At 40.5% G+C, this 72,089-nt stretch overlaps 1 protein-coding gene and 1 long non-coding RNA gene across 9 annotated transcripts; one reads left to right on the top strand and one right to left on the bottom strand.

Annotated features, from left to right (window-relative positions):
• The first annotated feature begins 16,887 nt into the window (after positions 1-16,887).
• LOC107504109 lies at positions 16,888-24,119 on the top strand. 3 transcript variants are annotated; one of them, XR_001595373.2, is made up of 4 exons: positions 16,888-17,285; positions 17,640-17,813; positions 19,754-19,898; positions 23,587-24,119. It is a non-coding gene; the product is annotated as an uncharacterized LOC107504109 (long non-coding RNA). The 3 variants fall into 3 exon arrangements; XR_001595375.2 differs by lacking the exon at positions 23,587-24,119 and having other exon boundaries at positions 16,888-17,001; positions 19,754-22,349; XR_004950934.1 differs by lacking the exon at positions 23,587-24,119 and having other exon boundaries at positions 19,754-22,349.
• Positions 24,120-30,020: 5,901 nt separating this feature from the next.
• On the bottom strand, positions 30,021-67,997 carry EHF (ETS homologous factor). 6 transcript variants are annotated; one of them, XM_016133102.2, is made up of 9 exons: positions 67,863-67,997; positions 49,506-49,605; positions 45,559-45,804; positions 43,271-43,333; positions 40,480-40,548; positions 40,293-40,361; positions 35,159-35,221; positions 33,668-33,863; positions 30,021-33,564 (listed from the first exon to the last, which is right to left on the bottom strand). In XM_016133102.2, exons 2-9 carry the CDS (start codon positions 49,600-49,602, stop codon positions 33,465-33,467), a joined length of 903 nt encoding a protein of 300 aa, XP_015988588.1. In that variant the 5' UTR covers positions 49,603-49,605; positions 67,863-67,997; the 3' UTR covers positions 30,021-33,464. The 6 variants fall into 6 exon arrangements, with proteins under 6 accessions (XP_015988588.1, XP_036077027.1, XP_036077026.1 ...); XM_036221134.1 differs by lacking the exon at positions 67,863-67,997 and adding an exon at positions 50,130-50,901; XM_036221133.1 differs by lacking the exon at positions 67,863-67,997 and adding an exon at positions 49,890-50,096.
• Between the last annotated feature and the right edge of the window lie 4,092 nt (positions 67,998-72,089).

Here is a 72,089-nt window from a genome sequence, read left to right as displayed (position 1 = left end):
CACGACATATAAGTTGGATGGGAGGCTTAATGAGATAAGTTGAATGGGGAGCAAGGAAATAGGAGAGCATTGGACCCTGGGCTGACTTCGGAACCTTGATTTATGAAGGCTGGTGCAGTGACTGAGCTGTATTCACTGATGGGTAACCTCAGCTAATACCTGGCCTATCTTACTGACTCAGCCACACCCTGAAGGTGATCAAGGTGACCTACAGCTCAGGGCATCTAGGTGCAGAATTAATTAATGACTATGAAGAAGCTTGAAACACCAGGCCTATTGATATGCAAGGCATGATTATTAAGTTATTAGGAGGACTTATTAATTATCATTTCAAAAGATGCTGCTGGAAGAGGACAATTACCTATTGTACTAGCTGAGGAAAACCTCAAGAGAGCTGTAGAAAAGACAGGGAAGATACAAGGGACACAGGAATAATCTTTGCCACTTGCTCTCAGCTGGTGCTGGAAAGCTAGGTCTTTCTACATTCAGAGTAACTAACCTGTAGGACAATGGTAGCATATATTAGGATATATGAGGACCAGCATCTGTAATGGGATTTCTGGGCTTCTAACTAGGCTATTGGTCTATTCACCATGACCCTAACTGGCCGTAAGTTCTCCCAAGAACTGGAAATAACAAGTACTGATGAGAGGAACTGGTCTGTGGTGACTCCACACCTACCATACTCTCTACGGGGGCCCACATCGTAGGTGTGACCAGGTGCTCTAGAGACCAGGCTGGGAGGAGGAACCCAAGAAAGATGCATGGCTATACTCAGCCACTAGAGAGGTATGCGACCTTGTACAAATTATTTCCTTAAACTTCTGAGCCTCAGGTTCTTCATCTACAAAAGTGGGAGTCACAAATCCTATCTCAGTTTTCTCTTCTAAAATTTGATGTAAAGATTGAATGAGGCAACAGGTATTAAATTCTTTGTGCAGCATAACATGCAAGTGGAATATTATCTCTATAATTGTGATCTTCCGTGTCAGGGTCTGTATCTATTTCTTACAGAGCTTTTTCAAACTTTGTTTGGAGATATAGATGTCATTAAGTTTGGCACAATGAATAAATGAGGAAGATGCCTCTGGGTTATCAGGTGAGGAAGCCTTATTTGACCCAATGTATTTCACCTGACACTCTTTCACAAGCACCTAAAAATCTGAGCTCTTTTCAGTGTTTTCATTAAAGGATTTTCTCTCCCAAAGGTTCATCTTTAAAATGCCTACATAATCACTTATGTGACAACCAAATGAGGAAAGAGTGGAAGAAACCATGATTATCTACTGATAGATCAATATACTGTATATTGACTTATAAATCAGCCTGTTCTTTAGCCAGACCTGCAAATATGGCTCTTGGGATGGGTTGCTTGTGATAAATAGGAGGGAGATCTCAAGAAAGGAGGAGCCCTAAGACCAGTAATGTTAGGTGCCAAAAAGGTTCACAGAGGAGAATTTTGCAGAGAAAGGTGAAAAATAAAAGGAAATACATTATTATTATTGATATTAAGACTTCTGTATAACCCTTTGCAGATTGAACTTTTTGTGCATATTTTTTCTCTTAGCCCTTACAGAAGACTGGTGCATTATTATTTTCTTTTAACATCAAATAAAGAGAGACCTAGAGAGCTTAAAAAAACTCATTTCAACATGACACACCATATTGGATCTCATTACAGATCCAGTATGGTGTGGAGGCCGGACTCAGATGCAGATCCCACATCTCTAAGTCCTGCACACTTTTCACCACACCCTCATCCTTGACTTCACATTTTGCCTGTATGCAACACTCTTTTCTAATTTGATATTACCCAACCCTAAAGATTTTATCTTTCCTTCTTTTGGAGAGTGACTGAGAGGTTGAGAATGCTCAATAAGTAGTTAGCTACCATCCTCTCCTTTTCCTTCTTTGTGGGTCTAATTGGTTCCATGGAGCAATTAGTTGCTATCCAGGGAACATTACTATGTGCTGCGTGTTTGTATATAATATATCTAATTCTCACAACAGTCTTTAAGGTAGGTCTCATATCCTCAGTCTACATAGGCAAAAACCAAAGCTTAGTGATAATAAACAGCTTGCTCGAAGTCAGGCAGGTGGTAAACAGGTGAGCCAGGGTTCACTCCAGCTTTGCCCATTCTCAAAGCTCATGTAAGAGGCATTGCATTTATATACAAAAGCTCCCAAGTGGTGTATGCTACCTTTAAAAATTTTTTTTTAGAAACTAGCTATTCTTAAATTTCCACTCGTATGAACATGAAACCCTAAGAAGCCACATGTACTCATAAATACTTTTATACATGTTTTCGTGGGGACCGAGCAAGAGTTTCTCCACATTATATACTTAGATGTAGAATTTCTATTTCCTGTAGTGAGGGACATTTTCAATCTTATTAGGTAAAGTGGTAGCAATATACAGAGCTACCTGTGGCATTTGAAAGAACTATCGTTTGCTTGACTTCTTAACTGAAAACTTGGCATTGTGGAAGTTTTATATATTTTTTTTCAATTTAATAATACTAAATGATATTTCATTGTGGTTTTAATTTGCATTGTCCTGATGGCTAATAAGGTTAAGCATCTTTTCATAGGTTACTGACCATTTGTGTTGTCTCTTTAGTGAAATGCCTCTTCATGGTTTCTGGCTGCTTTTCTAGTGGATTATCTTTTTTCTTCATTTATAGAAGTTCTTTCCATATTAGATAATCTGGATGTTAATTCTTTGTGGGTCATATGTACAGCATATATGTTATCCTGCTTTATGGCTTCTCTTTCATTCTGGAGTGCCCTTTGGTGAACATATTTTATTTTTAATATATTGAATTGATCAATTTTAAAAGGTCTTGCTTTTTGTGTCTCGTTTAAGAAATCCTCTGCTATTCTGAAATTATATGATTTTTTTGTATTTTTTTAAACATTTTTAAATGCTAAATACAGTAATTTTTTTAACATTCTCATTAATTTTAATAATTTATTGATAAATGTTTTTGGGTTTTCTGATAGGCAATCATATCATTGACTAAGAATAACATTTGTTTCTGTCTTTTAATATTTATATTTAGAAATTTTTTTCCTGACCTACTGTGCTTGTAAAGACCTCTAGTGAAATGTTCAGGAGAGGTGATGATAACGGGCACTTTTGTCTTAATTTTGATTTTACCATTGACTAGGATGTCAGCTATACGTTTTAGTCTGACAAACATTTTTCAAGACATGGAATTTCCTTTGTAGACTAAATGTAATAAGATTTTGATATAAATATATGTTGAATTTTTATCAGTGCTTATTCTGTATCTGTTAAGTATATCACATTTTCTTCTTTTTTAATCTGTTAATGTGCTGAGTTACATTTGTTTTTCCAATGTTAAACCAAATTTGCATTCCTGATATGAAGTCGTTTCATTTTAATATATGTGATTTACTAGGACATTGCATCTGCTGAGTTAAATTAGTTGTATCTCTTTCTGATATTGCATTTATCTGATTTTAGTATTAATAGTTACTGCAGCTTCATAAAATAAATTGATGAGTATTACCTCTTAGTCTGTTCTCTAAAAAAGTTTGTGTGAGAATGTGAATGATGGGTTCTTTGAAAATGTTTGATATAATTTCTTGTAAAACCATCTGTATCTGATGTTTGCTTTGGGGGGAAATTTTTTATTCCTGATTTATTTTCTTTAATGGTCACAGAGCAATTCAGATATTTTATTTTTTCACAAATTGGTTTTGTCGATTTGCATTTTTTGGCATCTACAATTTTGGTCTCTTTTCACTTTGTCTTACCATCTTTGTCTGTGATAGCTTTTGCTGCATCTCAGTTTAGTTGTCTTTTGTCATTTCTAACAGTTTAGGCCTCCTTTCTTATTTTCTTCATCCATCTTGTCTTTTCTTCTTCTTAGGTTATGTGAATGTTACTACAATAATTTTAGCTATTAAATTTTTTATATTTGTCCTGCTTGTGATTTGTTAGACTTTCTGGATCTAATTGGTATATTTCTTAAAATCTCAAAAATTCTTAGTATCTTAACATTGCTTTCTCCAGATCTTTCTAATCTCGACTTCTGCAACTCCAATTATATATGTTAGCTTTTCTTAGTGTATTACCAACCCAGCTATCTTTTTATTCTTCCATGTCTCTTAATATCTCTTTATCTTGGTCTCTGTGTGCTACATATTCGGGTATTTCTTCAGATCTTTATTCAAGTCAAATAGTTAACTCTTCAAGCCAGAATATTTTGATTTTTATAAGAATTTTGATTCCTATTACTTTTAAATTTTTTTCTTGACATTCTATTTGATTATCATCTTAATATGCTTGTCCAATTCATTCAGCACTTTTTAGTATTCAATTTTTATTCTCTGTCTGTGAATCAAGTATCTTCATTCTTTATGGGTCTATTTCTTATTTATCATAGCTTGTTTTCTCATGAATATTGGGGTTTTTATTAATGTGATCATTAAAACATTACTTATGGGTAATAGTAGTTGGGTTTAAATGGCAACCAAGCAAAGAGGATTAGTGTTTGCTCCTTTCAGCTACTTGAGAGAACTAACTCAGGAGTTACTTTTAATGTTTGGTGTGAGGTCTTTTGTACTTCTCTCTAATGGTTGTATGAATTTGAAAGCAAGTTCATATGAGGTCTTGCCTGCTGATAGGCACTCTTAGAGGAAGCGATTTTCTCCTCTGCACAGAAGCAAAACTGAGATACACCTCCTTCTTCACCAACCTTCTTTCTGGGTGGATCTTGTTTTCCTAGATCTTGTTTCACTGAGGGAGTAGCCTTTTCAGGGTCTTAATTTCATGTTGGCATCTCTGTTCTGACTCCTGCCTTGAGTATTCAGGCCCCTCCCCTTGCCTTCAAAAACAAAATGAAACAAAACAATCTAGGTTATAGGTTACTGGAGAAGCATCCAGATTTAGTCTTCTTTCTCTCTTTAGTTTTGTATTCCATAGTTGGATTTAGCATTTCAAGGGTTCTCTTTTTTTGCAATATCAGTTAGGTGTCTTAAAAGATTTTACTTTACATTTTTTATTCAGTATTTTTAGTTCCACCTCCCCACTTTATTTCTTCATTCTTTCTTCCTTTCCTTCCTTCCTTTTTTTATTTTTATTTTTATTTTTGAGGGATTTTACACTATTTGACCCTCTATATTGCTGGAAATGGAAACCTCCATAATGTTTCCCACACCCTTCCCTCACTCATCTGTAAATTCCTAACTGAGGTGTCATTTCTTCTGGGGAATATTCATTGTCCTACTCCCCGTGAAAGCAGAATAAATCAATCCATTGTCTAAGTTCTCACGTACGTAAAACATAACTTTAATAAAGACCTCCTACAGTTTTTTATTATAGTTTGCTTATCTGCTTCCTCCCACTATTCTGTGAGGGTACCTTCACAATCTAACTGCAACCTACTCTTCCAGCCTTATTACTCAATTATTAATTAACATATAGGTTATCTATTAACTCATTCATTCATATATTTATTCGTTATTTAAGTATTTTTTAGTGACAATTGTGTGCAAGATTTCTTGCCAAATAGTGTGAATATCTCCATGAACAGGACAAACATGGCCTTCCTCTTCATGGAGTATGTTAGCAAAGGGGAGTAAATATTAACAACTAATTATACAAATATTTTATTACACTGTGATAAGTGTTATGGAGGAGAGATAGAAGCCCTGTGAGATACTCAGCCAAATGTGGTGGTGTGCTGGTGGGAAGAGCATCCCAGAATAATGGAACAGCTTACAGGAAGGCTATGAGGTAAGAAAGAGCATGGTGAGTTCACCCATCCCTACTTCTCACTCACTCTGTGCAAAAATGGCAATGAACCAATCATTGTCCCCTGAACAGGTCCACAATGATGCCTGGGCTCAATTCGTTTCCTCTATCTGACCTGTCCTTATCTATTGCCTATCTCTCACCATTTCTGTCTATCAAAAATGTCAAGATACCACTTTTTTCCCCAAAGGTTTTGTCTATGATGTCTTCCTTGGTCTGGAATGTATTTTACTGCTTTTTGTTCCCACTTGGTATCTCCATTCTGGTATTTATCTCAAAATTCAACTGTCTATGTATATGAACTACATGAGGGCAAGGGATATATTTTATTTGGCTTGATAAATTCCTTCTACGAAGAATCTCAGTTTGGCCATGGTTATTCCTGTGGCAAAGCGACAACCAGATTGTTGTGCCAGACCAGAAGCCACAGTGACGTCAGAAAGGAACTTCAAACTGGTTTACCAAGAGAAGAATTTTTGGAAAATCAACCATGCCAAACCACAGGTTCATGGAGTTTTGGACAGGTATCCAAGAGCCAGGACCTTTTCAATGTTCCTTATCATTGTTAACCCACTGGTCTGACTTGAAATCAAAAGCTCTGAACAACACAACTTCATTCTGCCATGTTGGATAACACTAACCATCCAGCTCTGCAGGTAGGGAATTAGGATGGTATATTTAACTTCTTCCCTTCTCCATCCATAGGGAATGAATTCCAAGGACTATCCACCTCAAATCATGCTGGGTTGGAGGACAAAGTCTCTAGAGTAAGTAGACACTCAGATAAGTTCAAAGCAAGAGATAAAATGAAGACCAACATACCATACCATATTTTTAAATATTTAAAATTTGTAAAGCAAATTCACACACAGTTATAAAATACATCCTATCATCTTACCTTGACAAATATACCTTGAAAACAACATAAAAAGCCAGGTTCCAATTTGAAATTCTCTAGCACTTTACAACATGGTGCTCAGGAAGAACTAGCCTCTGGCATTCTTCAGGAACCCTCCTCCTTCTCTTCTTACCCTTGATTCTATCCTGTACCAAGAGTTTCTTGCATCCACACCTATATAGATATCCTAGCCTACACAACCAAACTCCATCATATCTCTCACAAACTGGTGTCCAGAGACATAGCACATCCTGAGGAGACTAGTTCAAGGGAAGAAGCCTATTTCAGCCCCAGAAGCAAGGTCAAGACCATCTGAGTAGGGAATTATTGGTCTAGAAGTGTGGTCTTGAAGGGAGAATATGGGCTTCAGGTGAGCACCTTCCTTGATTCCATGGACCTTTCACATTATAGGAGGGTCATAATAAGAGAAGGGCCAGAGTGGAGTCTTCTAAAAGGTGAGGCCTGGGTCAGGAACCCCTCTTACTTGCATCTAAGGGAAGTACCATGGAAAGGGACTGTGATCTGGGTACCAAATAGTGGTAACAAAGAGGAAGGCAGCTTCCAAAACTTCAAGGTAGTGAAATCATAATCGGCATATCTTAAAACATCTTCTGCATTTACACTCACATCTCAGATAACCTCATCCAGTTTTATGAACTTCAGTATCATCTCTGTGCTGAGAACTCCCCGTGTTTCTCAGTAGCTCACACTTCTTCCTGACCCCACTTGTATATTCTCCTGCTTACTTATTTCAATTTGAATGTCTGATAGGCACTTCACTTAACATGTCTAAACTTGAGCTCCTTGCCTTTCTCCTCTAAACCAGCCCTTCAGGAAGACTCCCTATCTAGATATTGACAACTCTATCTTTTCATTTTTTCAGGCCAAAATCCTTACCATCCATGACTCCTCTTTTTTCTCATATCCCACAACAAATTGTGACACTTTACATTTAAAATATATCTGGAATCTGATTACATATCTGATAATTTTCACCTTCACTGCTACCCTTGCAGTTCAAGCCACCATCATCTCTTTCTTGGATTATCGCAATACCCTTTAGCTCTTCTTGTTTCTACCCTTGCACTCTACATTTCTCATCCCCCTACCATCACTTTTTTTTTTCTCAACAGAGTGGCCAAATTAAATTTTTTCAAACTTAACATGATGTCATTCTTCTTCTCAAAACAGCAGCTTTGTTTTTCTTTCAAAGCGAAAGCCAGAAAGCAATAACCAACAGGCCCTCTCAGATAGCTCTGCTACCTACCTGCCTTCATTCTTATGTATCCTGTTCCTCTCTTACTCTCCTCCAGTCACACTAGTCTCCTTTTATTTGAGTATATCAAGCAGTCTCCTAACTCAGGGCCCATGCTATTTGCTCCTAGTATATAAAATATGATTAATTTTTATATATCAAGCTAGTATCTTGTGACTTTACTAAATTAACATTAATTATAATGGTCATTTTATAAATGTCTTAAGATTTCCAATGTATGAAATTGTTTCATTTGAAATGTGGTTTTCATTACTTCTGTTCACTCTGTATGCCTTTTATTTGTATTTATTGGATGTTATCATTATATGAGTTCTAGGTAGCAGAATTCATTCTCTCAGTTCAATGTGGGATCTGAAAACATGGTGAATCCTCATGAGTTTACTTACTTTTGCTGATATCCTGAGATTATTCAGAGGCAGGCAGGGGCTTCTCTCACTGGTGTTTCATATAACTTTCCTTAAAACTCTACTGCTAACCATTTGAGGCAATAGTTTAGGCAAGCTGTGGGCCCAGGAACAAAACGTACATAAACTTGTGACCTGGGAGTAAATTAAGCCACCTACAGTTTATCTTGGGTTGGGCTTCCAGAAGCAAGCAAGGTCTGAGATAGGGTGATTAAGTGAGAGAGTTCTCTCAGGAGAAACTTGTAATGACACGAGAAAAGCTGGACAATGTAGAAGAAATGAGGCACAGATATCATTTCAGGAGAAGCCTAACCTCAGCCTGATTTCACAAGGAGCCCTAGGGTATAAATTGTGTCGCAAAGATTGTCCTCCTCAGAGTGAAGGGGGATAAGCTTTTACACTCTTGCTTTAATCAGTCAATGCTCACATGCCAACTCCAAAGTGAAGTTGTGAATCCTTCAAGAATAGAGCTTCTGTCAGTCAAGGCAACTGGCTGGAAAAGGGATTTGTTAGCATCAACACCCAGAGCAGCTGGGTGGAGCAAAAACAGCATCTGCTACAGTGGGTGATTCTATTTGTGAGATCCTGAATGTGGTAGGGCAAGAGTTTCAAAATATCATTATAGAACTTTATTCTGAATGGAAAGGCTCAGAAAAGCCAGGTGGAAGCAATCACAAAACCACGAAACAATATAAACACAGAGGTTGAAGTGTGGGAGACCAAGAATGAAAATAAAACATTTACACAAAATAAGACTTCATAACAAAATACCACCAGCAAAAAGAAATCAAATGCTAAAAAAAAAAAAAAAAAGACAGCAATCAAAATCAATAATCAAGACACAGATTCACTCCAAATAAAATTAATTTTATGCAGCAATCTGGCAAAGACTTTCAAATAAGTCATCTTAAGGTACTCAAATAGTTAAATAAAAAATAACTCCCAGGGAAAAGTAAAAAAATTACACGACAAAAAAATAGAAATGAAACAAGAAAAGTAGGAGGGTGAAGAAAAAAGCAGTTAGAAATATCGAATATAAAATTACAGTATAATGAAAATAAATACAAAAGATAGGATCAACTCTAGATTAAACACAGCCAAAGAGAGTGCTAGTTAATTATGATATTGTGCTGAGGAACCCAAACAAAACACAGCACAGAGAGACAAATTTTTTTTTATTAAGTTTATTGGGGTAACATTGGTTAATACAATTATATAATTTTCAGGTGTACATTATAATTTGACATCTGTGTATTCTATTGTGTGTTTACTATCCAAAGTCCAGTTTCCTTTAGCTATCATATATTTGACCACTTTTAACAGTGTACCTGCCCCCTCCATCCCCACCTCCTACCCTCTGGTAACCACTAGTCTATAGTTCATGTTCATGAGTCTCTGTTTGTTTGTCCTGTTCATTTGTTGCTTTTCGGTATATATCCCATGTATAAATGATGTCATATGATTTTCAACCTATTCTGTCTGGCTTATTTTGCTAAACATGATTATTTCGAGGTCCATCCATGTTATTACAAATGGCAGAATTTCCCCTCTTCTTACGGCTGAGTAATATTCCATTGCATATATATACCACAGCTTCTTTAGCCAATCATCTATCTTCAGTTGCTTCCATGTCCTGGCCACTGTGAATAATACTGCTATGAACATCGGTGTGCAAATATATTTTTAGATATGAATTTTCAAGTCTTTGGGGTAAATACTCAGTAGTGGGATTGCCGGATCGTTTGGTAGGTCAATTCTTAGTTTTTTGAGAAAGGAGAGACAAATATATTAAAAATTTAAGAGAGCAGCTAAGAGGCATGAGGGATGAATTTTTAAGACTCCAAAAAGCATTTAATAAGAATTGCAGAAAGAGAGAAAAGAAGTAATGGTACAGAAGCAATATTTGAAAAGATAATAACTAAGAATTTTCATGACCAAAGAAGAACCTCAAATTCAAAATGTAGGTTGAATATTAAGCAGGATAAAGATAAATCTGTATTTAGGCAAAATGTAGTTAAATCTCATAACATTGAAGGCAATTTAAGATGTTAAAACAGACTACAGCAATAATCTCATTAGCAGTATTGGTTTTCAGAAGCAATAGAGTAATCTCTTCAAACTAATGAGTAAAAATACCTGTCAGTTAAAAATTTTATAACCAATTAAGCAATTAATTAAGAGGACAAAATTAAGACAATTTCAGACATTAAAATATCAAGAAAAATTGCTTCATATACTCTAAGAACTATTAAAGGATCTGTTTCAGTAAGAAAAGCAGACCCATAAAGAGAACAGCAACAATGAAACAAAACTGTATAAAATATGAAAATACTTTTAATTCACTAATAACTGTTATTTTAAACATTGCATTTTGTGGTTTTTAGAAGGTAAAATAAAACTAAAAATTCAGACAACACAAACAAGATGAGGAATATACAACGGATAAATTTAGCATGAGTTAAGTTCTGAATCTTGTGTATGGAAAGGTAGATATACAGTGTGTTGATTAACTTTAGACTTTATTAGAAAAAATGTAAGTGTGTGTGGCAAGTTATAAGTCTGTTCAACATATTTTCTGCTTCTTATGAGGTTTCTTTCCCTTTGGAATAATTACGCTTCTCTGAATTATTGACATTATACTTGGCCATTTAACTTCTTTGGTCGTTGAAACGCAATTGAGAATAAGATGTGTTATTTTGAAGTGGTTTTCAAAGACAGTGTGTTCTTCACCATGATCTTTTTATCCTGTTTCCAGACTGGGGTTGCCAGATAAAGCACAGGATACTCAGTTAAATTTGAATTTCAGGCAAAAAAAAAAAAAATAGTTTACATACATCCTGTGTAATATTTGTGAAATATTTACACTAAAAAATTACTCATTGTTTATCTGAAATTCAAATTTAACTGAGATAAATATCCTTCAAAAAATTAACTCAAAATGGATCACAGACCTAGCTGTAAAATACGAAACTATAAAACTCCTAGAAGATAACATTGGAGAAAACTTAGACAACCTTGAGCATGGCAATGACATTTTAGACGTAATGTCAAAGGCAGGATCCATGAAAGAAATAACTGATATACTGAACTTTATTAAAATTAAAAACTTCTGCTCTGCATAAGACAATGTCAAGAGACTCAGAAGACAAGCCACAGACTTGGACGAAATATTTTCAAAAGACACATCTGATAAAAGGCTGTTATTCAAAATACACAAAGAACTCTTACAACTCAACAATAAGAAAACAAATAACCTGATTTCAAAATGGATCAATGACCTTAACAAACACCTCACCAAAGAAGATATGCAAATGACAAATAAATATATGAAAAGATGCTCCATATCATATGTCATTAAATAAATGCAAATTAATACAACAATGAGATACCACAACACGCCTATTAGAATGGCCAAAATCTGGAACACTGATAATACCAAATGCTGACGAGATGTGGAACAACAGGAACTCTCATTTATTGCCCATGGGAATGTAAAATGGTACAGACACTTTTGAAGATAGTTTGGTGATTTCTTAACAAACTAAATGTACTCTTACTATATGATCCATCAATCATGTACCTTGGTATTTACTCAAAGGAGTTGAAAACTTATGTCTACACAAAAACATGCATACAGATATTAATAACAGCTTTATTCGCAATTGCCAAAACTTGGAAGCAACCAATATGTCCTTCAGTAGGTGTATGGTTAAATAAACTGTGGATATCTGGACAATGAAATATTATTCAGAGCCAAAAAGAAACGAGCTACCAAGCCATGAAAAGATGTGGAGTAATCTTAAATGAATTCACTAAGTGAAAGAAGCTAATTTGAAAAGGAAATATACTATCTGATTCCATCTATGTGACATTCTGAAAAAGGCAAAAGTATAGAGTGAGTGGAAAGATCAGGGGTTTCCAGGGATTGAGGTGAGGGAGAGAGATAAGTAGGAGGAGAACAGAGGACTTTTAGGAAAGTGAAAATACATATGCTACACATCTGTCCAAACCCATAGAATGTATACCACCAAGAGTGGACCCTAAGGTGAAGCCTATGGGCTTTGATGATAATTATATCTCAGTGTGGATTCATCAGTTGAAACAAATGTACCCTTGTCGTGACAGATGTTGATAATGATGAAAGCTACACATGTGTCGGGGAAGGGAGTATATGGAAAATCTTTGCACCCTCCCCTCAATTTTGCTATGAACCTAAAATTGCTTTAAAAACAATTGAATATTTTTTTTAAAAGGCAAGCTATATACTAAGTATAGGTGCTTGTAATATATATAGCCAAAAATGGTTCATATCCAGAATATATTAAAAATACTTACAAAACAATACGAAGTAGAATCAATCCAATGGAAAAATGAACCAAGTATATTAATAGGCAATTTATATTTATAAGAAAGGAAAACTGAAAAGATGATAAATATATAAAAATGTGCTCAACCTTATTAATTTTTGTGGAATGCAAATTTTAATGAGATACCATTTCACATTTATCATATTAATAAAAATTCAAAATTATAGTAATGCCAAGTGTTTGTGAGGACATCGAACAGTGGCGATGCTCATGCCTGCTGGTGGGAAGGTATTGACACCACTGCTTTGGAAAACATTTTGACATTATCTAGGAACACAGATGACACTCATACTCTCCAATACTGCATTCTGGAGAAATTCTAACATGTGCACAAGGAAGCATGAGCAAGAAAGTTTATTGCAGCTTTTTCATAGGAGCAAAAATTTAGAAATGACTTAAATATCTATCCACAGAAGAATGGATACATTTTGATATATGTTTATAATGGAACACTATTCACCACTTAAAATGAGGTTGAGAGAGCAACATATATCAATATTGATAAAACTTAAATTACAGAATGATAGAGACAGCATAACACCATCTATATAAAGTTTTTAAATGTGCAAAACTTTGCTACTTACAGCTTAAGGGTAGATAAATAGATTAACAAAACAATAAAATGAAGCATGAGAATTCAGGAGTATAGTTAACTCAGGACAGAGAGAATAGGGCTGGGGATAGGGCACAATCTCCAACTGTATTTGTCATGGTAATTTCTTATTTCTTAAAAAGAAAAAAAGCTATACATTTCTTAATGTTTGAAATAGTTCACAATCATTTTAAAAATCCAGAAAGGACAGTAAAATCAAGGTTTTGACAGTGATCATCTCTAGGAGTGTAAAGTAATTTTGTTGTTGTTTTAGGATTTCTTTTCCTTTTTTAATCTTTTTGTTTTGTTCAGAAGGCATTTTTTTTTTCTGAATATGAAAAACTTAGGCCTTTTCTTTATCTGAATAGTTTGGATGTGTGTGTATATGTGTGGATGTGTGATATAGCACATATTCCTTTAGTAATAACAATGACAGTTAATACAATTGGAGACATTTTTTTCTCCATCAATCATCTAGAACACTTGGTAGAAAAGTGATTTTATTTTGGACTATGCAGATAATAATCTCATAAAGGTCTTGGCATGTGTGAAATGACCTCACCTACGGTGGTTTCCAGAGTTTGGATAGGAACCAGTTTCTGGCTACTTCACCACCTCAGGAGAAGTGAGAGGTGTTGCTCCAGGGCCCCCAGTCAGCATTGCATCTATCTGAGAGGCCCTGCCCAGCCATGCAATCCGTTCTGAAACTAGTGAGATCAGCAGCTTTTTACGAAACCATGAGTCATCTCTATCCGTGAAGATTTTTAGGAGCCTGAGGAGTGCCTTGAAGTGCTGGCTTCACCAGATGTGCTGGCATCAACAACCCTTTCCCTAACACTGAGTGTCATATCCAGCCCATTGCCAACGGTCACAAGGTCACCAATAGCCAAAAAACATCTTAGGCTTCAGATGAGGACCTGTAAAATTAATGCAATCCCAATTAAAATTTCAGTTGGATGGTTTTTCAGGAAGTTGATTATCTAACATTTATATTGGCTCATGAATAATCAAGACATCATTAATTTCAAGACATTAGAAAACCAATAATAAAAATAGTGTGTTATTGGTTCAGAAATAGACAAATCAGCCAATGGAAGAGATAAAATTAATGTCATCTAGATAAAGATAGATAGATGATAGGTAACTAGATTGATAGATAGACCCACAGATTCACTGAAAGAGAAACGTGTTTAACAAATAGTATTGGGAAATTAGAAAAACTGACTATCATAGGAAGAAAATCAAAGCTAGATTTCTATCTAACTCCATAAACAAAAGTAGATTCTAGATGGGTTAAAAACCTAGATGTGAGCAGTAAAACTGTAACATTAATAAAAGAAAATGTAGAATATCTTTGTGACCTTGGATTTGACAAAAGTGGGCTCATAAAACTTCCAGAACAAAATGCTATGGCAAAAATAAAAAGGATGGATTTGACTATAACAAAATTAAGGATTTTTGTTCACTGAAGGCACTATAAACAAAAGTAATAGGTGAATGACAGAATAAGAGAGGATATTTGCAATCTTTAAAACCAATATCTAAAAATTTCAAGGAAATTCAGTAAAATACAATATCCCTAAGTAGAAAATTAGGCAGAGGATATAAAAAAGTCAATTTGCAGAAGAGGAAACACAAAAAGTTATTTAGTATATGAAAGACACTCAAAATCACTAGTAACCAAAGAAAAGCAATTTAAAACAAGGTTGTGTTTTATACCTACTCTACCAACAAGATTCCCAAAGCTGGATGATAGAAATCTTGGTGAAAACAAGGAGCATAGGGGGACCTTTTTGTCTATGGGTGAGAGTTTAGACCCAGTGAGTCCACTCCTAAGTGTATATCTTAAATGAGTTTTTTTACCCAATCCCATGAGACCAAATGCCAGAATATTCACTTCGGTATTATTTCCATGGTGGCAGAACACTGGACACAGCCAGCATTTTCATCAGTGGAAGAAGAGAGAGGTATATTGTGGGGGACACTTGGGGCATCACGTAGCAATGAGAAACAATGGATTAGGTATAAATATACAGTCAGGCATCATTTAACTACGGGGATACATTTTGAGAAATTCAACATTAGGCGATTCTGTGGTTGTGTGAAGATCATAGAGTATACTTCCACAAACCTAGATGATATAGCCTACACATATCTAGGCTATATGGTATAGTCTCCTGCTCCGAGATCACAATCCTATACAGCATGTTACTGTATTGAATACTACAGGCAATTTCTAACACAATGGTAAGTATTTGTGTATCTTAAAATGTCTAAGCATAGAAAATATCTAAACAGTAAAAATATAGTATAAAAGATTTAAAAAAAAAAATGGTACCTCTATAGGATACTTACCATGAGTGGGGCTTGCAGAATTGGAAGTTTCTGTGGGTGAGTCGGTGAGCAGTGAGTGAATGTGAAGGCCTAGAACATAACTGCACACTATTGTAGACTTTATAAACATTGGCCCACAAGCCCTCCCCCTACTTCCTTCAGAGATGGTCAGAAATAGAACATCAAGGATACCAGTGCTGGTCCATGAACAGGAATGTGTGCTGGATTGATTGCAAATATTGAGGAAAACTAGCTAGGTAAAGCATAGATCACCACAATAGTGACTGTTTGGAGGGAGTGAAAGGTGGCCTGAGGATCAGTAGGAATAAGAAATCAAGTTGGGTACCGCCATTGAATGAGTAAACAAATGCCCTGATTGAAAGGCCAAACATATGCCTACAAAGCATCCATCCTATCACTTCTAATTTCAACCTGAGAAGGACACGGCTAATCAGTCACATTCTCCTGTGATTCTCCCCTGAATCCTATCTGAGACTTACGATCCTTCTCAATACAATAGCCTTTCCTTCTAATCAATTGAAATAGCACAAAGGAGAAGCCTATCTCTGGCCTCGTGCATAATTTCTTCCCAGCATATTTATATGTTAGCTATTAATATATTTGATCACTAAATCAAAACTTTAGGCTAAAAACAAAAACTCAAGGTAGAATTTTATGGAGCCAATATTTGGTAAAGTTTTGAAAAAAGGTAACTTTCAATCCCAACAACTCCATTTTCCTTTACCAAAAGAGTCTAAGATTAATGGCAGAGTCCCATGTTTTAAACCTATGGCAGAATTCCAGATTTTTCTAAACAGTCATAATATCAAATATTTTACCACTTGAACCGGTCAGGCAATGTGTTCCAACCTTGGTTTTGCTTCTAAGGTCTCATAAACTCCACCCTTTTTATATTCTGGGCACCTGAATCTCAACAGATTCTAAATCAATTGCTTGTCCAATGACCAATTTCTCCTTGCAAAAAGGAGATCTTATTCTTTCCCAATAAAGTCATAAATTCTCCTTATTCTCAGACTTTGTTCCTCACCTCCTCTAATCTAATTTACCGGGATAGCACACCACATGACTAACACATGAACTAGTCCTCTTAGGTATGCACTAAGAGCCGGTTTCCCGGGAGACAGAATGGGTGGTCAGGGCCATTCCATGTCCATGCTTCAGAAAGCCACTGGAAATGACTGATGTGTGAGTCATCTGGCTGTGTCGCTGTGTTTGTTTACAGAGACCAAAGCTACATTTGTATCCATCCAAGCTTACAGATTCAGAGAATAAACACCTCAGGAGAAAATCAGAGGCTCGTATTTCTACAAATTATCTACAAAAGGTAGGGTTCTAGGTGTGTGCAGGTGGAGGTAGGTTAACCTTTGAAACTCCATTGAAAAGCTGCAGGCACCTGTCCTCAGGATAGTGGGTAGTTTGCAAAGAGATGTTTACCTATAAAAAGGCTGAAAAAAAAAGAGGAGATTTTGTCTTTCCATATACCCAGAGGGGCAAGTGGAAGGCAATTCTAAGACAACCTTTGGAATTGTTGGTTGACATGGCAGAAAGAGCATATGATTTGGTTCCAGAAAACTTTCCTTCAAGTTCTGCAAGGCAGTATCATCTTGGGTGAGTCTCTTAACTTCCCTAAGCCTGTTTCATCACCTGTAAAATGGTGACATTTAAAACGATGTTGAGATGAACAATTGTGACTACTTTTATGGAACTCCTGGCATGTAGTAGGTGCTCAAGGAACATTTTATTCCTGATCCATTCTTTTTCCATTTTTTTACAATATGAAAATTTAGCCTTAAAGAGATTCTATGATCTGCCAAAGAGTCTCCCACATCATTGGTAAATGACAGACATCCATTCTTTGTCTGCAAAGTGGGAGAACTGGGGCTCAAGTCTAGTTAGTTTCTGATTTAAAATCTAATGCATTTACTCAAAATCCTCTTTTGCCTTCTCACCTACCAATGTCAGCTGGTCGGGACCTAATGGGACTGAGACTGAGGAGGGGAGCCTACGTTCTGAGAGAGGAGAAAACTCAACAGGAAGAACTCACTGAGAAAAGCCCCTAGCTCTGTGATACTGCTGTCTTTCCCAGGCAGAAAATCAAGCAGAGGCAGCGCATGGAAGGATCCAGCCCAGGATCATGTGAGTACTCACAGCAGTCGCCTGGTACAGCTGACCCAATACCATGTCTCTGTAGCAACAATTACCATGTATTGACAACTCCCGCTAAACTACTTCTCATGAAGTCAGTGATAGGCCAAATATTCTACCTCACAAGGTTTTTGTAAAGTTGCAATAAGACACCATTCCTATAACACTTCGTAGAGCTTGTGACATGTAATAAGTGCTCAACAAATGGTAGCTGGTGGTGCTTTATGTATAAGGTCTCATTTTATCTTTGCAATTACTTTGTGAAATGATTGTTAATTGTCTCTGTTTTAGCAAGAAGGAGACTGAGGTTTGGGGCCGGGGTAAAGGAACTTGTCCATGGCCAACAAGCTGGCAGATGGTAGAAATAGGATTTAAACACTATATCTGAGTCCAAAACTTGTGTTTTTAACCACTAGGATATACAGGCTCACAGGCCTGTTAATGGAAGTTGGGACCTGCTGAGCAGTCTGTGTAGAGTTGCCTGAGTGTCCCCTTCCCCTTGGGGCCTGGGCCCCGAAAATGAGCACAGCAGGAGGGAAGTAGATGCTTTATCGTGCAAAAAAAAAAATGGGGGGGGGCCTGTTTCCACATTTAACTTCATTGCCATCAGCCTCTGAAACTCAAGACTAATGGCTCAGAAGGAAGGAACAGGAGTGGATTTTTACAGCAGGGACCTTAGAGGTTACCTAACCATCAAGGTCAATGGACTCATTTGTTTGTTCCAGTTTGATTTGGTTTAACTTTGCTTTGGAACACTTTACTCAAATGAAATTTTATAGGAAAGCTCAAAGTGTAAAGACAGTAAAAGTGGAACCACTGTGTTGAAAATGAATGGGAGACACAGATCTTCACCTCCCCCGAGAAGCCCAGACATATGTCCCTCTTCGAGAAGGTTGGCCACACAGCTGGGGACTAAAGGGCTGTGTCATCCGCCTGTGGATAGAAATAATATGTATAGTGGAAAGTGTGTGGGATTTTGAAATCAGACAGCCCTGGGTTCATATCTCATCTCTGCCCTTTATGATGTGTAGGATTTGAGCAAGGAAAATAACCTTTTGGAGCATGTTTCTTCCTGTGTAAAATGGAGCTCTAATCCCAACCTAAGAAGGTTGTTGAGGGAAAAAATACAATAATAGATGAAAATGGCCTTAAACAAAATGACATGCAGAAGGGAAACAATTATTAGCTATTAGATTACTAATCTGGGTTTTTGTTTTGGCTTACTATGTACTGTCTTTAATGGAAGGAGGGATACATTTTTTAAGGGTCAAAATGAATAAAGAAAGCATATCTTAAAACAAGCATGTATGATCACAAAGACTGGAGAATGCATATCCTTGCCTTCATTCAACATTTACTGTGTCCAGAACTGTGTGGTACTGAGATGGAACAGGCATGATGACTAGTACATGTGCTAGAGTTTATAATCCAGTGTATGTACAATCACACACACACACACACACACACACACACACACACACACGCAATTTTCGAACTCTTCTCAGTGTGGCAAATTCTGGCAATGCAGCAGCTTAGGAATCCATGTCCTGTTCTTGTTACAGCAGAAAACACCAGAGGCTTCTCAGATTGGTCAGGCTTCCCCAAGGTCTCAACAGCTTAGGTCTGTAACTTTCCTGGACTTGGTTCAAACCCAGGATTTGTTATCAACCTCTGCCTTGGTTTTGGCCAGGTCCTGGTATAACAGGATGACTTGAAAAACCTTTGTTCTTTCACACATGTGTTCTTCCACCCCAACCTATTCTCTGGAAAGAAATATAAAAATCAGAATGCAACAATTTTAAAAGAATGCTTTCTTCAAGAGCTCAGGCATAAGCTTTGTTAGTTAATGTGTTGAAATTTGTAATGAAAATAGGCCTAGAAGGAAACAAATATTCCCATAATAAGGCCAGGATTATTATCTCTTAATATAGGCTCAGTCATTGCTGTGGAGAGGGACCACCCAAGTCAAGGAGCCAGTAGTCTGTCTTGCTCCGTCTGGCTAAAGACAGGATATGAGCAGGAAGAAGACCTGGGGAAACAGCATGATCCAGAAGACAGAAGGCAACTCATTGGAAAGTAAGAAACAAGTGTGGAATCTCGAGAAAGTAACTTAATATCTTCAACTCAGGATAAGAAATCATATATGAGTGTATTAAATTATTCCACAAATATTTATCAAGTGCCTATAGATGTCTTAATATATATTGCTGAATAACAAATCACTCTAAAACTTAACATCTTAGTACAAACATATTTTCACACATTTTCTGAGGACTAGAAGTCTACGAGCTGCTCAGCTGGGTCCGGCTCAGAATCTCTTGTAAAGTTGCAGTCAAGCTGTCAGCCAGGGCTTCATTCATTTGAAAACCCGATTGGGACTGAAAAATTTACTTCCAAGTTCACTGGTATAAATTGTCTTGAGGCCTCTGCTCCTCACCACGTGGGCCTCTCTATGAAGCTGCTCACAACATAGCAGCTGGTTTTCTTCAAAACAAATAATCTGAGACCGAAGGAAGGAGAATGCCCCAGATGGAAGCCTCGATAACTTCTGTACTAATGTTTGCAGTGATATATTCTTACTTTGCCATAATCTATTAGTTCAACAGACAAAACGTGGTCCATTGTGGGAGGAGACTATACAAGGATGTAAATATGAAGAAGTGGGGATCCTTGGAAGGCCATCTTGGAAGCTGACACGATCTTCGATTTATTTGCCCTAAAGTAGTGAACCAGATCAGTACCCTCCCAATTTAGACAACATAGAGTTCTAAGACTTTACCTGAACAAAGAAACTTCTCTATTACCTTTCACTCAATGATACCGGAAAGGTAAAGATTTTAGATGAAATCTAGTGACAATGCACTGATCCCTTTCGCATAACAAGTGTTCAATAAACAGGCTTTACATAGATTATCACTGGACTCCAAGCTATTTGAGAGCAGGGAGTTCTGTGTTCCTAGAAACAGAAGAAAGGATTAGATGATATTTCCAGGTCCTTTCCAGGTCTGTTCAAAAAATCTTTATATGGTCTTAACAGTTGAATATGTTTGCTGGATATAGAATTTTAATTTCTTGGTTATCTTGCATTTTTCAACCCCAGGTTAACTCTTTTTGTAAGAAAACTTATTCTATGATGGACAAGTTCTCACCACGATATTTTGCTCTTCTTTAACTTGAAAAAAAGCTAAACTCCCGAAGAGTAGGCCATATCCTCTCTGCTCTCTGGCCTCCAATGCTTTGTTCATGCTGTTTCCTCTACAGGAATACTCTTTCCATTAGCCCCTGTCACCTTCACAATTGAATTAAGTAGTTCTCTTCATTTTGCAATCAACAGAAAACACAGAAATCTAAAATAAGGATTCATTGTCTTCTGTAAATGAAAGGTCTATTAGTACAGAGGGCTACAGGTGCAGCCTGATCCAGGGGCTCATAATTCATTAGGGATCCAGCACCAGTTTTCTGAAATTTGATTTTATCTACCTCCTTTCCCAGTATATTTACTTTATCCTCAGGCTAACTTCCCTTATAGAAGCAAACACAAAACAAACAAACAAAAAAGTTGGTGTAGTTCTGTGATTCACATCCTCATATCACACAGTCTTGAGGAAGAGAGTTCCATGTCCCAAATTGAATGGTTTTTAATTTTTAAATAGTATACAAGGTCACATTTTTATAAAATTATTTCTGTCTATACATGTATCTTTTTTATTAAATTGCTAATACATTAATATAGTTCAGATATAAAGTTTTATAGTGAGAAGTCTTGCTTTCTTTCACTTATATCCTCCACTCTCTTAATTCCCAGCTTTCAATCCCTTTATCTTATTATTCTAAAAGAAAGCCTTGAATCATGTCCACCAAATGTATACAATGGTTATTTTAAGTAGTGGAGTTTGAGGCATATTTTAACTTTCTTACTATTTTTCTATATTTTTCTTCTTACAAATAATCACCAGGCATTATCTGTAAAGTTATTATATTAAAAGTGAAAATAATCCCTCTCCTTCAATGGCCAATTAAACCTCACTCTTTTGCAAAGAGTTTGTTGGTTGTCAGAATTATCTTTCTCTCCTCCAACGCCCGAACCCCTTACTCTCTGCACCACTCACACACCACACACATACTCTCTAGGACCAGTTCTGTTTGTGGACATGTAATGTGTTCCTATTGCAGACACTCTGAGTCCAACCTGTGGTTCCACTGTTAGTATAACTGGGACCAATCAGACTCAAGAAAAGGCAGTATCTCTCATGAGTTTTGGATTTCAAATTACTTTCAGTGCCCCAGGGATCTGTTTATTTTTGGCTAAATTCTACTTCCTGTTTCTAAGAAAGCCTACTCAGAAAAAAAAAAAAAAAGTGAGGGTGGGGATTTCATTCAGCTGTTCAAACCTCAGATGGTGCTTCCTTTAGCAACTTAGGAGTTCATATGATAGAAGTGTCATTGCTTGGGAGCTAAGTTTAAGTCATAAATCTGTCACTTGAACAAATTGTTTAATCATGCCGACCCTCAATTTCCTCACCCCAAGCGGAAGATGGTAATAATAATATTACCTCATAAGATTAAATGAGATCATACTAGTAAGTGCATGGTCCTCTGCCTGATAGAATAAGCAAGAAATAAATATCAGCTAGCCATCGCTGAGCATATCCCCAGGAGGCAGCTTTATCAGTTGGAGATTCAACTCTTAGATATCAAAGGGCAAGCTCCCCCAGACCTGTTTACAAATATACGGGGACCCAGGCTCTGCCACTTCTGCGTTCACTCCCCCCGCCACCTCCATAGTACTAGAAAACCATCAGAGATGATTCCATATTCCTTTCAGCTCCCCAGCTCATGCCAGGGACATGAGGGGGGCCGTTTCTAAATAATTTGGCAGATATACACAACAGAATGTTATTCAGCCATGGGAAAGAAAGATATCCTTCTATTTGTGACAGCATGGATGGACCTTGAGCAATTAGGCTAAACAAGGTAAGTCATAACGAGAAAGAAAAGTACTCTATATGATATCACTTACATATGGAATCTAAAAAAGTTAAACCTGTAAAAACCAGAGAGTAAGGGGGAGAGAATGGTGTTTAAAGTTACAAGTAGTAAATAAGCCATAGAAATCTAACATACAGTATAATGAATATAGACAATAATATTGTACTGTAATTATGTAATGTGATAAATAACACTACATTGGCAATCATATTACAAAATATTAATGTATAAATGAAACATGTTGTGCACCTTAAACTTACATAATGCTAGGTGTCAAATTTATTCAATAAAAATAAATTTACAAGTTACTTAACAAATGTAATTCAATTGATTTTCAAAATAAATAAATAGTTTGGCAGACTCATAAACATTTAAATAAAATTTGGACTAGATTCAAACTTACTTTCATAAATTCTATTTGGAACAACCTCAGAGATGATCTAGTTTAACCTGCTGATATACAGATGAAAAAACAAAGCAAGAGAGTTTAGGAGACTTGCCCAAAAGCCCATGGCTGGTTAGTAGTACAGCTATGACTAGAACAAAGGTTATTCCTGCATTGTGCTATTATTGATTGCACTGCTATATAATAACCTAGTTATCTGGCTATCTCCTCCAAGTTATAAAGCCTGTTTATTCATGAGGAACCTGTGGCTTAAAGAGGTTAAGTCACCTGTCCAAGGTTCCCCAGCTTGTTAGTGAAAGTATGATACTTGGAAATAAGGTTGATCCAACTCAAGCATGTGCTTTTTATTCTGTTAACTTGTTTTTTCAGTCCTGGCGACTAAAGGATATTTCCTCCCTAAAGAAAGAATGAGCATCAATGGAAGTAGCACAATGAAGGAGAACTGGAAGTCAAGTGGGCTGTCACACTGAGCTGCTGTGCGAATTTGGACCAGTCTCTTGTCTTTGCCTTTTCTTGGCCTTGGACACTGTGGCAGCAGCTAGTGCGGTGCCTGGAGCCTTGATTGTGATCAATACGTAGTTGAAATTGTTCAGTATGTGAAGCCACATCATTTACTTCTTGCTTTCCTTCCCATGGGGAACCTTAGTGGGGAGTACAACATGGGCCCAGAATCCTGTGTATCCCCATCCAGGTGAGACATGTCCTCAGGTCAAACTTAAGAGACGGCCTCTGTTTTCACAGTTTCAGCAAGGTTCACCAGCTCTACCTAGTGTGAATACACTATTTGTTTTCCTTCTTCTCTTTCTGTTTGCCATGGAAAAGTCCATTAGTACTGAATGACATGACCAAACAGTAAAGCAGAGAACAGTTGATGTATTAATAACTCTTGGGTAAATATCATTTGTTATTGTCACCACTGAGGCTTTCAGAGAAGTGGCACCATTCCTGGTCCAGGACTGTCCTCTTGTCAGCTCTCTGTCTTTAGCAACCTGGAAAGACAGGTTTAGAGAAAAAAAGGAGTCTGAAAGACACTGATAAGCAAGAGGAAGGAAGGGTATGGCAAAGAAATGGAGACTCTTGCAAGAGACACAGAGAGCAGAGGAGAGGAAGGCAGGCGCTCGCGCGCGCGCGCGCTCTCTCTCTCTCTCTCTCTCTCTCTCTCTCTCTCTCTCTCTCTCACACACACACACACACACACACACACACACACACACACACACACACACACAATGAAATAGGAGAAATGCCAGAGAGCTTATAATTAATGGGATCTTTCACCAGATTCCATACTCTCACCCTGTGCAGCAGTGCTAGGGACTTCTGTGTTCCTCATTTCTTAGCAACTTTGACTTGGTCACTTGCTTCCACATCTGCTTTTCCACTAACATCTAGGATATGCAGTTTTTCCTCCCAGGCCTGGCTGGGACCCAGAAGCGAGATAATGTTGGCTGGATTTGAAGAATCGGCAAAAGAAGTTTGCCATACACCATCGCCATGGAGGCCAGGAGAAAAAGGAACTTCCTGAGGATGTTCCCATGTTGGGGATAGAAGACCTGTGGGGTTATGAGGAACCCATGGCCAGGAAAGCTCACACTTAAATGAAAGTTTGCTTGAATAGGAAAACCGGAAAACTGACTTCCTCTCCTAGCCAAGAGCCTGGGTGACTTTGAATCTGTGCTTTAAGCTCTCTGTGCTCAAACAATAGGAGTTTGCACTAAATAATCATCCAGTTCTAAGCATCTCTGGGACTATAATTTTAAGGCAGATCAGACATCAAATCCTTTCCAAATCTTAGACCTTGTCTAGAGATGATCGGGTAAGACTTTAACAAAGGGTAAAATGGCTTGAAGACATCCCTGCTGGCTAGATATCATTGTGTTCCCAGACTAAACACTCTAAATACCTTTTTTTTTTCTTTTTTTTTTTTTTTTTTTTTTTTTTTTTTTTTTTTTTTTTTTTTTTTTTTGGTAACGATTCCTTTACTCTGTTCAGGGTTTAATTTTTTTTTTTTTTATAACACTTTCTAAGAGAGACAATAAAGCATTATGATTAAGACCCCAGCTCTGGACTCAGCTGGGCAGAGGTTCAAATATCAGTTCTGCTACATACTGGCAGAGTGAGTTCAGGCAAGATACTCTACTTCCATGAGCCTCAGTTTCCTCATCTGCAAAATGGAAGTAATAGTAGAACCTTTCTCACAGGGGTAGAGTGAGTATTAAAAGAAAACAATTAAAAGCAAATTGCTTAGCATAGTGTCTTCAGGTAGAAACCACCCATGAATTATAGACTGATCAAACATTAAAATCTATTCCCTCCACTTCCACGACACCACTGGGAAGTTGGTATGTATTCCCATTCAAGAGTTGAAGAAACTAAGGAGTGAAAAAGTTAAGTGACAAGTTCACAGTCTCCAGCTAGTTAGAATTGAAGTCAGGACCAGAAAGAAAATAGCCTATACTTCTTCCATACCCTATGAAGTCTCTGAACTGAGCTTTCAAAGGCTAAGCTTTGAGGGTAGAAGGCAGAGGGAGAAGAGAAGAGGGCTGAGAATTTCATCTAGGGAAACACATGCAGTTAGAAGGTTGAAAAGAGTAAGAACTGAAGAACGAGAACTCAGGAAAGCAGGAGAAAACTTTTGCAGAAAACAAGGGAGTGGATCTTTTCCTGAAGTAGAGAGGGAGGTCAAAAATCATAAAGTTAAAAGAAAGGCCTTAAAACTTGAAAATAAAAGGGTCCTTCACTTATTCAACAAATATTTATGGAATCAGGTACATAGGTCAGGCACAGCCTAGCTTTAGAAGTATGTTGGTGAACATGGCGGACAAGGTCCCTACTCTACTGGAGCTTACTTTCTGGAAAGGAAAATAAATACTGGAAAAGTAAATTAATAAATTACAAATATAATTTCAGCTAGTGTAGGTCCTGAGAAGATAAAATGAGGATAATATAACAGGAAGTGATGGGGGATAGGTGAGCAGCTGAAGCCAGTGTGATTAGCTAGGGTGACTTTTTGAACTGAGTCCTTCATGACTGGAAGGAGCCAGCTACATGAAGATCCAAAGAGCATTTTAGCAAAATGAAAACAGACTCACAGATACAGAGAATCGACTGGCGATTGCCAGAGGGGAGTGGGATTGGAGGACAGGATGAAAAAGGTGAAGGGATGAAGAAGTACAAATTAGTAGTTACAAAACAGTCATGAAGATGTGGAGTACAGCATAAGGAATACAGTCAATAACTGTAATGGCTGTGTATAGTGCCAGGTGGGTACTAGAGTAATCAGGGGGATCACGTCATAAATTATATAAAAGTCAAACCACTGTCCTGTATACCTGAAACTAAAAATAAAATAAAATAAAAATAAAAGGAAAAGCAATAATTTAATGTGGTAGGTATATGGAACTCTATGTGTTTGTTTATTTGGTAAATCTAAAACTGTAGCAAAAAATATATATCTTTTAATTATTTTTTTAAAAGTTTTAGGCACAGGGAACAGCTAAGCAAAGTCCTTGAGACTGGGATGACTAACTGTGACATTCAAGAGGACATTTTCAGTGCCTTGATGTGAACAGAAGCCAGATTATGATAGTCAATGAAAAAGAACTGGCTTATCAGGGCACAGCCTAAGGGGTAGACCAGTTATTCAAGAAAGTGGTCTTAGAAAGAGGGAAGATTGGGTTAGTGCCATTTGCAGCAGACAGTGGGCAGCACTAGCCATTTCTATTTAGGGATCTTTGACTTTCCTTCCCATTTCACTCGATGCCAATATTCTCTACCAGAGAGCTACATCCTTGGAATGTTTATATTAATGACTGTAGGGTATTTGTGGGGTTTGGGGGATAAGAATCATCAAATCCTCAATAATCAAATCTAAGTCTCCACTGACAGCACCAAACTTGTTTGCACTCGCAGATACTGTCACCATTCCAGCAAACACAGAAATATTTGCTTTGGACTTTTATTTTATTTTATTTTTTTTGTTCTCTGCAATTCAGAGTCACCTTTGGTTTCTAAGGTAAACTGGATCTTATTTCACTGTTGGTTAGTTTTGCTCAATACTGTTTCTACACTTACCCCATCATCCCAGGTCAGAATATAGAGCAGTGCCATCCAATAGAACTTTGATCATGGAAATGTTCTCTATCTGCACTGTCCCAATACAATAACCATTAGTCACATGTGGCTGTTCAGCCCTTGAAATGTGGGTAGTGCCATTAAGAAACTACATTTTTCTTTTATATAATTTTAACTAACTTAAGCTTACACAGCCATGTGTGGCTAGTGGTTATCATTTTTAACAGATAGTTCTGAAGAGTTAAAATTCAAGAGAGTTCATAGTTCCCAAAAAAGAGTCACTTTGCAAGTTCTTTGTGAAATAAGTAACGCCCGGTGCAGTGAGGGAATTTTTTCTCAATTAGAAAAAAAAGAGAAAGATATACAAAGCTGGCCAAGTTTGATGGGCATGAATATTGTCAGCATACTAATTTGGCCCAGACATGAAGATACTGCTTCTTCTACGTCAGAGAAATAATCACTAAAGATGATCATGTCCCTGAGTGTGTTTTAAAGGTTATTGGTTTCACAACATCTTCTTTGATGAAAAGGGTCCATCGTCAGATAGGTTTGGGAGATTGGGAATACTTTTTCTCTCTCATAGATTCACAGTCCCCATCATCACGATAAAGGTCCTGAGAAATCATGGCAGTAAATAACACCGTAACAGATTGTTTAACTCAGTATTAATCATGAAACTCTGTGTGTGTGTGTGTGTGTGTGTGTGTGTGTGTGTGTGTGTGTTGGAGTAGTAATAGTATCCCGATGAACTAGAGAAATGTTAGAGTTAAGTGTATGAACTGGATGAATAATGCCAACCCTCCAACTTATTACTAGATGTGTAACCTTGAGAAAGTCATTTAACCCTTCTAAACTTCATTTCTCCTCATTTGAAAATTAGGGATAATATCTATGTATCACAGGCTTCCATGAGGATTAAATGTATGTAAAGAGTATATCGCAGTTCCTGGGACCAAGGGGATCTTCCCAAAATGGTTAGCTATTATTATTTTCATTATTATTTATGAAGTTAAGTGACTGAATGACTGAGACTTTCTGGGTCCTGGAATATGTTATGAACTGGTAGAACTCACTTACTGCCTTGAAATATTTTTAAATATTATATTAGAAACTCAGATGTGAGAGCAATCTTTTCTACTTCCCTTTGTTCAGCCTTGAATAAAAATGTACATTCAACATTGAATGCCTTCCTGCAATTCACTCCCAACACAACAGCCAGAGAGGTCCTTTTAAACCAGAAGTTGAAGCTTTTCACTCCTTTGTGGCCCCACTTCTCACTCAAAAGAAAAACTAGAGCCCTCATTAATGGCTTCCAAGGTCTGCGTGTGATCTGGCCTGTCGGTGCCTCTCTCGTATTGTTTCCTACTATTGCTTCGTCTACTCTGGCAAATAGATTTCCTTGCTGTTCTTTGGACACGTGAGGAGCACACTCGCCTCATAACCTTTGTACTTGCTAGTTCCTTCAGTAAGGCATCATTCCCCCAGTTACCTGTATGGCTCCTTCCCTGACATCCTTCAGATCTTTACTGGAATGTTTCCTTCTTAACCCTGCCTAAACTTGCAATACATCTTTACATACTCCAGCACACTCTTCTTCCTTGCTCTTCATTTCTTGACTACGTGTCTGATAAGCTATATTTTATTTGTTTGTTAGTGTTTTGTTTCTCATCTGTGTCCACTCATAGAACTTAAATTTGTGAGAGCAGAGTTTTTTTTTTTTTTTTATCTCTTTCATTCTCTGCCATAAGTTAGTGCCTAGGACAGCGCTTGGCACAGAGTAAATGCTCAATAAATGCTTATTGAATAAATAAATGTGGGAACTGCATATATTTTGTTGCTATAGATTAAGTGTATTTCCTCTAAGTCCAGTTATGGATGGCTTGTTGAAGCATGAAACACACAGTTATGGGATGGTCTCTGTGGTTTTTATTAGTGTTTGGGGGGACCCATCAAACAAAAAGCCATATTTTAAAAAATATAATTCTTTCATAAAAGAGAAATATTCAATTTGAATTTAACATAGTTTAAAGGGCAAGATTTCTGATTTTTAAAAAATAGCAGCAGTATGGCCATTACCCACAAATTGTCAACCCAGAAGTCAGATGGGAAGAAAAGCAAGAATTATGCAGGTAGCTACAGAAAGACTAATCCCAATTTAGCTAAATTTGTGAAGGCTTACACATTTCAGTGGTTCATAAGACATATCCTCGACAGGTTTTTATTACATTCTCTCTCTTATTCTAGAAATGGAATCATGAGAACCAATGCTGAGGTTAATTCAGCTCTGATATTGTGACTGCCATGCTGGTCTTTCTTTCATACAGTAAGTGTTCGTGCAATAGGTTCACATGAAGCATCTACAAAATTATATATATATATATACATATATATATAATTATATAAAATTAGATATAAAATTAGATAAGCACATTTCTGGTTTTGTGCCGTGCACCTAATAGGCATTCAGCAAGTGCTTTTTCAACTCTAGAAGAATAATATAATTGCCTTTCCCTCTTACTATTTTACCTTTTCTTATATTTTATACATTTGAAAAACAACACACTTGCAAAACTAAAATCTAATACACATGACTCATCAAAAGACCTCTCCATATTTTTCAAAAAATATATATATATATATATAAACCAACCCCAAAATACTAAAACTTAGAACTGCTTTATACTTAAATAGCAATTTACATCATATAAACACATTCATAATCTTCATAGTTAAAAGAGTTCAAAGGTTTATTACTGGCTTCTTATACCAGACAAGTCTCACAGTTCTTAATAAGGCAAGAGAATTCTCATCCAACATGTGACTTGAGGAAACAAACAGCCCGTTTGGTTTCATTTCAGCACAAGTAGGAAGGCAAAGCAAGGAGTCTCACAGTAAAATGTCATCTAATAAATAATATGTTCTCGAAGTTATGGCCATTGTGCTCTTATTCCAGTGAAGAAATGGTTCACATCCCATTTATAGATATGGCCTCGGAATCTGAAGAGTCTTCCAGAAGACTTGCATTAATTAACTCAAATATTTATTGAGTACCTGTATCATGTTTGGTACTGGAAAAGAAATAGTGATGATATAGTCCCTACCCTCAAAGAGCTTACAGTCTAGAAGGCAAAACTTGGAGGAAGGACCAGAGTGTCCAAAGGAAAACTCATAATCTGGGTCTGCCCGGCTCAGAAGGCAAGTACAGGAAGGTGTAGGTATGTCCCTGGGAGCCAGGGCCTTACTCAGGTTTCATCAAGTCAACTATCTAGGAGCTCAGGCAATCTAAGTCTGGTAAGGTCTTAGCAATACATTTCTTGCCTCAAGTTCCCATGAGAACTATAAATAAGTACCCAAGCTTAAGGAGAGTTCAAGGAGACCATGTATAATGACCATGTCAGCATTCAGCACAGATGAGTTTCTCAAGTGAGAAGCTGTGTGGCCTTCAAAAGAAAGGGGGCTTCACCTGATGTCGGCTTATCTCTGAGATCTGGCTCTCTCTTTCGACACTGTGGTAGGAAGTATTCTTTTCACACCCCAAGTTGGCATGGCTTGATTACCTTGAGTTCTCCAAGTCACGAACAGCACATAGAAAAATGCAGCAAATTCAAGCCAACACAATAGAGAGATATCCTGAGAACTTAATCCTCCAACCTATTTAGGTAGGAACTGGTGCCAAGAAACTGCCACTTTCAACAAATAACACAATCTGCTAATTATCTGCAGAACTGTTCCAGCTGGTACTCCCCAAACTCACTTACAACATAGCAAAGATTTCTCTTCAATAGAGAAGGTACACAAAGAGCCAAGGCCAATATGGAGGAACTTATAGGTGTGGGGAAGGGTGAACTCAGACACAATCTGACCACCTTGGATGATGACCAGGCAAAGCCAGGGAAGGAATAACAGAGAGAGAATGAGCAGATGTCCCCGATATCTTCACACGGTTCAGACACACAGACACACACACATTCACATGTCTGCACCAAATACCTGAATGTTGAATTCATTCTGTGAGAAGTATAGTCAAATGCTAGGAAAGCCTCTGGTTCTTTGGCCTTGCTTGAAAAGCAAGGCGTCTTTTGCGCAGGAATGTCTAGGATCTGGGCTGCTCATTGTTATTTTTCTCAGTTTCCCCAGTAACTGTTACTTGACAACACTGGGTAACAATGGACTTCCTTGTACCTTCGGAAGGTCATTCATCTCACTAAGGTAGTTCTCCAAGGTCACCATTCATGATGATTCTCATAATTAAAACAAATTATTATTTCTTTTTACTTCCAACCTTCTGACTATATTGCAAACACCTTGCAACCGTTGACTAAGAATTGCTCACCTTCACTGGGTAAGGCACTGTGGCATCTGCTCCATTAGTGAAGAGCATGCCCTCTTACTGATACGTGACTTCGGCCCCACATTATTGCTCAAAAGAGGGAGAGGGAGGAGAAAGCCAAGGACGTGGGGAGCCAAGAAGAAAAGTTGCAAAAGGAATCTGTATGTTCGTACCCACTAGCTAAGTCTCTATGGGCTCACAATCTTCCCAGACCGCAAGGCCCAAGCATAAGTCTCCAGGCGCTCCAGAACCTTCGCATCATCGCAGAGGTCCCCAGGTCATTGCTGCTCATAGATCTTGAGCTGAGTTTTCTGTTTTTCTCTTACGTCCTTCCTTTCTTATGTCTTTTTTTTTTTTTTTTTTAGACATTCCTTTGGTTGTAAATCTAGGCAACACACCTTTCGCTTTGATGAGTTCATATGAGGCAGAAAACAGATAATCAAAAAGAGGAAAGGTGATAAGAATTAACATCTGCAAAAAAGATTTTCCCTGGATATTTTTTTTCTCTCTACATTTTCTTCTACAGTGTAATTTTTACTCTGTTTTGTGATTCCAGTGAAAATGTCTTTTTTTGTAGTTCTCGTACATTTTGTTTATTTGATTTTGGCTCTCATCTGGACTTCTTAAAAGAAGACCCTCTAGATATTTAAATCCATTGTCCCTAATATTTTAAAAATTAAAAATAAGCTGACTTTGAAGTCTTGCTTTCGCTTCTTTCTAGGGACTAAAAGATCTTACTCATCTTTTTGTTCTGAGAATAAATCACTATCTTCATCTTAACTGGCTAAATCAGTGGTTCTCAACCAAGGTCAATTTTGCCCTCCAGGGGCCAGTTGGAAATGTCTGACAACATTTTTCATTGTCACAACTTTGGGGACAGGAGTGCTACTGGCATCTAGTGGGTAGAGGATACTGCTAAATATCCTACAACTCACAGGACAGCCAACTAATGTATAACAAAGAATTATTCAGCCCAAAATGTCAATTGTGCCAATTGAGAAACCATGGACTATAAGAATACAAGAGCAAAGTCATCACCATCTCCTTTTCCCATTTATTTTTAAGCAATTGAGATAAAAATAAACAAGGCTGGACCTTGTCTTAAATAACTAGAAGTGAGCAGAGATGGCAATTGAAGTTTTTTCACCAATAACCCAGGTGGGAAGGGCAAAGATAGCCTCGGCATCAGGGAAATCATTCCCGAATGAGTAAAATCCCCCCGTATTACTCTTCTCACTGATTTAAACTTTGCCAAGTCATGTGATTATGCAGTGATTAGTCCTCCTGGATTTTGGAAATCCTCATTCTCCACTCAGTGGCTCCTAAGGGTCAGGTTAAACTTCCCAGCATCCTCTGGTTCATCCTGTCTGTCTGAGACCCTGGAGTTCATCCTAGCAACCTGCCCACCTCTTTTGATGAAGCCGTGTGGATGCTTATGTGCAAAGGACACGTCACCTTTTCCTAAATCATTTTACATATAAAAACATTTAATGCCCTCTGATTTTTTTTTTCTTTCTCTTAGCAAGAAGCACAGGTCAGCAAACCCTGTTCTTCTTGTCGTGGAAAAAAACTTCACAATTCAGGCAAAAACAAATCATGACCACATACAGCATCATAGTTCACAGAAAACTGTGTACATTTGTTCCCCATATAGAACATACTTCAAAGTAACAAAATAATTTTTCAACTGTAGTGTTCCTTCTTCCCATTAGAAGTAGATTTTTCCCCCCATTGTGGTACATAAATATCAGAGAAAAATAGTCTTTGAAATATTTATGTCCAGGAGTTTTTGGTTTGTTAAGATTTGGGGTACGTTCAGGTTGTGTTCCAAGTGTCAGCACCTTCAGTTTTCATTTTCTCTCCAACCACGCGCGTTCTTCCCAAACTTATATACCAGTCTTCGTCCGTCAACACGTTCCAGAATTTCTCTTTTGTAGTAGTATCTGTAACAAAGGACATTGTGTAAGGTGGCTCGTCAGACCAAGCCTGCCAGGGAAACAACTGGTCGTGCGGCCTTCTCACGTTCAGAGACTAGAAACCGCTCACCTCATCGCTCGGCTGAGTTTTTCATAGGTCATACTGCTGTTGTTTTTCTTTTTTCCCCATAGCTGAGCTACAGCCTCGGATTTCAAGAACCTGAAGATGCCCTCAGACCGGTCTTCCCACTTGATTAACCCTGGATTCTTGTCTGGGTTCAGGAGGATGTCACGGATGAATTCCCATAAGTGAGTCCCTCGTGGATCTGAGGAGAAGCAGAAACGAGCATTTAGTAATAGCCCAAGTCACAGTGAATTAGGGGCAGAATGACCATAGAATTGGAGTATCTTCCACAGAGTAGGAGATACTCGGTTCTCCCCTATCCACCAGTGAAGCCAGATCACAGAATTCCCAAATATTAGATTTCTGAAAAAGGTGTTTGAGAAAGAACTAGCACAAAGTTTTCAGTTTGCAAATCAGGAAATAGATACAGAGAATTTAAGTGACTCGGCAAGGTTAACAAGTAGCTAACACGTAGCAAAGCCAAGTTGAAAAAATAGGTCTGAAGTGCCCTGCGCCATGAGGAGTATCTTCTAAATATTGTTGACAAATTGCTAGGAATTCATTTCAACTTGTTTCTTCCCGAGAGAGCAGCTTTCAACCAATTTTATTTAGTACCTCAACCAATTAAATCGCTCCCACCCGGCAACTCTGCTTTAGGCAAATGCACATCAGTTGGGTTCTAGAATTTGAACTCCTTGAATAGATTCGGGTGAGCTCTCACAGGGGTTAAGACAGGCAATTTGAAAATGAAGCAGCTACTTTAATGAGATTAGTAACCAAATTCAATTTTACCCCCACTAGACTTGTGGCACACAACCCCATCTCGAGTCCTCCAGTTTGAGGGGCTGTGCTCATTCTGTTCTGTGAAATGACCTAGAATAGCAGATAAATATAGTTGTCCAAGCCCCTATAATTTCTAGGTTACACTATCTCGATTTCTTTCTATGCCTCCCCCTATGCCTTGTCTCTGATATTTCATACGCTTTTACAAGGTTTTATTACTGGGGAAAATGCAACTCCCAAGTAGCACTGTCGAATCTTAAGAATAAACAGTCATTTCTCAGACTAATAACTCCACAAAGGTAGGAAGCCAACATTCAGCAAAAGAAAAAAAAAATAGTACAGATCAGCTCTTTCTTCCCTTCTTTCTCCTCCTTGCACTTGTTTGTTTGTTTGTTTGTTTGTTTGTTTGTTTTCCAGAGAAAGGGAAACCTCTAACTCCATGCCTGCAAGCGGTTCTTATTCACTGAGCATCTCTGTTAAAACGAATATGACAGAATGTTGGGGAAATACCCACTGAAGTTCCATGTTGAGAAGCAACTGTCGTGGGGGTTACTTTGTCAGCAAGTGATGCCTCTATTTTCTCACCCTCCCCAGTCTGAGGTGAAGACCTGGGGTCAGTAGGCAGAGGCAATAATTGTCTAAAAACTAGTGACCTCAGGTTACACCCAACATGAAGAGACATGCCCAGCTCCATCTGAAAGCCAGACAACTTACTGTGCTTTTTGTTGTGGGACTTGGCAGGGTGGTCTTGCTCCTTCTTTATATCAGGTGACTCTGCCGAAGAGAAAAATGAGAGCTGCTTAATTTACCTGTTTCCTACCATTATCATTTTCATTCATTCATCTACTCATTTAACTGATATTGATGGAGCATATACTATATGCCTAGCACTGTTTGGGTATGTGGTAGTGTCCAAAACAAAACAGAGATGATAAGTACCATGGAGAAGAATATTACAGAGTAAGAACTAAGAATGAAAGTATGGAGATGGGACTAATTTGTAATTTAATATAAGGTGGTCACAGAAGACCTCTGGGATGAGGGGAGCAGAAGGGAGTGTGAGGGAGACGGCCATACAGAGAGCTTGTGGAACAGTCTTCTAAGAATGACAATAGAAAGTGCAAAGGCCCTGAAGTCAGTCAGTTTGGCATGTCCACAGAGCAGGAGGAAGCCAGGGGGCTGTGAGTATGGGGCAGAGGGTAGGAACTGAGGTTCAGATCATTAAGACTTTGTGGGACTTTTTTTAGGATTTTAGCTTTTATTTGAGAGAGATAGAAAGTCATTGAAGGATCTAGGTCATTGAAAGTACTTTTCTTTTTTTTCATAATACAAAAATGTAAACGTTTATAACAAAGAAAAATGGCTTTTAAGCCAAAGGAGTGCCTTTTTTGGCATGCAAAGTTACATTTTAATCAGCCTGACAAAGAGGCCATTGACTGGCCTGAGCTCAGTACAGAGGGCCACCATGGACTATGGAAACACAGATTAGTTTAACAAATAACTCATTATGGTAACCTTTGTGACTATCACCAAAGAGATGACAGAGGCGGATCTGTGAAATAAAACTTCTTGAAAGGAACACTAAATGATCTAGCAGTGCGTGTGTGTGTGTGTGTGTGTGTGTGTGTGTGTGTGTGTGTGTGGACACTTCAGGTGTCAGGAGAACAGAGGCAGATATTACCTTAAAACCCCATAATTAAAAAGCTACCAATTTTAATACAGAGTAGTTTCTAAATGCAAGCCAACTCTGTTAAGAAATTGGGCCAGTGAAATGGATCTCTTCTGTGTGCATTACATCAGATCTTCCTGACGCAGGGTTCACTGAGCCATGTGCAGTCTTTAAGGGCATGGCAGGTTCACTGAAACTAACTGCAAAGGGAGAGGGTCCAGAGCATTTATTCAATTGTCAAGAATGGTCCGTAATTCAAAAAAAGTTTGAATAACCATTATAGCTTGTAATTAAAATGTTTAAGAAGGATAACTACTGTTTACTGAGCACTTACTATGTACCACCCATTGTGCTAAGCACTTTACATGAATCACTTTATTTAATTCACACAATAACCCTATGAGGTAGGTACTATTAGGATCCGAAGTTTGTAGCTGTGGGGGAGCAGACACAGAGAGGTCAAATGACTTGTCTAAAGTCACACAGCCCGAGGGTAGAGTCAAAAAATTTGAACCCAGAGGTTTTACCCGTAACCGCTATTCTATGTCATTTCCAAAGCTGATAGCATATAATAGATTTCACGAAAGTCTTCCCTGCTAATTCTATAATGCTCTAGTTAGTGGGGAAAAGACAACTCCCACGATGACCCCGTGTTTCCCACTGTGCATGGACACAACCACCTCTCTGATCACACAGATTGTCATGACTCAGGGCTCCCAGCAGTTCCTCTGAAAGTCATGGTGGAAAGGAGAAAAGGGATTTAATAAGATCTGGTGAGAAAAGAAACCTCTTATTCTGGTTAAGGACGTCTCCTCAGGAACTGTCAGCGGGAGACCTGCACCTGACTCGGGTTTCTCTGAAATCTAGAAGGACAAATTCACAGGAAATTCAAGGAGAATCCACTCTCCCTCCCTGCAGGTTTCGGGGTGAGGTTGCAACATCCCATCAGGATGTGACAATATTGCAACAGGTCTGGCACCCACCCTGATTTCCAAGTGATACATCACTCTGACAGGGCCACGTTGTTCTGCAGACAAAGAGTGGCATTTACCCAGCAGGCCACAAGCAGAGCTCTTCTTCAAATGGCAGCCGGGAGAGGGGCAGGGCCATTACCTCAGAGCCAGGGTTGAATTCAGAAAACCCTGGTGTCTCTCAGCTTATTGGCCTCAGTCGTTGTGTATGGTTTCAAGTTGATGTAGAGCCAATTACTTTGGGGTGAAGGTAACTTTGTGAATAAGATGGAAACCTTGGACCCTGTCCCCAGAAAAATGCACATATGTGTATGCTTACAAAAAATCCATAAACCATTTCAGGCGTTTGTGGTTCGCTTAGGAATCCATAGACTCCAGATTAAAAAACCCCAGACCAGACAGACCATAAGGGAATTCTTCCTCTGTGATGTCAGCTATTTACCTAGGGGAGACCTCTATCCAGCTCAGAAAAGACCAAACTTTTAAAAAATCCCCAAATAAAAATGTTTCCATCATCATACAGAGGAACACGCAGCCAGCCAAAGGCGAAAGGAAACTTGAATTTCTTCCAGCCTCCTTGTCCCGTTTACCAGTGTGCAAGGGCAAGCTGTGGAATCACTGACTTGCCTTAACACTAAATTTTTTGATCTGAAACCTCCCTTTCCTATGATGGTCTCTCGTCCTCTGTCTTCCCCTCACTCCCAAATAAGAGTCAAAACCTTTGAAGGTAACCATATGGTTAAGTGATTCATGCTTGTAAAAGAATAGCTTGCTCTAGGGAAGTAGTCCAGCTTGGCTCTCTCTCTCTCTCTCTCTCTCTCAGCATCCAGACACCTCGGACCAAGGCCCGATGGGGCAGGGGCAGCACCACACCACAGGTTTATGATGCAAGTCACAGATCCTGACTTCATTTAAGCTGCTTCGCAAGAAGCGAAGATTAGAAGCATTTGCATATGATTCAGCTGTGAGCCATTTCTTTACGGGATATACAAATTTCAGTGTTATAATAAACTGTGCCACCCTAGCTTTAGGCTCAACAAGTCAGTGAATAAACACATCAAGCCTGAGTTGGCGTGATTGGCTCGAGGACTATCGGGCAGATCAGGAACACTGGCGGCGGCCATTTTATGAAATGGGTAGATGACAGAGAAATCAAAACAAAGCCGCTTCCCCACCTGCATTTATCACAGAGGGCATCAGTTTATGTTGGGCCTCGCCTTAGCTCAGCTTGTAACTTACATTAAAACATAGAAAGATATTTAACTGCATTCGATTTAATGGGAGCTTGAAATCTAAAGATTCAGACAAACGACAAAGGTCTTTGTGTTCTTTTTCGGGGGGTGGGAGGGGGATAGGGGTCTAGTCCCATACAATAGAGACTATTCTGAAAGGAATTGATCCATACAGGGCTGTAATTAAATATCGTACTGGAAAGCTGGTAGTCCAAAGAATCTGTCAACCCCTGACACTGAATTGATTCTTTAAGTAATAATTCTGATAGAGGGCCTGACTTGCTTATCTCATTGTCCAGTCTGTGTTACAATTTGAGGATAGGAATGAGGGCAGGGCAGGGGGAGGGGAGAGTATCATGAGAAATAACATACAGTGGATTTATAAAGCCCATTTTAAGAGGGACTATTCAAAAATGGGATAAGTAGACTCAGTGAGTTTTCTGTTAATGGCAAATATGAAAGCGGAAACTGGCCTCTAAGTCCTCTAGAGCTTCTGAGATTCTAGAAGGTAAGTCAGGATACAGAAAAGAGAAGAGTGGCTTGGCTGTGAGGACAGCAGAGCTGATTCTGGCTTTTCGGTTTCACAGGTGCCTTAAGACCTAACAACCCCTGAGGCTCAGGAAGTGGTTGGTTCAAAACTTTATTTTCAGTTGGAATCTTTTGCCATAAGCCAAAGACCCAACCGGAAGGATGTGGGAGGTGACACCTTAGGAAATGTGCGAGGAAGTCAGAGGGTGAGCCCTGCGAGTTGTTTCCTCAGCTCTGAAACACTTGCTCTTGACTGAGTGGCAACAATTGCCACAGAAATTTTACCTCAGTTGGCTCAGTTCCCCCAGAATGGCAAACCCATTGCACAGCCAGTGTTTGAGCTGTTTCCTAGTTTCAAGAAATACTTAGAGTGACACATTATGCTATGAGTCGTTGTGGGGGAAAAAGGGGGAGGAAAGAGAGCAGTGAATTGGCCTCAGTTCTTAACCTCAATTCCAGAAGCATTTACACTGGCTCCCAGCCCTCTCCTTCTAGGGGCTTGACCTGAACAGAACCTCAAACCAAAAGCTTTCATTATTTCAGTTCTCAAAAACACACTTAAAAAAAAGCGAAAAAAAAAAAAAAAAATGGAGGCAGCCAGGGAGTGGGTTGTTGTTTGATTCTGTGCTTTTTTTCATAAATCTATATAGTTGCCCCAAATTCAACGCCAGGGCAAGTCTAAGCTCCATTTCATACACACAAACAGGTCCACAAGTTTGTACCCAGATGAAGGGACAACATGAAACCCTCTATTCACCTCCCTAGTGCATTCGTTCTTGCATGGTCCATGCCAATGTGCCTAGTTATAAAAGGAGGAGGGAATGTAATCTGAAGCTCCTCTCCCAGAATCCCAACAATCCAACCTCCTCACTCAGCGTAACCGCGATTGAATCATGGATAGCCACCGGCCCCCTCCCCACCACTTACATCATAATTCATAAGGTGTAGTTTCTCTGATTGGAGAGTCCCGAGGTGCCATTGGGGTGAGATTTCAAAAACTGACAAAATAGTATGATTCCTAGGGGTCTGAAAATTTTCCAGTTGGTACCTCTCTACTCAAAGACCATCACCACTGGTTTCACAGACCTCTGAATGCCACTGTTAGATATTCTTTCTCTAAAGCCAAATATAATTTGTTGGAAATTAAATGATAAGTTATACTCACATATGAATAATTTCCCAAAAGCAAGTGTTTGTTAAAAAGAGAGGTTGTCACGAGAGAGTGACTCAGTATCACAGGAGACATTTTTCCTAGAGTCATCCTTGCTGGCCATCTTCAAATATTGGCTCAAAAGCAGATCTTTTATAAATAGTAATTCATTCCTTTCCTGGCCTTTTAATAAGAAAGACTCCAGCAAAGTCAAAACATAGAATGTTGGTAATTCTCATTAATGCTCAGTAAGCCTTTGCATGAGGCACACTTAGCTTCTGATGTCAGGACAGCTTACCAACAGGAAGGTGACTGGTGGTTGTCATGGAGATCTGGGCCCGGCAGAAAGTTTTGCTGTCCAACAGATCTAAAGCAATAAAAAGATAAAGGACATTAAGAGCACCCTCCTTGTAATACAACTTTTTGACTGTTAGAAAAACAGAATAAGCGTGTAACAGGGCCTTAAATGTTAGGGAGTTAGTTACCTACTGTGCTACCATAGTTGGTGTCGTATAAGTAGTTCTCTTCTTTCCAGGTGTTCATGATGGAAGGGTCTGCAAAGGACAGAAAATGGGAAAAGTCAGCAATCATTGTCCCTGAGGGAAGAGTTTGCCTTTTCTAACTCAATGCTCATCAAAGAAGCTCAAGACATAGGGGGTCGTCCTCAGAGAGAAGGAGTATGATTCTGCTTCAGTCACATGTTACTTTTTAATAATGCTACCCCATGTTTCTTCCGGTGTCCTGGGGAAATGGACTTTGTATGGCTCTCTCCGTGTGTTCTATACCTGTCACATCTCTAAGGGAGTGAGGGAAGTTGCAACAGTGAGATTCTGTCCTAGTCCAATGCTTTGGCTTCCTGGAAATTTTCTCCGTGTGCACAGGGCAGGGATGGGTTCAGAAGCCTGGCATTGTTTCTGCATTCTACTGTATAATTACCGAAATATTTTTGTACTACAAAAAAAAAAAAAAAAACTGTTAGGGACCAAAAAAAAATTTGATAAATGAGCATCTTTTTCTAGTAATATTCTCCTGGGAGAATTAATGATGTTTCTTTGAGGAAAAATCTAGTCAGTTTTATCATAGTGTCTTCACTGCTACAATCCAGACAGATCTCTCCTCAAATTGGGTGGCAGTCCCCTCTCTCTAGGATTTCTCCAATTAGCTTATGAGGCAACATAAAATTCTCAAAGTGAAACTGAAAAGGGGAGGAGAGCGTTACCAAATCAAACAACTTTTGAGAGTGGGACCCCATTGCCTCATCTTACAAAAGCATTTCTCTCCGTCTGTCTTTCCCTCCCCCTCTCCCTCCCCATCTCCCTCCCCAGTCTCTTTTCCTCTCCTCCCTGTCTCCCCAGTGTGCTGGGTAAGTGCATCTCATTCCAAGTGACTCTTCAGTTTTCAGATTCAAAGGAAAGTCCCCTCCACCTACCCCAAATGAAGCCCAACTCCTACGCAACCCCCACGTCTGGGCTAGTCTCCAACAGAAGCATTTTCTTTCCTGGCTGGCCAAGAGCTGTAAGATCTGGCAGGAGCTCTCACCTCATCCCCACCAGGAACTTCCTGCTTTCTTCTCCTCACGGATGGAGGCTGCCCTCAGCTCCCCTCCTGCCCGGGTTCTGAATTTCAGGACCAGGGTGGTTAACCACTGGCCGAGTTTCATTTTGTTTTTATAACATAAAACATATAAAACCTGAGTCACTGGCTAAGTCCTCCTGTTTACGACATAGGGATTTAGCTGGTATTTTAACTAATAGCTACATGTTTGGGCACCCCAAGCCCAATCTCTTGGGGTTACACCCTCTCTCCTTGTTGGATCACCTCATACACCTGTTGTTGTCTCTGAAAACAAACTGAACCAAAAGGTTTGGGGGTGTTGGCCCCTCTGTGAGCCTCTTCTCCCCTCCTCCTAGGGTGGACCTTCTTCTCCACCCTTTGGCTCAGCTTTTCTGAACTGGCAACACTAGAATGTCTGGATGGTCAAGGAGGAATTATCAGGCTGTTTGTGACCTCGCCATACCTCCCTGGTTTCTCCGATGGGGCTCTCTGCTTGGTCACAACAAGTGGGGTTGGGGGTGGGGGGCACCATCTCTCTGCCAAAACCTGTATCTGTCTCTAGTGCAGCCAGACCCATAAAGTACAGATCATCTACGTACCCCAAACCCTGGTCAGTGGGGGGAAGGACAGAGCTTCCTAATTAACATGGTTAGCAACTCTTGTTTTTTCCTTTAATAATGGTGGACTAGCCCCCTTATAAAGGAGTAAATAACCGCGCGAGGACAATTTCAGCTCTGAGTGACTCACAAATCACTCCTAGATCAAATTCTGCCCTTGGTGAGTGGCACGCATCCCTCAGGCAGGCCTGTGGCAAACTCGGTCGGCCCACAGTCTCACTGACGAAGGCCTGGGAAGCAAGCCTGCAGCAGTGGCAGCTGCACAGTTTTGTCATGGCCAGTGGACTTTGAGGGACTCACACAGTTCTCCCCAGACTAAAAGGCTGTGTAGGCCAGTGGTCGGTATGCAAGGAGCTCTGATTGGTGCAAGGCTATGGGACACAACTTCATGAGGAAATTACTGTCCTCTGCAAGTCTCCAGGAGAGATAACAAGTCCAGGAGAGAGTTTGGGACAGAGAAAGGAGGCATGATTAGGCAGGAGAAGAAGACCAAGAATGAATGTAGATACTGTGGGACTGCAGACCCTGCTCAGAGAGCAGAATAGTGTCTTTTGTCTAAAAGTGCACTTAAGGCAGGAGCTGGTTTCCAAAGTTGTCTTTGTTCATCCCTGCAAAAGCTCCAAGGGCCTCTGGTAAGTACAACAGCAAGTTCACGTCTTCCTTTTGTGTGTGTGTAACACCCCCACCAAAGGAGGAGGGGGAGAGGAGACATTAACCCTTCTTCTTCCCTCCTCTTGCTTCTCTTAGCTTGTCTAAGTCCCTCTGGCTCTTCGTGGTGAGAAGGAGGCCCGATTAGACTTGGCATTTTCCCCAGCTCCTGGACCAGAGCCTGTCTGATGCCCTAACCAAGAGTAGGGAGCAGAGAAGTGTGGGCAGAATTAGGCTCATCATCAATCTAGAAACCAGAAATAGTTGGCAGTCGCTCATCCCAAACGCAAGTGATGAGGCTCACGGCCCATTGGAGACAACCAGGGAGGAGGCATCCCTGGGTTTCCTGCCAAAATATTGGCTGCGTCCTGCTCCCATACTCCTCTGTGCTCCCTCCCAACTGTCCTCCCCAGGGCTTCGCCTACCAAGTTGTCTCTCTTTGTCTGTTACCACTCACCAGTTTGTTCGGTCTTGACAATGACGTTGTGCGTGGACTGGAACAGGTCACTGCTGCACTGGCCTGTGAACAGATTGGGAAGGTCAGAGAGGGCTCGCATGGAGCCACAACATGATGTTTAAACAAAGATGGAGCTGGCATCTTAGAAGAGCTTCTGCCAATCCTGTGCCTGATCACCTCTGTTTGCTTATGGGAGAGGCTTCCCTCTGCATCTACAAACCCAAGCCTTGGTTCCTGGTCCAGAAAATCAGTAGCTAGGGCACCCACATCAGATGGAACTTTTGGGCTTGAATATGGAAGACATCTAGTATGGTGGGACTAGAACTTCAAAAATCAGAAGGCCAGTATTTCCACTAATAACTGCAAGGCACTTCACTTTTCTGGGTCTTGGTTTTCTCATCTGTAATTTTAGGGGATTAAACTAGATAAAGTCATTAGATGGCTTCTAGGGTGCTTTCCAAAACTAAGATATGATACAAAATGAAAACAAAAACATAAGGAAAACCATTTTAATTTAACTAACTTGATTCTTTTTTAATCCTAAATGAAATCAAACCCATTTTGATTAGATCCAATCTATAAGCTATGTGGATAAATGCAGTGATTCTTCCCTTATTTATGCCTTGCAACTTCTCTCTAGATGTGTCATAGGTAAAAGCATGTATATATCTATGAATGATTCTCATGTTTTTCTTCCCCAGACAGATTATAAATATTTTGGGAGCAGGGGTCATGTCTTTAACCTCTCTGACCTCCAGTTTTCTCATCTGTAAAATGGGAACAACACTTTTTCATAAGGTCATTAAATGAATCTATTCACTTTGAGTATCTAGTATAAGTAAACACTTAACAGATGTAAATTAATAGAATGTCTACAAAAAGACAAACAACAAAATAAAGGTGAGAAATCTGGTCATTAGGCATTTTCAGAGTCACCGGCAGCACACAGTGAGGCCAAACAAGTTACCAAAGGTCAAAGATGGAAGTCAAAGATGGAAGGGTAAAGACAACCACATCCCCTCTCAGGATTCCCTGCCTTAGGCTGCAATCAAAGCAAAGCTTTAAAGGATTGGATTTAATTGGAGGTGGGAGGTAAATATTTTTAATTCCTCAAGTGTAAGCCTGTTCTTTCTGAAGATTCCTAGGGGTTATTTATAGAGCCTTGCTTGGTTTGGTTCTAGTAAAAGAAAAATGAGCAACCACCTCTGTGAGGTGGGTGAGAAAAAGGGAGTGCCCAGGAGCTGAATAAGGTCATCCAAAATGGCCACCACTGCTACCACCTCTGTGACCAGACTCTGGGTCTTCCTCAGTGTTGATAAGAGCTGTCAGGGTCTGAACCTGGTTCATAGCCCTGGAACTCGTGCTTTCCACAACTCCAGCCACCTGCCTAAACACAGGTGCTGCTAAGATAGACTTGCTCATTCTGATGTAGACAGGACAGCTTGCTAGTCTTATACATCACTGCTTTCCAAAATATTAATAGTTTTCCAAAGAGCTGGCATTTTACAGCCATTATCAGGAGAACTTTATGACAGTATCAAAGTCATTCTGCAAGATGAGTTGTCTGACCCACATGTCTTACAAGCCAGTATAGAATGTACGCGCATGTGAATAAACTATCAACAAAGGGCAGAGTCTGAATGGTGCCTATCTGGGTGCTAGGAGAGGCCTCAAAAGAGACATTTGGGGTTCTAGGTAGTGCCAACTCCAGAAATCACTGCAGAAACATCCCACACATGTCCGGACCATTAATTCTACACTCTTCGCCCCTGCTTTTTTAAGTTAATGGAACTTTTACAAATCTGCTGAAATATTGTAATCCTTCTCCTCTTCTAAAATGAAAACATAGATCCAATTTTGTATATCTTTTTACCACCCTTAGATTGTATCTTAAGAACTTAGATCTAGATGTTTAAAAATAAAAAGTAGCTATGATGATCTCAACAAGCAAAAAATTGGGAATGAAACTATTAAACCTTGTTTGCGAGGGAAAGCAGAAAAGGTTTTCTGAGAGCAGCAGCTATTCTGTGAATGCCTGGCTAGCCCTTGTGCCCGGAAGATTAACCATAAGGAAAGAATTAAATTACACTGGGTTTGTAGGGAACTAGACATATTTTATATTCTAGGCTTCATGCTTTTCCTCTCACTTCCCTCCTACTTCCCTGTCTTGGAAACAGTAATTTGGAAGTGAGACCATCTTCTGATGCCCCTGACAAGGAATCCTCCTGGCTGCAAAGTCTCTGCTCTTCTCAGCCGGCGCCTAGCAAGATAGGGAAAGAGATAGTCACCGTTCCACTTGAGGTGCTGCAAGTTGCTGTAAAGGAGCTGCCCGGCTGTCCCCGCCGCCCGAGTGAACTCCTGCAAGCTCATGTTGCAGAGGTGCTCGCCGTTGATGTCAAACTCTTGGAAAGGGATGCAGCTGGCATCCAGCTGGTTGGTGTCCAGGAGGTGCTGGAGCCATTCCCACACCTGGTACTTGGTCCAATACTGAGGATGGATTTCATGCCACTGGCCTCCAAAAAATCCGCTGGAAACTGCAAAATAGGAGGTGGTTCCGTGAGTGACCCGTGCTTGTTCTCGGGCACAATCCCAGACGGGAGGATGCACTGCTGGCTGCCAGATGTCATGGGGAACACAACCGCAGTGCATGTGTGTCGGTGGGGGCTGGAGCACGAGACAAGCTCTGAAGAGGAGGTTTCTTGGAAATATGGTTCTTTCCCAATTACGGTGGGGACCAATCACTCAGCCTCTGTGTGTCTGCATAGTACAAGACTTACCCCTGGGAGCTGAATGAGGACATGAGACCTGAAATGCTCTAAGACCATAAGCTCATTCCCCATCTTCCCCAAAGTACCATGAAAGCTGAGCATCGCTACAGTTTCAGCAACTTGTTAGCTTTTTGCTCATCCCGACATAATTCTCTTCTTCTCTCCTTTCCCCTCTCTCTTTCCCATCTTTTTCTCTCTTACACACTCACACATCCCAATTTCAGGCCATTTGCAGATGAAAATGAGGCAAGAGAGTAAGGTTCTTTTCTCTCTGATACCTTTGCTTCTCTCCAAAGTGGTCCAGATCATTCATCTGCTAACTGTGCTGACATACCGTGGCCCCACGATGGTTATTATAGCTACTCTGATGTCATGTCCCTACTTGGTTACCTTCAGTAACTTCCCATTATCCACTGAAATGAGGCATAAAACTGCCAAAGCAGGCACTGAGGCTCTTCACTAGCTATTCTTCAAGTGAACTATGACTTTTGTCTTTTTTCTATGTTGTTCTTTGAGTTTGTATTCTACCAATCACTCCCTGTTGAATTCCTACCTAGTTTTCAAACTCTGACCACCCCGCAAAGTTATCACAGATTCCCACTTACTGTGAGGGCTACTCTCTGAATCTCCAGGAGACGTGCTGGGTATTTATCCTAATGTCTTCTGTCATGTCCTGATTTCCTTTACAAGTATCTAAGTATTGTTTTATTCTCCTTTGTGAATTGTATGCTCAAGGTCATGAACTCTGTCTTATCCATCTTTGTATCTCCTAAAAAACTACCTTAGAGACTTTGCTACCATAGACGCTCTCTTCAGATTTCTTCAATGGAATTCATTGCCGAAGAAGAAATAATGTAGGGACCTGGAAGACTCGTGAGGTGCATTCATTAGATAGTTAATTCAAAAGCAGTGAAGAAGTGAAGTTTAGCCAATCCAATAAAAGCTGCTGAGGTTTAACCATCTATGTATGTCGCTTTCCTGGTCACTCAAGAGAATGTCACAAAGTCAGCTTAAAGTCCTGGGGGTTGGAGAAGAGAGAGCCAGCCTCCAGAGACGTATGACAGGGCTGAGAGATCTTATAGTCCTCTTGAAAACAGAGGTCAAGGGGAAGAGCTCTCTTCTGGGAAAGGTGAGGGGCAAGGGCAAGGGGAAGACACTACTGTAGTCCACCAAGCTGAAGGAGGGGAAATCCAACTGAATATGACACACAGAAATTCCCACAAACTCAAGGATGGATCAATAGAGAAACGCATAGTTAAAAAATTGTCCCTAACTCTTTCTTCAAGGTCACCCTAGATCAGTACTTCTTAAACCCTTATGTGGTTATGCATCACCAGGGAATGTTGTTTAAATGCAGATTCTGATTCCACAGATCTGGGGTGAGGCCTGAGTTTCTGCATTCCTAACAAGCTTCCACTTGATGATGATGCTGGTTTGTATCCACAGTTTGAGTTGCAAGAAGCCAAAGAACCCTAAAAGGTTGAATTCCCATAATGCCCACGGCCTAGCCCTCAACACCCTCAGAGGGAATGGGAAAGGGGGAACATTTCCAAACCAACCCTTGCTTCTATCTACTGCTTCCAGACTGCAGAAGCACTAAGAGCAGGAGGTTGAGATTATTTAGGCACAAAGGTGACTACCTTGGGTGACACAGGCCACTCACAATGTGGGCTTTACGCCTCATGCCTCATAGGCAGTTAAAAGCTGCCTTCAACCAGCAGCTTGGGCCCTGGTGAGGAAGCCAGCGATGGAGAGGAACAGAGAAAACGACTGGGAAAATCTAGTCCAAAAATTTAATTACATAGAAATGTTTCCAAATATTCAAACTCATGGAGTTTGGAATAGATATTTCCATTTCCCCTCAGTTTTGGAGGTCTCACAAATAAAGCTGTTTAAGGATTGGATATATTTTTGTGGCTCCCCAAGTCTGTATTTTTTTTTTTTTCTAAAATAATTGTAATGCTATGTCAGTGCAGCTCAGGGTATGCAAACGAAAAGCAATAACTCTCAATGACCCAACAACTGGTGCGGAATAATTTCTTTCTCAACTTGACATGATCCAGATCAAAGGCTAGTTCCTCCTGATAGTGCATCATGTTAGAACTTGAATGAACCAGAGAATTTTATCTGAAATCAACAGGGAAATTACCCCCACCGGCCAGGGAACTCATCCGATTCCTGAAATTTCAGGAGAAACATCGAAAACCCTGTGAGTTCAGGTCTTCTCTGTCATTTGAATGACTTCCCCCACCCCATCAAGGAGCTAGGCTTTCTTTGGGGGCTCTGGAAGTTAAGAAGTAAAAGTGGCACCCAAATCTACTTCTGCTAAACGAATTGTCCCAGCTTTCTCCAAAGCAAACAGAAAGAAGGCTGCCTCCATTGAGGGTCTAGGGACCTGAGGATGCCAAAGACTTTCCAGTGTGAAGAACCTTCCTGTCCTATTCCGAATCCTCCTTTGAGGTCCCCACAGGCAATCTGAGACCTGCAACAGAAAATGTCACTGCCCAGAAAAGGCAGCAGTTTGGCGGGACAGGTGATCAAGTCAGGGAAGGTCACCCGTTCCGTGCTTTCAACCGTGTGAGGCTGAGGTTCTAAACTGAAAGAGGCGGAGCTGCACACGGATTAGCACGGAGACTACAATCCTTCCATTATCCTCCCACTCCTTTTCAGACTCTGCTCACCGACAGGCCACTTCCATTTTTCAGGAGAATCAAGAGCAGCAGAGTCTCTGGTGAGGAGATGAGCAGTAGGTGGGTGGGAGAAGACCCAGAGCTTCTTAAACCCGCTGCAGTTTGACGCACAGCAGTCTGCCTAAACTGAATGCCTGCAGAGCGGGGTGTGGGGCCCTGATTCAGCAGTGACTTTATTTGGTTCCACTTCTACAGTTCGCCATAGGCTTGGTCACCAAATCCTCTATAATCCCCACCACCAGGCCCTCCCTCTTCTAATCAACAGGTTCTAGATTAAAGCGCTAAAGGAGGGCACATGGTCTTGTAACAAATCTCCTCTCCCCTTCAAAGGGAGGTCACTGGAAGATGAAACGGAAAGACCGATTAAGCAGCTATAATCCTCCCCTCCTCAACTCCCATATTTCCTCACAACACACACACGCACACATGCACACACACAAACACACCTTTCGCTCCTATCCTATCTTGATATCCCAAGCCAAATACTGTTAAAAGCTTCAACAGGTGGCCTTCCCTTTGAGCACATCTTCTATAACCCTCTCTGCCAGGCTGTCCACTCAGATCCTTGAATACTGAGAGAAAACAATGCAATATATCAAATGGTCTTCAGTCTGGAGCCCCAGAGACTTTAGAGAACTCCAGCATGAAGAGTGTTCTCCATTATCCCTGTCCCTCACATCTCCTGCTGTATTTACCAAACATTAAATTGGGAAATGAAATCCAATCAAAGCAAAAGAAAAATCCCCATGGGTTGTGACACCCACTCGGCCCCCTTACCATTGCACGTGGGGTAGCTGTCTGTCCAGGCTGGCTGCTGGTGGAGTAGGTTGCTGCTGGGGTTGAGATTCATTACACCACTTCCTTCCAGAATCATGATCTGTAAGAGGATCAAACGGCCAGTTCAGTCAGTGCCTCCAGGACAAACGTCATTTGAGAATACAGATCAGAGTTAATTTAGGGGAAAAAAAAAAGAGGAGAATTTGTTTTTCCAACCATTGCCTCCAAAGCATATTGCCACGGCTCTTTCAGTAAAAGCAAAACTCACTGGCAATTAAAAATTTCCAGGTTCAATTTTCATATGCATGAGGCAAGTTTTTACAGCCACCCATTCATAAATGAATAATCTTTGATCAGGAATGAAGCGGAGGGAAAATGCAATACCTGCTCACAGGGCGCGTCTGGCCAGCAGCCAAGGTTTCTTTCTTTTTCTTTTCGGTTTTTTTTTTTTTTTTTTTTTTTTGTGCAAAAGCGAAAATGCCAAGGAGATTTTGTTTAAAGTGGAATTGCAATCAATGAATGTCCAAGCCAGCACCTGTGGTAGCACAGACCCAACATACGTGCTGGATCCCTGACCTGAAATCGGGTGTTCCCCAATCCCGGCACACAGGGGCAGCCCCTCACCTGGGCACCCAACAAATTTCTTCAGCTCAGACACCTGCCGTGGAGGAGCTAGTGTCAGAGGGCTTCGGTCATATTTTACCTAGAGCTCCTCCAGTATTTGGCTCCATGATAATATCAGGAATCAATCCGTTTCCCTGACAAGATTCTGCTTCACCCCTTCCTTCCTGGTGAAAATTCTGACTAGGTTTCCCTTTCCTTTTAGAGACCTGGAAAATACCACAAGCTTCATAGCGGACCGAAAGGTGACTTTCTCAGTCTGAGGACTCATTTTCTCAGTGAAAGACCCAGAAGAACCACTTTTCTTCCAAGAGTGTGCCTGAATTTATTAAACAATGTAAAATGTGTGTACCTTAGAAATATTTGTTTCAATTCCCCAGCATCTGTAATGTTCTCACCCCTAAGCCAGGTACCTCCACCTTTTAGCCTCCAGCCCCATTTGAATGAATGTTTGACCATTCAGAAGAAGAGCAACCTGTTTTCAGAAAGTGCTCGAACAGTACCCAGAGACTATACAGGTAACTTGCACTTTCTAAAATGTTGGGATGGGAACAGAAAGTTAGCTTTATAGCAGCAGATCATGAAAAATTTTTTTGCTCGTTTAGGGGAAATCTTGCATCCTGAGTGTCGCCAATGTCCTCAGGATCAAAATTGTCCACCCAGAGTAGTTACAGCCCTCAATACCCCTTCCTCTGATTTTATTATGTCTTCTCTAGTTCCGTGTTGGGCCTAAGGAAGGAATAGAGGGGCTTATAAAAAAGAATAAAAATTAATTCACGTATTCATTTATTCAACAAAAATTATCAGCCCTCTAATGGGCTAGGCACTGTTCTTGGTACTGGGGACAAAGCAACAAAGTAGGCTAGACAGAAACATCCACGATGATTATTAATATCATCATTATGGTTGTTTGGCAAATAATTAGGCCTGAATCCAGCCTAAGTAGAAGGCGGAGAAGGAAAGGCAGGGTGGGAATGATGACTGTTGTGACAGGGAAGGGACCGCAGCATGGGAAGACAGGAGAGCTGTGGTTTCTGCAAGTTTCAAAGCCAGAAAGAGCTGGGGTTGACTCCAAGCTCTGCAACCTACCAGCTAAGGGTAGAGCTACTTCAGACAAGTTGTTAACCTCTCTGAACCCCAGTTTCTTCATATGCAAAATACAAATCATCATACCTACCATGTGCATTGATTGGAGATTAAATGAATGTCTACACACCTTGAGAACTTGGCACAAAGTGGGGCATGACTCCATGGCAGGTGTTACTATGAGGAGAGTTACTACCTCCCTGGATAACCTTATCCAGAAACAACCAAGTGCCTCAGTTTCCCCACACAAATATCTAAAAAGAGGTGACTAAACTGATTTTAAAGTACTCTTCCAGAAACCTCTTTGATTCTCACCCTCAGAGAAGGAAAAGCAAATCAAGTCAAACCTTCTCTTTGTCACAATAACTGGACTTTTTTTTCATCCAACTTTTTAGAGCGATTGCCTAAGAAATCAGATGAGGGACTTCAAGGCAAAATAAAAGCTCCCAGCCCCCAGAGGGGTGGCTCTGGAAGGGAAGGGGCATGGCCAGTCTCCTGTTTGCTCAAGGCTGGGCTTGTTCCCTGCCAGCATTTGCTCAACCACAAGCAGTAGAAAGGTTACTGTTTAACCCTGAAAGGGCTGAAGCTCAGAGCCCAGCCCATCCGCACGGAGGAATAGGCCCTCCAGGCTTGGGGGTTGGGCAGAGAAGACTTCCCTGAAATTCTTTCACAAGGATTTGCCTGGAGGGCCATTTCAAAGTGGCCATTTCAGTGGAAGCAAGACTTGCCTGGGCCAATTCTGAGTTATCTCTTTGGTTGGCTCATAGCTTCTTCCTCCCTCCCCCTCAAAAAAACCACTTCCCCCCCATAACTGAAAGGCAGGGTAGTGCAAGGGCTAAGCACCCTGGCTTTGGAGTTGAGGAGGTGCAGGCTTAGCTCCTAGTTCTCTTGCTCACTGTGCAAGTTTCAAGTCTGCTTAGCCAAAAACTTTCTGATGCTCACTTTCCCCACCTGTAAAATGGGAACAATCCCACACTCAAAGTCCTCTAAGAATCTAACGAGGTCATGAATGAGGAGAGCTTAGCAGGTAGTAAACAGAGTATAGTAAATGCCACAGGATAACGTGGGCCAGTTTTCCCCTTGTGGCCCAATGCCCACAAGCCCCTTTACTCAGGACAGAAGTAGCTTCTCATCGTGACCTCATACAGGCATCCAGAACCACTGTGAACCCACAGAGAAGCCTCAAAGATTACAAGGTTGCTGGCCCCCATCACTACCCAGCCCCCCAAGAGGCTGGGGTGCATGAGCACTGTTCCCTCCTGGCACCCTCTTTCCTAGGGAAAGCAGCCAGCATGGTGAGGGGCCCTTTTTTACAGGGTGCAGTAAATGGTTACTACTTATAAAAGAGTTTATGTGGCTTAACTCTTAGTGAGTCAAAGTTCACTGGAGTTCACCCAGGCTTGTAAGGAAAGGCGGTCAGCGCAGCACTGCAGGGCGGTGGCCTCAAGGTGGGCACGAAAGGGCCTGGGGGTGGCACAGCTGAAAGCCTTTCACTAAGTCCTACCCCGCTCTGAGGCCCAGGTCTTCAGGTGTAAAATGAGGACATTTGCCCCCAACGGCCTCAAAGGACTGTTATGGAGATCAAATGAGATAATGGATAATAAATGTGCCTTGAAAATTGTAAAAATAAAAATAAAAAAACATTATTATAACTAACCCACCCACACTCCCATATACAGATACAGACTTTCTTTGATACATGGTGGTTACTTTATGGTGTAAAAGCAATCCTTTTAATTAAAAAGTAGGAGGATTATTTAATGCTCTTCTTTAAGCTTTCTACTTTACCTTCAGCATACCTTTTATTATTTCGTACTGAAAAGGAAAAAAAGCATCAAGGGTATGAGGTAGAGACTTGGGAATCTTTGAAGGCTGGATTAGAATCGAGGATCCATCTTCGAGCCACGTAACCTCAAGTGTGTTACGTGGCTCAAACCTATCTGAGCCTCAGTTTCTTCCCTTGTTTGAAAGGGAGAGTCATAGGGAACGTGACTAAAAACGGAGCCTAAAAACTGTTTTGAAAGATAAATCGTACAATGGATTTCAAGGTATCTACTTTGGCGTCACACCCTCGGTGAAAATCAATTTCTTTTCCTTTCTTTAAACATCAGTTCTCAAGGTCTTTTCCTAATATACTTTACTTTGAAAAGTAAATTTAGTGCCTAAGTAAAAATGATTCCACCTTTTAAGCTAAAGGCAAGCTTGGAAAAGGACCACCCATCCTTGTATCTAGCTCAAGAGAGAATCCTGGGGGGCGGTCCTCAGCCGCGTGGGCTGGGTAGAAAGCAGAGTTTCGCAACCTTTACATGACAGACATTTTGGGCTGGGATGGTTCTTTGTTGCAGGGACTGTCCTGTGCATTGCAAGACCTTGAGCCACATCCCTGGCCTCTAGCCACTAGATTCTAGCAGCATGCCCCCCTCCCCTCCCAAATGTCCCCTGGAGCCAAATTGCCCCCAGTTAAGAACACTGGTTAAAAATAGAGCCTATGGAGGTGACAGCTCAGGCTTTGATCTTGCTGGTGTGGTGACCTTGGGTTGTTAATGTGCAGATTAAATGAGAATGTCTGTAAAATCCTCAACTCAGCATGTTATCTTGTACCTGGCAAGTGCCATGAAATGTTAGCTATTGTTATAGGGTGTGCCCATGAGTCTCTCTTTAAACTGTGTTGGTTGGATTTGGGGACATTTTTGGGGCCAGGGTAGACTCTTCAGAGTCAAGATAGGGTACTGGTTGGTAGCTCCAGGCTCTGGAGTCAGATGGCTATGGTTTAAACCCTAGTTTTGCTAATTTACTAATGGAGCAAGCTTGGATAAGTAATTCAACTTCTCTGGGCCTCCGTTTCCTCATTTATGAAATAAAGATGAAATGAAAAGAATTGTTGAAAGATAAAATGAGAGGATACCTGAAAAAAAATTAGCAGATACCTGTAAAATGCTTAGAAAAGTGTTTGGCACTTAGTAAGTACTCATGTTTGCTGGTTTTTATAATAACAAAACTTGTTATTTATTGTATTCTTCCTCTTTTATTGACTCTCCAAAGACGAAATTGAAGGCCAAATTTATTTCAAACAAGGCCTCTAACCTCTTCTATCTACATAATATTCCCCAATTCTAGCTAGTTGGCACAGTTGAGCCACAGGCTGAATTTCCTGCCTCTCCACCCCCCATTCTAGGCTGCTGTATGGATGCACTATTAGACTGAGCTATGAAGAGCATCTGTCAGCCATTGTTCACAGAAGCTATGCTATGCCCTTGTGGGCATGGTCCCTGCTTGAGAGACTGAAAGCCATCCCTCCTGCTCCCATTCTCCCCATAAGACACACTGTTCTCGAGGCTCCAAGGAGCAGTGGGAGGGCACACCCCCGCAGGCTCTGGGTATCGCCCTGTGTTGCTCTCCCACACACCATGGGTGGTTTGCAGGTGCAAAGGAGAGCATCACGTCTAAAATGGGAGCTCTTGCCAGAGAGGTTTCTTTATCCAACAGTGTCCCTCAGCACAATGAATGTTCGATCACTGCAAATAAGGAGGCACCCCTGAGACTGTCAGGGAGCTGGAGGCTCCCAGAACCCAGAACCCAGGAGGCTCTGCCTGGCTTCGGCACTCTTAACGAGGCTAAAAATTTCTAACTGGCCTCTACTCTTAAATGCTCAGAGAGAGCCTCTCGGCAAAGACAAACACAGCCCAGTTTGGACCTGCTCAGGTGTTCTTTGCTCCATAGTGGGGTTACCGAGACTTAGGACTGAATGCTGTAAAAATAACAATAAAAATAATAATAACTATGCTATAGTAGCCAGGGCTTATGGAAAAAGTAAAATGTGCCAGCTCCGTGCTAATAGTTTAAAATGTATTCTCTCAGTCAAGATAACAATAACTCTATAAAGCATTATGTTATTTCACAGATGGCCAATCTGAGGATCTGAGCGATTAGGTCATGGAGCTTAGGAAGAATTGGAGCTAGAAGAGAATTGAAATTCAGACTGCCTAGCAGCAAACCCTGGGAAATTAGCCTTGTTCTGCTAAAAACAGAGTACTTTGCCAGTGAAGAATTTTGCCCTCAACTCATCCTCACCCCCACCCAATCCATACAAAGTCACGGCATTCTCCATGGGCCATCTGAGGCCTCACACTTTTATCACGGTTCTCCGAGACTATAAAATTCTCTGGCCCATTCGGTCACGAAGGGACCCTGATTGCGACCCTCTTTGCCCTTTGCCACAGCAATCTGAAGCTATCTCTCTTCTCAGTATATCCATCCAAGAGCTCCCAGGATGAAACAAAGAGCTGCCTTCATTTGGTCACTTCTACAATATGCTTAGGTAGGAATATGTTAGTAATTCAAAAGCTGGGGCAGTTTAATTCATGATACTCTCTTAGCCATTAAATAGATCTATATATTCATATACATATATATACACACACATATATAACATATATGCATATACACATATATATGCACAAATACATATATACTATAAATACTGCCTCTATGAGCCAATAAATTTATTTTTATCCTATATTTTGGAAATAAACTGCCCCATAGTTATTTTTGCTTTATTTGAACTAGGCTTCAAGCCAAAGAAGCACTCTTTTCTACTGAGAAGGTAAAGGTATACTGGGAGCGATTAAGCCCACAGAGCAGATCTTAAGCAGGGCTTGTGCCTGTATTCTCTGTCCCTAGCCGCAGGGTGTTAGGAGTCAAACCCGTGGTCTGCCTTCTTCTCAGCTCCTTTATTCATTCAACCACATCTTCCCCAAACTGCCACAAAACTGGCTGGCTTGTGGGTATTTTTACTTTTCAAACCAGAGGAGCAATTAGGCATTTTGAATAATTACTTTTGTAATGACAGCAATATCCAGACCATTCTCAGTCCTTAATCAAAGTTACCAGCACATGAATTCACAGCATTTGCCTTAGGATGTTGCAATGACTCAGTGACTTCTAGTTTCAGTATGACTGTCATTTCAAAAGAACTGCTCCCAAAAAGGAGAAAAGAAAATTCATGTACATGTGAAATCTAACTGAATGTAATACGGACAATAATTCATGTTTTTCAAATGAATCAAAATGTGATTCAGCTTAGGGAATGTGTTTGATCCTAGTGGGATTACATCACAGGGTAATTTTATAAACTTGTAATGTGTTTTGAAGCAGACATTTCATGCTCCCAGGGGCAACATCTAAAGTATTATTCCTGGGCTTTCAAGCGTTCCCATGGGCAGCGATGCAGTATCAGGAGGCCAAGTGTTGATCCATTATAGATACACTTTACTGACTGTAAGCCATTTGGAAATATACATATTATGCTGATCTTTATCATTCTTGGTGCCAGACTCAGACAAGAAGCAGGAGAGGCACCAAAGTTGATTAAAAGATGAGATTACCTTACATGACCCCTGAGGCCCTTATCAATCCCATTCAGATATGACAAACTAAGAATAGGGCAAGCTTTGAATCTTAAAAGGTCACAGAGACTTTTGAGACCTCAACAGAAGCTAGGTCTCTCTCCTACCGAATAGTACATCCACACCTGGTTTTGCATTTATTTGTGGGTCCCGCCCTTCGAAGACCATTCATTGTCCCCTATAGATCTATGGACATCATGGATCTCTCTTGTACTCAGGTTAGTTTGAAATTAAAACAAAACTTTTTAGTAGAGTCAGGATTGAGAGATATACATTTACTACACAACCTGTAAGAGGAGGTATTGTGTTTTTGCTCTCTCACTTGGGCTGGGTGTCACCTCATTCTCCTACAGGGGACACTAGGAAGGGCCCCACTGTCCCTTTCATTCAGCAGCTGAAGTAGGAACCATACATCCAGCACGGTCACTCTGGACCCCTGTTTGGCAATGTAGTGAATAATTCACCAAATTTTCTACCACCCTGAACCTAAGTATCTATCTCTCCACTAATTCCCTTTCTCTAGTCTAAAATCAAATGATCATAAAATTAAAAAAAAAAAAAAAAGTACAGTAAAAGAGCCAGACCTCATTTCTTATAACAATCATAGATCATTATTGGTCTTTGGAAAGGCACAGGTATGGGAACTGGAGCATCCAGGATTACCTTATGATGTTCATTTTCCTATTTGGCGGAAGAGGCCATGCAGGCATTTATTTATGTTTGGTATATAGCTCACCTGTATCATCATCCCTAGAGAAGGAGTTAAACTTGAAGTTTCCTGGGGTCCTACGCAATACCACTGAATCAGGATCTACATTTTTAAGAGCCTCCCTTAACTGATCCTTAAGCATTCTCACAGATAAGAACAGGTCATAGACTCACCCCCTTGCCTTCTCTCAATTTCCCACAAAACAATAACTAACTCCAGGAGATAGTAGCCTTGAAGGAAACAGCCATAATCTTCAGGAAACCCTTGAAAAGTCAGAGGCAACACATTTCATCTGGAGAACTCAAACTCCGATCCATCTGTGGAGATTCTATCACTATATTATTTGACAACTTGAAATAAAGCAGTTTGTAACACCCAGTACCACCAAACTGGCAAATTCAACAGTGCTCAGCTACTTACAAGTATGAGCTTCTGCAGACTGAACAAACCCAGCCTCAGAACACAACATTTGCAGAGGATTTTTATGACAATTACTTCTATGAAGAGAATCTTATGACTGGCTGAGTTAGCCTTTACCTGATCCCACCTCCACCTTACCCCTTTAAAACATTACTTAACCATCTGAATTTTAGGCCTCATCTCCAAGAATATTGATATCTGAGCCGTCAGTGGAGAGGAACAATCATAAAAAAAATGCTTGCCTGCTACTAGAAATATTTATCCATCCCCTCCAATTAATATATCTATATTCGAATGTCTACTAGACACTGGGCATGGCGCTAGGTGCTGAGACGCAATAGTGAACAAAACACAGACAGCTGCCCTGCCCTGCCCTGATATTCAGCAAGGATGCCACTTTGTCTGAGCTCATTCTCCACCTCCCGTTGGGGATGGAGTGGAGCCAGAGCAGAGAGAGAGGCAACCCGCTCTGGCCTTCGGAAATGACCCACCTTGAAAAGAACTTTACGTTTCAAAGCAGGACCAATCCTCTTCTCTCTGGCAACCCCGTGCCCTTGCTTTCACAGGAAACCCTTACTAAGACATCAAGCTGGCAGACAGGGTAATAATGCCCCTGAGTTTCACAAAGCAACCTCAGCCAAAACCAATCTCCACTCCAGGCAGAATAAAGCCATTGGTTGTTTGGGTGGCTGAATGTCTCTCCCCAGACAATGGTGTGTTTATGTGGAGGAGTGTTAGGAGCAGGCTGTTAACATAAACCCACCGTAAACAGAGCTGTTAATTCAGTTGCTGGCAGGGGCTTCTGTTATCTTCCAAATACCTCCCAGAGGGTATAAGCTCTACCTTTTCATTTGAGTTGGCAGCGGAGTTATTTTTTTGCACCTGTTGCTCTGCTCCGATAACAACCAGTTAAGCATTGATTTGTTGGAAAATAAACAGAAAAAAGCAAAGAAAGGCATCTGCCCAAACAGCCTGAGCTGGTTTGACTAAGCATTCATGCCAATTTGTTTTTCCTATAAAAACCAAAAAAAAAAAAAAAAAAAAAAAAAAAAAAAAAAACCCACACACACACACCACGCACACGCACACACCACATGCACACACGCACACAGATACACACGAACCCTGCATTTTCAGTTTGGATGCTCCCCTCCCACTCCCTCAGAAGTAAAGGAGGTATCAAGTAGACCAGCCAGAGCTGGCAAAGCCAGGAATCCAGAAGACACTGTACTTTTCCATCGGCTGGCTCTGTGAGGGCACTGAGGGGTGTCCAAGATCTGCAAAATGACATGGCCAACCTCCAGCCGGCCCGGGTTACGATCACGAATCAGATTAACTAGGGCAGAGAAGAGGGCTGCCGGCATGGGATCAAAACCCAGACCACACTCTTCCAAATCATTGACTTCTGAAAGTCAAAATGGTTCAGGAAGTAGGTGTGGTCTATGAGTTACCTGCTAAAGCAGAGACTCAGAGTGCCTGAATCTCAGGCTGGTCTTGCCCACACACCTCCTATGTCCATCCCTGGGCAAATGGCATAATTTGAAACCCCCAGTGCTAGACCATAGCTTTCCCATTGAGGAAATGAGGCTCCTGTACCTGCCTCAAAGGCGAGCTGTGTAGAGTCACCCATGTCTTGCCAAGTGACTTGAAGTCCCAGGTCCTGGGTGGAAAGGACCTGAGATAGTCAGGGTGTGATTTCTGGATTAATCCAAGCATCACCGCACTCTCATTTCTCATCGCTGTCAATATCACATGATGAGCTCAAGCCGAAAAGAGCTAAACAAATCACTCAAATGCAGATCATGACAACGCTAATTAAGCAATGGCATCATCACCCAGCCTTCAACACACAGAGGCAGAAGCCTCTTAATATCTCTTTCTAAGCTTTGAGAAGAAAGCACAGGCTGTGGGCAATGCACGATGTTCCCCTAGATTATCTACCACCTTCCCCTGGCTTTCTCTCGGCCATTGGGCCTGCATTACCACCAGACCACTGGCTTCATGGGGGAGTCAAGTCAGAGGGGAAAGACCTCTAAAATGCTGCTTCTCAAGGAGCACGAAGAACAGGGTGTTCCGACAGGGGAGGGATATGGCTGGCTGAGCATTGCCCAGCTTTCTTGTCATGAGCAGGGCAGGGAGTGGAGTGCCTCGGAATCAAAGCGGGTGGCCAGAAAAATAAAAGGTTTAACAACACCCTCAGTTGACTGAAAAATAAATAAGACCAACTGCGCAGGAATGCGGGAAGGGTGGAGGGAGGTAAGAGGTGGGAATTGGAGCCAGGGAGGGGTTGGGATGGACTGGGACAATTGATCGGACCATTTTGAGATTCGAGTTTCTTTCCAAAAAAGACCAAGGTGCTCCAGCTAAGGAAAGATCAACAGCCACCATTCGGAATCTCACAGACTATATAATTATAAAACAACCAAAACTATGACAGTGAAGACAGTTCATATTTATTGAGCATTCCCAATGTGCTAGGAATTGAGCTGGGGCTGATGTGAGTTATCTCATTTAGTCTTTGCAATAACCTTAAATATTGGAGCTAATATTATTTCCATTTTACAGATGACGAGGCACAGAGAGGTTAAACAACTTACCTAAAGACACAGAGGATGGATGAATTATAATAAATATATTGGTGGGGGGAAGTGCAATGTAATTCTTTGTAGCTTCGAAAATGGATCTTTGTATTTCTAGAGAGGAAGAGGCTGTCTCTTAGGATCATATACTCTTATTGAAGTATAGTTCCCATAATTTTATTCCTAAATGAGAATAGGAGGCATTTTAATTATCCTTGTGCTCTAATATGAAAATTCCCTTTAGCGTACAACAGTGCGGATGCTCCAGAAGCACTAGTTCACGGCCACTCGAACCCGTCCATCAGAACTTCAGTCTGGCTTCTGTTGAAAGCCCCAGATTGACTCAGGAGTTGGGCTTGGCTGCCTGAAGCCACCTCAGACTTATTAGCCATGATAAAAGAGCAGTAATAACAACAAGAGTAAAACTGTTGGAAAATTAAGGGGAAATTACGACTTCTTTAGCAAAACACCTGAGGTCTGAGCTGTCACTCATGTGTCCTGATGACAGAACTGACATGTTGTTGACATCACACTGATGAGAGAAAGACCGTGGATATGTCATTCGAGGAGCCTGAATTCCGTCACTGCAACAAATAAACCTAGGAAAATTCTCACCCTTTTCTTCCAAGTTCGTGACCTTGTTTCAAACCTTGGAAGAGTTTATAAAAAAAACTCAGTTGTAAAACAGACAGAACCTCTTAAGTCTTATTCCATTTTCACATTTGGAGCTTAGGAAGCAAGTAATATCTGATGTTTCTTTCAAATTAGAGGATCTCCTCTTTAGAAGAGTTAGGGTTTTTGTTTTTTGGTTTTGGTTTTTGGTTTTGTTGTTGTTGTTGTTATTGTTGTTGTTGTTGTTTTGTACGGATAATCATTAAATGATAGCAGGCAAGAGAGCCGAGTTTCTTTTTAATGCCTTCCCACAGGAATGATAGACTCGGCACACTGGGCCCCATTTTCCCTTCCAGGACATATTTTGCTTTGCTTCTCCTAGCTCACCGGTTTATGAAGAAAACCCATTAGCAAGGCAAGCAACTTCATACCAGAACGGTTTTCCAAGGAATCAAATTCCTTCCAGCTGATTATTCGGTCATTCCTCCAGTTGCTTCAGAGGAAATCTTTGGTGCTCAAACAAAATTATAAAACTCACCAACTCAAAAATGACAGCATCCCTGTGTGATAGGCCTCAGCTTTCCACCAAAGGTCAGCTAAATGATCAAGAAAAGGATGAGCAGGGGCTCTCCACAGCAGCATCCCGGCATCGGGAGTCATCACAAGTTCAAACAATTTCACCACATCCAGCTAAATAATTGGCAGGGCTCAGTGCCTTCACCTGCACCAATGCTCTATCACCACAGGGGAAGGGAGGGGAACATCTTCTGTCTTTGCACCATGAATGACCATCTGAAGTAGTTGGGAGAATTAAACAAAATATGACATTGTACATGCCTGTAAAGGTACCTGGCTTACAGTAAATACTCAATAAATGTTAGCTGTTGTTACCATTGTTAATATTATTGCCATTATCTTCTTTATGCCAAGGTGCCATTGCAACTCTAAACCCAACCACAGGTAGGAACAATGTGTGGGAAAAATATATACTCTTGACAGAGACCATCTATCAGCTGAGGCTGTTCACCTGAATCCCAGGTTAGGAATACTTGCTGTTTTATTAACAGCAGAAGTTGCTTGTTCATTTTCAAACGGTTTTTAGAAACCACTTCCATGTGGCCAGAATTCTCATTTGAACAAATTATAGGAGGCATACCCTATAGTGTCTCGGCATAATAAGTAGTAGGAATTTTTTTTCAAACCCTCTAGAATGCCAGGGTAATACTGCTTTAGCTGGAGTGGTCAGTAGATATCTGGAGACACTCTCAAAAATTTTAGGGGTGGCCAATGGTATATGAAATTGAAGTTTGTCATGTGAACTGCCTGGAGAGGAATCAGTTTCTTCCAGAGGCTCCTACATGCCAAGCATCAAGACACAGGGATAGGAATGTGCCGTGTGCCCCCCATCCCAGGTCTTCCCCAGAACTTCTACAAATTGCAGTTTGCAGCCAGCTCAAGACAAGGTTCAATTTGGAGGTTCCCCACTACCATGATTCATTCCTCTCCTTGCTGTCCACCATCTGCAGTGAAAACCTCATTGCATTTCTTTCCCAAGGTCACAGTGCAGAACCAAAGTTGATCATTTCGAAAAAACACAATCCCAGAATTATTCATCCACTTCGACTCAACAGGAACCCACTGAAAACATCCACGTCGAGGATCTAGCCTCAGTTCCCACTCCATAAATTACTATTTGCTCACAAGCATTTGTCTTGGTGCTTTCAGATTCTTTGTCTGATTTAATCCTTACAACAGGCCTGTGCAGATGTCATTAACCCCATTTTCCAGGTGAGAAAACTTAGGTTCTAGAGCTTACCTAATTCAGTCAGGGTCGCTAAGCCACCCACAGGCAGAGTCAAACTTGAACCCAGGTATTTTGACTCTAAACCCAATGTTCTTTGTACCACATTCCAGCAACCAAAGTTCACAGCTTACTGCCTATTCAGACACACAAGCAAAGTCTGCTCTTCATCTGCGTTCCTCAACTCAAGACTTGTGGCCAGTGGAGTTACAGTGGGTGAAAAGGGGACCTATGTGCTCTTTAATTTTATAAGTGAACATAACTGAGACAGAGGCTGATTCAGGTCAAATCTAAAGCCCACTACAAAGACAAAATATGTCTTATCAATAGTCACCAGAAAGATAGGGCTGAAAACAGCCTGACCTTTCAGACCCCCATTTACTTCAACCACCAGAATATATCATTAGCCCTACAAAGGGTATTTTTTTAAAGGTTCCTAAGAGGGATTCCAAAATAATCTCTACAAGACATCCATATTCTCCAAGCTCCATTGTCATATATAAAAAATAGAAGACCTTCTTTATGTTCCAAGAGACCACTTAGGCTTTTGGAAGAAGTTTATGTTAGACTAAGCAAGGGCTAGCAGTGTGACTGAAATTTCTCAGATCCATAATTGGGCAAATGAGGGCCAACTCTCAAGATTGGTTATTTTTTATCTGTGATATTGAGTGAGGGGGAAATGGCAGAATATGAAATTTTAAGTTTACCACAATTACAACATCATAGAAAGTATGCATCTAGACAAAGTCATACAAAGGTAAAAACAACTAGTTATGTTCGAATACTGGGGTTAATGAGGTGGTCTATTGGTCTAATAATCAAAATGTTATAATGAACTTTGGGACTCCTTTTAATTTTTGCTTTTGTTTTCATCAGAAAGTATGTTTTAAATGTACCTATGCTGTCTATATTTTAAATAAACAAGTAGATGACTTTAACAACCATTAAGATGTTTCTGAAAAAAGAAGGGTCCAAGGAGGCTCTGGGGGCCGGGGTGTGAAGGAAGATTGGCGGGTGTGGGAGGGGGGACGATAATGTGAATCCAATGAACCAGAACAAGGGACCCAGCCCCGTAAAACAAACTGAAGGCAGAGTGTGGTTAGATGCTAGTGAAATCAGTTTTTAAAAGGGTATTTTTACAGGGTGTCTCTTTTAAAACATGGCCAATTAAAACTCTGGAGCCTCTTTAAATAGGCCACCCTACTTGACCCTGTCGTAAGTGCTGGTTGCCCTAGATACAGGCAGAGGCCCTCTGGGGAAACTAGTCTTCAGGTTGGCTGCCCAGTGACTCCGCCATGCTACCCTTCCATTTCCCCTAGGGTCTTCCTCTAGGAGAAAGAGTCCCAGTCCTCCAAATCTACCCAATAATTCATGGACAATCAGTCAAGCGAGCTGATCAGCGCTACACAAACTGAGTCAACTCCACGGGTACCTGAATGTTCACTTTTCAGCAGGCTGCTCTGGTGTTTTATAGATGACATCATCACAGTGCCTACTTGTGTACAGAGACTGCTTGCTCCCTGTGGTCACAAAACAGTCAGCTTCACCCACTTCTACACTCCCACCAACTTTGGACATATGAGGCAAATTGATAAAGATGGGACGTTGTCACAGGAGCAGACTGTAACACCTCTAGAAAAGGCCCCAACTATTCATTCATAGTACTTCCACCAGCCATCCTATCCCATAGCCAAAATTCAGAAGACTCCAAGGAAGCCATTTAAAGGCCCCTACGGATTTTCTTTCCTGTCTCATTTTTAGGAGAGCATCTCCCACCCCATTCCCAGCTTTCAGACTTGAGTTAAACCTGGTAATCTCTAGGCATAGCTGGTTCTCTCTGGTCATCAGAATCTGAGTGTTGAAATGGGTCATAAAGATGATCGGGCTCAAACTCCTTTGTCCAGATGAGGAAACTAAAGCCCAGAGAGGGGCGGCATGTTGCTCTAGGCACACAGCATTGCCAGAGGTAGAAAACCAGATCTCCTGACTGCCAGTTCCAGTCACTGTCCTGCGTACTGTCTTGTTCACATGTGTTCAAAAGGTGAATCTGAAATTCTTAGAGAAATATCTTTTTTTCCCCCTCTGAAGTCCAATAAATTTTTTATCCAATAACTCTGAGGAATCCATGGAAGTATCTACTCCAGCATGTCTCAGGTCCTGACATCAATGCCATTCAGCTTAAACATATGTTTCATTCTAATATTGGTGCCATTCTTCCCACTGCGCTGTTTCCTGCACAGCTTAACATTCTGGCCCTTTAAAAGTGGGTCCAATTTAAATAAACATAATAGTCACGTATTTCTAATAAGAGAACGATTGCCTGCTCCTCAGGACAAATCATATTATTAAAAATCTTATTATTAAAAATTAAACAGAAAACATCAAATAGAGTTTATCTTTTCCATCTCATCAATTATTCCGCAACGTCTTTGAGAGGACCATGACATGGCTGCCTTCCTGCCTCTGTCTTCCAATGACAATCTCCACTGCAGATTCAGTTTACCCAAGTTGAAAGCCACTGCACTCCATCAGTTACTCAGTAACAAAGCCAAGGTGAGAGAGCATGATCTCTAAACACCATCCTGCAGTGGAGTCAATGCCTCTTGACCAGGGCCCCACCCACAACAGTAATGACTGTCGCTTGAATTCTACCAGAAAACGAAAGAAATTTACAAAAGAAATGGGCTGAAATGCAGAAAAAAGGTGTCAAATCAGGTTCCAACTTTATATTTAGTTCCTTAAAACTGTAGCAGTGCTTCTCAAGCGTGTTACAGGTTCTATCGTGGCATTCTTGGTATTTATTCCATCTTATTTTCCAGAGGTTTTTGAAAATCCCATCTTCTTTAGAGGACTAAGAAAAGACTCCATCTGGAGGAAGGGGAAAAGACTGAATAACTTTTTAATGATTTGTATAAACCTCTATGTGTTTGATCCTTTAACTTTGAACAGGGTTCTTACACTGTGCTTTCAGAAAAGCAAAGTGGTCTAAAAAACACCACCACAGGTTAAAATACTATAATTTGGAGACAGGGGGTAAGGATGAGGAGGAAATAGAACATTACAAGATTCTAAAATGCTCAGTTCTACCTCATCAAGGTGAAATTTGGCCTAAAGCTCTCCCAATTCTGACCTGATACCTGATACGAGTCCCTTCTAGTTTCCAATTTGCTAACTGAATGCATTTGAGTAAATATTTATTCTCTCAGTTTTCGTTTTGTCTCAGCCTCTCAAGGATTCAAAAAGATATTGAAAGAGGATCTAAGAAACTGCATGAATTAGTGGGAGCATAAACATGGAATCCTAAGTGTTAATGTAGAGGTCCACAAAGCCCCAAGTTATTTCCATATTTGGGAGCTCACAATATACTAAAAAATGGAGGTGAAAAGGGATTGTTTGAATTTAACAAATAGATGGTTTTTAACACAAAAGAAAAAATATACTTGGATTTGAGATTTGGATCAAATGTATCGTCCTATCCACAATCACCCTAAAGAGGTTTTGACTGATGCCGCCATCTTGAACAGTAACTCAAGAGAACTTACAGCACAGTTGTTCCCTCAAAGTTACTTTCTTTTAAAACGCCTCTGTAAAATACTTTGGAAACATGGAAGAGGAGTGCCTCCATCATATTTATTATTTTTCAAATGTGATTACAAACTTCCAAATGACCTTCATTTCATGTTTCATCATTGTTTTTAAAATCTATCCACATGAGCCATTAGCAGTTGGTGTGGAAGTGACATGATTCTACACAAGTTCAGATTAAAAGAAGATAGAATTGGTGAGCTATTTCATAGACACAGAATTCTAGGTCTCCGAAAGAGGACGAGTGGAGCCTTCTGCAAACCAAATGTAACTATTAAAGTCATTCTTAAAATCTCTTAAGAGCCTTTTCTGATAGCATTGCTTCTCCATGAAGGTCATCCTAATAACATGACTTTGTCTTTGTTATTAGAAATTGACTTTTCCCTTGCCCTCAGTGGAATTAGCACATGGCCAGTCATGATCCCCTACTACCCTTTTATACATCAAAAGGCTCTATCTGAACACAACCTAACACCCATGCCTGCCGAATCAACTGAATTAGAGCTTCCATCAGAACGCTCACAGAATCCACTCACTCACTCATTTTCATTCTGCTGCTAGGGTCAGTGGAAATAACCAACAGAGACACCTGTGTGCACTTAGACTCCCAGAATCTTATGTTTCATCTTAAAAGACATACGCTCCCACGATACTGAAAATATACTAAATCTCAGCAAAGACGGATGGTGAAAATGTCGCTTTCCCAACTCAGTGTTTTTATTTACCAACGAGAAGATTAAATCCCCAGTGTTCCCAGTTCCGTCCACCCTGAGGCCAACACTTCTCCATGGTATCCAAACAAAATCAACATAGCACCTGTTTTAGAAAAAATTTGGTGCTGCTGACTCATGTCTGTCTGTGTGGTCATAGTACCCCATTATGGAACAAAGAGTTAGTTTGTCACTTTGCGATATGGCAAAACTCTTCACCAAAATTAGAAAGTCATTTTTAGGTGTGCAGCTTTCCCCAATGCCCTCACCTACCTGTCTGCCTGACCATTTTTTCCAGTGTGGATGCGTACACCCTAGCCTGTTTCCAGCCATTTTCCGACACTAGAATATGCTAAAAATGAATCTGCCTTTCCCTTCAACTGAATCAGTAAAAATAACCAACAAAAATATCTCTAGAAAGTGAGAACATGTGCTCTGAGCCCCAACAGCTATTGAGCCAACCAGTTCTTCACCGAGCTCTATCAGGGTCACCTCTCCCTAGCTGCCTCTTTGATTCAGAATTCAACCCAGGGTGGCCTTGTCACACAAACAGAGGGAAAGAAACCAGGGGCTTTTAAATTCACAGTGACTGGAAGTTCAGATCCAATACAGGGAATTCACAGATGACATCCAAAGTAGCCAAGCTGCCCCCCAAAATGCGATTCTAATAAGACCCAGTGAGGTAAGCACAAGTGAAGTGAGCTTACTTCCTGCCTGCTGCCTCCAGGAGTCTGCTTTAGTTTCATCTGCCTGATTCAAGGCAGGCTTCTCTTTCCACTCAGGTGATTGAATTCCAGATTCAAAAGAAGGTTTAAAAATAAGGACTTACCTCATTTACCTAACGATTCTGGGTGGGAAATCCAATAGCTGGGGCTAATGGAGGAGAGGCAGCAGGCAGCCCTCACGCCAGCTCCTACAGGGATGGGGAACCAGGGGTGTTATCACGTCTGAGCCCTCATCAGAGTGAAGATAAATACATGTGACAATAATTTTAAATCATTTTGTAGGATGTTAAGCAATAAGCCACCAACCGGGAATTCCCTAAGTCACTTCCCCCTCTTCTTATTGGCTGCCCAGTCCTTTAAAAAAATAAAATAAAGGATTACAAACATTGGCTCATTTGCATTTGGCCAACTCACACGTTAGTGTTCAAACAAAACAGGTCTAACCAGGTTATGCCTGTGCCTCAGGAACAGAGAGACAACCTGTTAATGGATGAGGAACTGATCTGGTGGTGACTGCTCTTTTCGGCTTAGAGGCTGTTTCAGGTGAAAAACATCATACGTGCTCCCCAAAGACACCATCGGGAAGGGAGAATGTAGAAACCAAGTGAGCAGAAATTCAAATCTGGAGGAGATGATGTATAGAGGAGTGGCATCTGTCTCAAGTACTAATCTATATTTAGTCCACTCTGCTTTAGCATCAAGATCTTTGCCCCAGCTGTGTGAGTACCAGGTTCTGGTGGGGCTCTCAGCCAGGTGGCCCACAACATAGGTTCTCTCTTTAGGCAGCATGATTGCTTTTTTAACAGCTACCCTTGGCAATTTCAATGGACTTTGAAAAGCCATTCTCCTCTGGCCTTGGGAGAAAGTTTGAAGAAAAGGTCCCAGGACTGAAGTCTCCTCTGAGTTGTTAGGTGGAACAGTCAACTATCCTGTTGGCGTATTATCCAGGTTCTTTACTTCCTCTTAACATTTATGTGGTCTCTTTTACTATTTATTGACATTCCTGTCAGAGCTAGAGAGAGAAAGACCAAGATGCTGAAACTGGAAATAAAAACAACACAGTTTGGCAGGAAGAAGGTGGAATCCTGGGGAGGCTCTACGGATTTCAAGTGCTCTTGCAATCTCCATTACCCTGGGCTAAGGGCCTGCTTCACTGGGTCACCAATGTACTTCCACTTGCACAGGTGAAAGACGGCTCCTAGCAAGGAAAAACACACTCCCCTAACCATTAACTTTTTCTCAGGTCTTCCTAGACACTGGCTGGGCATGAGCTAAGCATCTAAGCAGATTACTTTAACTCATCAGGCCTCCCTTCTGTGGGAGAGGAAAGGGAAATTGAGTTTTGGCAAAGGACAAAGATTTTGCGATCAAAACCAAGAAGTTCCTTGTGTAAAAAAAGAAGTCTGTATATGGGCAAAGCCTGAATCAAACAAAAAATAAGTGGTTGTATTATCAAGGTGAGTGAACAGTAGTGACATTCCTTTCTTGCTTGTTTTCCTAGTTTATGCAACATAAATGCAGAGGTTTCTGAAGGTGGAGAAGACTTGGTGGGAGGACAGAGGTGGACCTGGGAGGGTCTGGGAACTCAGGTAGGTCTGGAAGGTTTTGTAGGTTTGGGAGTACAATTTAGGGAGGCTCTAAAAAGCCCCTCTGCCTCCTTCTCTTTACTAAATATTCTCACTATTCCTTCTCTTCAACCATGTATTTCCCAAGGGCCCTGTTAAAATGCAAATGTATGATAAAAAACAGTATATGTCATTATTGCCCATTATCACATTAGCCCCAATTAGTCTATCAGCTCCATATCTGAGAGGAGGGCCCTGAAGGAATGGCCGGGTGACATTTTCTTTTGCTTGAGTGATGAATCAGGAGCAATCTGAAGTAGCAACTCCACCCACTACAGGCTGTGCAGACGTGTGTGCGTGTGTACACGTGCACCTTGGGGAGCCAGGGTATGGTTAGTGGCAGTGGGACTCCTTTACAATTTTGCCTGAGATTAACCTGAAGACAAGGGGTGGGGAAGTAGGGAGGTGGGGAAGTGGGCAAGGGTTGTGTGGTCAAGAGGTGGTGAACTTCAAAAGCAGCCCCAAAAGTGACATCATTTTCTGGTCCAGTCCCAACCACCTTTAATTATAGGCCCTTAAATTTCTAGCTGAAGAGTTCCAGTTACTTCTCCATTCCTTTATCCATCTTATCTTGCCCATTTTAGATCTGAGGATTGATCCATTAAGGCATTCCAGAGAAGAGTCATTTTGGGATGGTGGAGGTGAGGGGGGATGAAAAGGTATCACCTCATCCTCACCAGCCACTGTATTTATGGAGTTTTTATGTATGTAAAATAGCTAACAATGTGTATGGTACTTAATGGGTCCTTACTAAGTATCGTTTCTCTTCTTTACTTGGGACTTAATTGAAATGAAACTTCCAGAAGAAAAACAAAAACAAGACAACATTCCTCTCCCACCCTCACCCTGATCTCCTAAAAATCTGGATTTTTAGAAATGTTGCATGCATAAAAAATCCCTTTGGTGTATGTATGAGTTCTTTTACCCTATGGTCAACTTCAACAAGACAGCACTTGCATCAAACTAGAAGGATGGATAGAGATGATAAGTAGATAGATAGATAGATAGATAGATAGATAGATAGATAGATGATTGATAGATAGATACATAGATAGAGATAGATATAGATAGATAGATAGATAGATAGATAGATAGATAGATAGATAGATAGGAGAGAGGGGGAGAGAGAGACAGAGACAGAGAGACAGACAGAGACAAAGACAGATATATAGATAGAAGTCCTGATTTTTAAATGAGAAGGCTAGAAGTTGGATTTGACACTGAGGCCTTCTACAGCAAGAATCTCAAGTCTTCAATGAGAATTTTAAACGTGTAACCACAATAACATCAAACACACCAAAGCCTTTATACAGACATATCGTTAGTTTCCTAAAAGTCATAACATTCTCAAGTGGGAATCAGGCAAGAGCCTTGTTGTCAAGTCAAACCTCCAAGGGTAGCATAGATTCTGTTTGTTCTAAGATTCCAGTGTTCTCTGACAGACTGATAAAGACACAAGGAAGGAAGTAACTAGAGCGATGAGACAAAGCCGACTGGATTTTATGAAAGGGAAGACTTAAGAGAGGCAAAGCAGCTTGTTCTCAGGTCAAAATCAAGATAACACTGGGAACTGGAACCAACACTACTTCAATCACTCTGTGTAGAAATCTTCCTGGTCTTCCCTCCAGGTCAAGGCTCTATTGCTGTCTCGGACCTGCCCCAAAACATGGAAGATTTGAATGGAGTCCTGATGCTGGTTTCCATGGAGGAAAAGAGAGTGGAGCAAACCAGACCCAGGTCATGTGAAGCAGCCTGGGGACCCTGCATTTGGTTGGATCGCCAACTAGAAGACAGACATTACAGAACCAAAGAAGCCCAGGGACCTTAATTCCCAAATCAAAGCCAAGACAAAGAATCTTGTTAAGCCAAGTATCAAGCCCTAAGGGGTCTGAGTCTTAATACCAACACAGGCTGTGGTTACAAGGTTAATAAGAGTTGTCTGCTTGCTTTGCAAGAAAGAGGATGCTTGCTTACTTTACATAGCACCTTTGAACTAGAAGCCCTATATTTATTTTTGAAAGTAAGTATGTGTTTATGTTTGTTTCCGTCTATCATCCCCTCCTGATGACATGAATTACTTCCTGGGTAGAACGAGACAACTATTTAATGAGAGCCACACGAGAATATTACTCTAGGACTGACAGGACCAAGAATTTCTGTCTAGTGTTGGGGAGGGGATTACATAGAGCAGAATATTATCATTAATTACCTTAGACAGAGTCAAATAAAGAATTAGGGTTAATAAATATCATTTTGCCTCTTACCCTAGTCCTCACTAAAAGCCGCATTTCCAAAATCTTTAGATTTTGGCTTAGATTAGATTCCTAAGGATCTCTAAATCCTCTTGAGAGAAGCATCATGCCTCTGAGTTCTGTTTGGGAGGTCTGACATTGACAGCTGTCCTAATAGATTTGCATGGCACCCTCTGATTGTATCTTTGCCATCACATCTGTGCCTACATACTGAGCAAATGCACTGTCAATGGCACATACCACTGAACTGCTGAGGTAGGGGACAACCTCTGTGATTGAGTAGCAGAGGATTGCCCACAGTTTCTGGAAAGAATGATTCATTGCATATATATATATATATATATATATATATATATATATATATATATGCATGTACACAGACACAAGCAGGCACGTGCACGCACGCACACACACACACACACATCTCAATATTTTACCTATGCACCCAATTTTA

The sequence above is a fragment of the Rousettus aegyptiacus genome, unplaced genomic scaffold (assembly GCF_014176215.1).
Source record: "Rousettus aegyptiacus isolate mRouAeg1 unplaced genomic scaffold, mRouAeg1.p scaffold_m13_p_5, whole genome shotgun sequence".
NCBI classification, from domain to species: Eukaryota; Metazoa; Chordata; class Mammalia; order Chiroptera; family Pteropodidae; genus Rousettus; species Rousettus aegyptiacus.
Note: the sequence above shows the minus strand (reverse complement) of the source record. Positions and strands in the feature narration are given on the sequence as shown.

Coding starts and splice junctions, on each gene's coding strand:
- EHF (XM_016133102.2), bottom strand. CDS start 49,602: ATGATTCTGGAAGGAAGTGGTGTAATGAATCTCAACCCCAGCAGCAAC. Junction 43,334..45,558: donor GCAGCACCTCAAGTGGAACG/GTGACTATCTCT, acceptor ATCTGTTCACAG/GCCAGTGCAGCAGTGACCTG. Junction 35,222..40,292: donor CACCAGTCACCTTCCTGTTG/GTAAGCTGTCCT, acceptor TTTTCTCTTCGG/CAGAGTCACCTGATATAAAG.